Source organism: Tinamus guttatus, unplaced genomic scaffold (genome assembly GCF_059628265.1).
Source record: "Tinamus guttatus ecotype Peru unplaced genomic scaffold, ASM5962826v1 Tinamus_guttatus_pri_ptg000200l, whole genome shotgun sequence".
Lineage (NCBI taxonomy): Eukaryota > Metazoa > Chordata > Aves > Tinamiformes > Tinamidae > Tinamus > Tinamus guttatus.
This window is the reverse complement of record NW_028288734.1, coordinates 3,517-64,980: the sequence shown is the minus strand read 5'-3', so window position 1 is coordinate 64,980 and position 61,464 is coordinate 3,517. Positions and strand designations below refer to the sequence as shown.

The window sequence follows — 61,464 nt, the reverse complement described above, 5'->3', positions numbered from 1 at the left end:
GCGGGGAAGCAAACACGGCCTGTGCCAGCGCTCCTGCCCGGGCAAGCTGCGCCGTGGGGAGCGGCCCCGGCGCTCGTCAGGAAAAGACTTAGTCTGTGGGAATTCGGGTTACCAAACCCAGGATCTTCATTGGCTCTTTGCTTAAAAATAAAATACTCAGCAGCTGTGAGCAGCCAAACAAGGAAGTTAAAAGCAGACATATTAACTGGGACCTGTTTGGGTTATGCCTCAGTCTGCAAATGTCAGAAATGGGCAGCACGTGAATGTGGTCCTAGTCTTCCGCAGTAGCAGCTCATGTGCAATCCCGTCCTCTTTTTTACGACCCCTCAAGCCCAGAGCACTGTTTAATTCAAAACTGCAGAGTTCAGCCTGAGAATACCAGTGCGATGTTCTGACAAAATCGCTGCTTCTGTAGCTTTTTGGAGTAGACGTGGGCAACTCCTGTCTGCATCTCTGGGAAACAAAAACAAGCCAAACAGACTCCACCTCTCCTGGCTTCTCTCTTCCCATCTGCTATGGAGCTGGAGAGTGGCTGAACCTAACCTTACAACTAAACGCAGGACAAGTCTGGTTATTGGCCTTGTTGGTGTCCCACACATAAATACACTGGTATTCTTGGGCACCAGGATAACCCAGAAGGCCAGAGGAAGCAACCTTTGGGCTATATAGTTGGCATCCTCTGTGGAAAGTAGTTCCTTGAACTAGTTAGCGATGGTCTCATCATGCATTGTGCCTGATTACTCCAGTGTGTCTTGCATCTGATTCATGTGTGTGACAACCACAACCCAGTGTATCTACTGTGCAGCAAATCTTTTGACCTTTGCTAAATGTTAAACCTAGTTGTAAGACAAATAGTGAATTTGGGAGACTGGCCAGAGACTCACTGTTCGCTGAGCACAGCTGAAAAATCTAATTTCCAGACATTTTTGTACAAATTTACCCTGAAGTCACCCGTCAGGAGTTCAATGCACAGCCCAGGGTGCCCTGTGGCAACTGGGAGACTCCTGGCCCCCTGACCTGCCCCTCCACTCAGGCTCCTCAAGAGCTTTGGGACCTTCCTGCTCTCTGGTGGCAACCTGGAGAGGGGACAGGGAATTTAGACACAGTTGTGTTGTTGTAACTCCTTACACAGAACAAAACCCAATGCCCCCCTCAAGCCAGATTTGTGGATGTTAAGGAAAACGATTTGCCCTGTAATAATTTCAATTGTTGAATCGCAACATCTTGAAGAATCAGAATTACTGTAGGGTGAATAGATATCCTCAGCATCCACAAGTCCGTCACGACACTTGCCTGGGCAATATCCACTTGGCTGTGTAATACCCACTTGACCGCCTGGATCTGGAGATTCTAGATACTAAGGAACTAAGGATTTTGGACAACACAATAGCAAATTAGTAAAATATCAAAGGAAATGCTGTATTATTAATGGAAATAATCTTTTCTTGGAAGTCCATAAGGAAAAACAGCTTGATTTGTTTTGTCATATTTTTCAGATCCCATTGTCCAGAAATACCTGCTGTCATTTCTGACTTGTTTTCAGAAGCTCAAAACTCTTATAACGATGGCTTAAAAGCATCCCAGCTTCTCAGCTTCTTCTGAGCCGGCTACAGGATATTTTCCTTATGGAGGTGCAGAAATGCGTAGCAAACACCCATCTACAACAGGAGCTTAGCTTGGGTGAGGAGTAACTCTTTGAAGGGGGCGTCCCAAGCCCCTCCGCTTACGGCCCTGGTTTGCTCCATCGAGCGATCTCCCTCCACACAGACTCAATTCCTTTCCAGGAAGGAAGGTTTGGTGCTTCCAGGAGAGCTCCCAGTGCGCTCCAGCTTCTACGCACAGCCCAAGGCAGCTCTCCTGAGGCCGCTGGTTCTTAGCATATCGCTGAGGTGTCTATGTGAATTACTGGGTTATTCACTTTGGACACAGTTTGCACCAAGTATTCTGCATTATATTAGAGATAATTGCTGTTTTGTCATTTCAATAAAAATGGGTAGGCAGAATAACTTACCCCACTTACTAAGCACAGATGTTGGATCTTGATTTAAGTGTCTGCTGCCAAGCCTGTTGGTTAAGTGGAATGTGTCTGAAAAGACAGATTCTTACGGATTATCCTCATTTCTTCTTCGTGGTTATTCCTCCTCCTCACATAGTGACCAGGAAGCAGCCCTATGGCATCAGCTATAGTTGCCCACTTGTGTGTTTCACATCTTCCAAATGTGAACAATTATTCAAAATTATTATTCGTAAGGATGTTTCTTAACTGCAAAGTGTTTTATTGCTCAGCTTTTATCATGATCATAGAAAGTGGAAAGAGGAAGTGTTTGTACAAGTGAGTCACAAGTACTGACCTCTCTGTTAGTCTAAAAGTAATGCTGATAGTGAAAGCTCTTTTATTTACTAAGCTCCACTTTATTTAATCAATTTTTTAAAAATCATTTAGGCTCTATAACAGTACATACTTTCTTTGGCCCCTTGTTCTCCTTTTTAATCTTCTGATACGACTGAGATGTGTTTTTTAAAATTAGGGTTTCATATTTCAATGTGCATAATAATACAAGGTAGGAGGCAGAGAGGAAATGCGCATGCTCTTCCCCAACATTAAAAAACTTTTAGTTGGAGCCACTAGAGGGAGGTGCCCTTTCAGTTACGTTAAAGAGCAGCTGAACTAAAATGCTTCCTATGGAAAATTCAGAGCAGTATCCATTTTAAGACTGTGTTGCTGTGCAAGTTTAATGTCTAAATGGTTAAAAAAAATCCCTGAAAAAAGTTTGCCTACACAATTATGTGTAAATAGTAGATACCGATTTTTCTACATTTACTCGTAATGGTCAGTAATTTTGAAGAATATGCTAATCTGAATAGTTTTAATAGGTATTTTTTCCCTGAAGCATTGGGAATGAACATTTATTTACTAAAAGGCAAAACACTTGGAGATTAACTATAGGATTCTTTGTGTTTATTATATGCTTTGTGGATAGTTCAACAGATGAGATTTTCACACTTCCCCCAATCTGGCTCCATCTTGCTCAAATTCAGTTCATGTGTGAAATACGTTTTAGCTGTAGCTGGCTCCTATAACGGAGTGAACTTCTCAGCTCCACCCCTGAAAGGCAGAGCATGAGGCACTAAATTTCAGATATCTCTAGACTGGAAAGTAAGCCCCCCATGCATTTCTCACCAGAAGAACGATTAGATGCTAAAATGACCACCGCTGCACAAATAAGAGCTTCTCAGCCTTGCTGGCCTGTGCCTCATGCCAGCTCAGCAGGAGTTTTGGAGCTTCCTCACAGCCTGTGCGCCAGGCCTTGAGCAAGAGGAGTGTTACTAGCTCTGGGTCAGCTCCGCGCTTTCACTGGGCAGGAGGTAGCAAGAATGGTCCAAGAGCAGTTAGACTTTGATATGTTCAGAGGGGAATTAAGAGATGTTGGGTTTACAGGGCCTATGGAGAATGTGTGCAGGTGCTGGTAAAGGATGAGGTGAGTAAGGACTGTGGGTCTGAAGCCAGGAGTGCGGAGGAAAGCTTGGAAAATCCAACCCCTGGCTTTCCTGAAGCAGGGTAGGAAGGGTCTGTGCATAGGCACCAGCAGTGCTGCTGGGGAGACCTGGAAGGTATCAAGAGCGACTGTACTGGTGTCAAGAACAGGAATGCAGCTTTTAAGACTGCAAGACCCTCTTTGAGAATCAGAGACTCTAGGAAGAGGCAGGATCCACCTGACCAAGCGGGACAAAAGCATCTTTACCACCTGGCAAAAAGAGTTTTAAACTAGGAATGATGGGGAAGGATCTGACACCCTTTCTGGAGATCAGCATGACCAAGTGTCCCTATACTAATGCACACAGTCAGAGGTCTGCATGCAGCTGCAGGTGTGCAACCCCTTTGGGATCCCAGCTGAAGGGCTGTTCTCCATGGGCACAGGCTCCTTAGGAAGGGCCGGCCAGGTCAGGAACAAGGGGAGTTGTACACATGGGAGCTGTGGGAATGCATGGAGCTCTGCCCACGTGTGGGACATCATAGCAAAGGGAGATTCAAACCTGGCCTTCTCAGGTGAATGCTGTAATCTACCTAGAAGGCAGCAGAAATATGGTGACTGTTTTGTTGTATCATCGAAAAAGCTTAGTGGTAAGTGAGACTTATTTCATGCTCTTGTCTTTTGTTACTTTCCAGTGTTTATGGTCAGAAATGAGCAAATACAGCTTAGAAAGCAAAATGTAATGTTAGATTTTGATGCGATATAAACATGTGAAAGATGTGGTCTTGCTAACTAATAAAAAGGATTAAAAATGCAAAATTGCACTCAAAAATCAATTGTCTTTTGCAATGGAACCAGCCAGGAGCTCATGGGTGAGGATTGGAAGGTAGACCAATGTGGGTAACATTGTTGGGAAAATTCTGCTATAGACCCTCTAATCAGGAAGCCATAGATGAGGCTTTCTTCGTGTGACTGGAAGAAGCTTCACAATCATCTCATGGGCCTTTGTTCAGGAGGAGCTTGAAACACCCCAGTATCTGCTGGGGGAACAACACAGCAGAACAGAAGCAATCCGAGGGGTTTCTGGAGTGCGTTGGTGACACAAGTGATGGAGGAGCTGGGAAGGGCTGACGCTGCTCTGCTGGATCTCATACTAACAAGCAAGGGAAAACTAGTTGAGAATGTGGACATGGAGCAGCCAAAACAGTGACCATAAGATGTGTGGTTTTCATGAACAAGAAATCATGCTTGACCAGCCTGATAGCAACCCCACACAAGCCAAGGGGCTTGGTCTTCCTGGCTGGTTGTGGCTCCAGTGGGCAGACCGCTATTAAGCACTCACCTCCAGTTCTCTTTCCACATTGTGAAATGCTTAAGTAAATGCCTGAAGCCTTTTCCAAACCCTCTTTTGCATTCCTCTTGGTCTTCTCCATGTTTCATCTTCTCCTTTCTTTCAAATTAATATTTGCATTGGATCTCAGGGCACTAAACACTAAGAGCTTTTCCTGTTTTATCACCAGGAATATGCTGGGGTTTGTGTTTGTTGTTAGGTCTGATCATCCCCACAGAAATAAACTCCTTTTTTTCTGGCGTTTGTTTTTACAGTTGTGACTTCTCGGCGTCTAAAGCGGCACAAGCCGCTCCTCGCGAGCGTGCGTGGTGCCCGCTGAGCCCTCGGCCGGGGCCTCTGCAGGCGCTGGGGGAGGACAGCGCTGCGCCCCGAGCACTGCGACACTTCTGCGGCCGCCGCCGCGCGCAGCCCGCGCCGTGAGCAGCGCTTCTGGTGGGCCCTTCGCGTCCCTGCTGACTGGGCTCCTCCTGGACCACCACTTCCAGCTGCCCCTCTGTCACTGCCCTCTGCCCGGGTAAGTCTGTCCCCGGGGGGAAGCACCAGCGCAGAGAGTTTGCTTTGGCACAAGGGAACATCGTGACTAAGGCTTTCCAAACCCGCCTGCCACCTGAGTGCCATGCCGAGCTCTTTCCTCTGGAGGAAGACAGGCCAAGAGGGTCAGCTCTCTGTCTCAGTGTCAGTGATGCTGAGATGAGTCCCTAAGAGTTTGCTAGGGTTGATCAGATCGTCCCTCTGGGCAGGCGAAGGTGGGCGGTGAGGGTTTCAGGTGGCTCGGTGGATGAGGTCACAACCTTTGGCTCTTCCTAACCCTAATTTAAACATTTTTATTTATGGCTGCGAGTTTTGCAGAGTCCCAAAAGGAATTAAGTTAACGGGCCCGACCTAGTAATAACCTAATAAAATCAGATTCATGCCATGAGGAGGAGTCATTTATTACAGCTCATTTACCACCAGCTCTCGGAAGGATTTGTGGGCCTTCGTGGGGAACAAAAGAGCAGTTAGCGATCAGGGCAAGAAAAACAGCCTGGTTATTTTCCAGCCCCCGAAAACAAACACCTTTGCTCCCAGGCCACCTGGCAGCTGCCAAAGTGGCCGTTTCAGCCACTCTGCTGATTGCATTGTGCCGCTGAAAGACAGGCCAGGGAGCAATGGGAGTGCGATGAGGCTAAGGAAGGCAGCTGCTCTTTAGAAGGTTTTTTTTTTTTCCATTTTTTTCCCAAAAGTACCCGTTAATTGCATTATTGGGCCTCAGTCCTGAGAATGGTTAAGCAGATGGATAACGATCCTGTGAAGAGCGATGGAATGGCTCAAGCTGTGGTTGGGATTTCGGAGTGGTCCGCTGGCAGTGATCGCAGCAGATATTAACTGTTTCGTGGGGAAAACTATTTTCTTCTCTCTCTCTCTCTTGAGTTCCACACAGAGTGTTTTGTCTTGTGTTGGAGGAATCAGCTTAAAAGAGCTATAGATGTATTGATTTGGATTGCTAGCCTGGGTATTGCTTTAGCAGACTGCCAAGCACAGGCTGTATGGATCTAATAGACTGCCAAAGGCAAGGAAATTCAGGTGGAAGGATGCCAACCTGCCTTTAACTCACGCTGCTTCATATAGATAGCCCAAGTTTCTCATAACGTGTGCCCTAATACAGAGCTATTAAGTACACCACCAAGAACCAGACTCTGAGACCCACAGTCTTGAGTATCTTTGCTTCCCTTTGTGTTAACTTACTTACTTACATTTTCAAAAGACGGCTTTATAAAAGAGTGAAAGAGGTGCCGATAGGTAAAATAAAGCAAAACGAACAGGCTAAAGGATGGAAAATACAATTTGAACAAAAAGCTTTAATTTTAGGATTCTAGGACAGGAAAAGAGATTATTGTGGTTCAGAGTTTGTGAGGTGGATGTGTGTAAAAAAGCAAAATAGTTTCCATTAGGATCATAGTTAGCCAGCATGTTTAACACACTGTAACTAATCATCAGGATCAAGTATTAGAAGATATTTGATTTTAGTTAAAGTATATGGGGTCATATACCTTATTAAGTTAAATATTTGGATTGTCCTTTTCATAACATAATGTGTCCTTTTCACATTTTAGAGATAATCATCTAATGAACTCACATCATCTTTCTTTTGGCCTAACATCTTCAAACTGAATCCTGTAAATCCCTCTGAAACTATGTTGTTAAAAAAAAGAAAAAAGGCAGTAATGAATTTAACCAGCCAGCTAATGACACAGAGTCTGTATCGAGTGGCAAAATCAAGCCCCATCTGCAAAAACAAGAGGGTGCTGATTTACGCAGACTCGAGCCCCTAGAGGCTGAAGCATCCAAGGTGCGGGTGCGGATCCGGCAGCACCTGCCCTGCCTCCGTTGTTTTCCGTGTGGAGATTTCCTGCCCGCCCAGGCGCTGCCTCGGCCCGCGCAGGCCTGGGCCGCCGAGGCCTGCGCAGCTCAGCCTGCCTGCCCTCGTGCCATGCGCGTCCTCCTCGGGGGTTCGAGCTCATGGGCATTGTCATTCACCATCACGTTCCCAGAGCTCGAGCCTCATGGGCTTATATCCCTTCATATCCCACAGACGGACAGGAGTTCTCCGTGTGTGAAAGTCCCGTTGGCTGCTCTGAGTTGCTAACAGTCAACTGAGCAACTGAGCAAGGTTCTTGTGGGCTGCACATCCACGTGCTTGAGTTATGTGCATTACTGGAAAGCTACGGATGAAGTCTCTAAGCATTTATTTGAATTCGCTTTACATTAATGCAACCTGGAACTTCTGACAGAGATGAGCAGCCCACTGGTCCTGGCCACAGAGGGACCCGGTGGCCTTGCCCAAAGACAAAATGAGAGATTTCCTGTCCTGCAAGCAGAGGAGGAGTGGTACAGAAACAAAGGGCACAGAAGGGACAGGAATTTCTCAAACTGTAGCATATCACTGCAAAAGCAGAGCTAGATCCAGGCCAGCTGCTCCTGCACTATGTAATGCATTTCTGTTGCTTGTAATTTAATTAACTGGTTCATTTACAAACGAACCGCTCGTAGGCTGCCTGTTTTTTTGTTTTTGTTTTAAGAATTTTCCTGCTTACTTTAGAAGACTTGAATGAAAATTCTACTTATGTGCTCTTTTCCCGATGTTGAAAGAATTGAGAAGGTTTTTCACTTCCGCAGTGCGTGCCCTGGCTGACTGTGTTTTGGTTCACTTCCTGGACAGCACGGAGTGAATTCCTTCAGGTGAACCTGAAGTGGGGGAAATGCTCCAGAATACAATAAACTCCAGTGGCTTCTGGAGACCAGAGCAGGGTGAATCCGGAAGCCTCTGAGCTGGGCACAGGGCAGGCGCTGAAGCTGCTCAACCCAAGGCTCCGTGTTCCTGCTCCAGGCCGCGTGGCAGCAACCGCCCTGCACTGTTTTGAGTGGAGGTCCGTTTAGCTAGTGTTTCATAAGTGAAGTCAGACATTTTGCCAGAGAGGCTAAACCCAGAACTGGAATAAAAATAAAATAAAATAAAATAAAATAAAATAAAATAAAATAAAATAAAATAAAATAAAATAAAATAAAATAAAATAAAATAAAATAAAATAAAATAGTACCTACACTTACAAGGACAAGCTGAAACTCTGCCGGCAGCTGGAGAGGAACTCCTATGTTCTACAAGGGGACATGCCTGTCTGCTTGTAGAAAGCTTTCAGAGTCACAGCTGGGAGGGCTGTGACTGAAGGAGGTGATATTTATTGAAGCAGGAGTTTCAAACAGCCAGTGGCTGTGGCTGTGCAGTAAAGGTGGGTGCACCTGAAATTATTGTTTGCCTGAGGCACAGCTGCGTCTAGGTTCCCAAAGGGAATATCTTGATCTTTTTAGAATACATAAAGGCCATGCCATTTGTAGGGAGAGGTGAGACTTCTTAGGACTTTTTTGTAAGTGTGTAAATATATTTATATCTTTCCAAATGGCATCTTTCCAAAAAAGATTTGTAAGCTTGATTCTTGCAAGCCACCATTTAATTATTTGGGGCCTTTTGACATGTTTTATAATAGATAAAGTATTGTACAGTTGCTAAATGCTGAAAAAAAAATATTCTGATATCACCTGTCTCTCACAGCTCATTGGCACCTACATCAAGGCACGGGCCAGCAGGGTGGTGGTGGCAGCAAAGACGCTGCCTGCAAAGGCGGTGAAGTGTTTAAGATGATATTTTTAATGTGTCCTAGTCACCCCCAAACTTTGCTGCTATGGGACTAGCCCTATGGCAAAACAGAAGATGGGAGTGAAAAATCGATGTTGCTGCCCCTGCAGAAAGTGGGAGGAAAGGGTTTTTAGCCCCACTGAGCTCTTGGGAGCACATCCTGGTGTTTTCCAGCTGCTGGATCAGTCCCGAGGGAGGCTATAAAGGGATGCCCAAATTAGAGGGGTTTTATCAGCTATTGGTGTAACCTTGGCACTGTGCAGATGTTATGTGTGTCTGCAATGATTCAGGAGGAGACTGGGCTTCAAAACCCCTGAAACACTGCATGGACTGCAATGTTCGATGCACAGAGTGCAGCACACAGGAACCCAGCGTGCTGCTTTCCGCAGACTTCCCAGCCTGGAGCCGGAGACCCCCCACTCTGCACCGCGGGGCTCCTCTTGCTTTCGCTTGCAGAAGTTTGTGAAAGTTCCAGCTGAGCTCGCCAATAGCAGAGCAGTTATTCCTGTTACCGGAGAAGGCAGGAAACCTTAGTTTAAACATCTCCTTTACATAATTTGGAGTGAGAATTCTTGCAAACGCAGCTCTCTCACTTCCTAGGCAAATACCTGCGCCACATGGCTATGGAGTATTTAAGGGACTGGCTTTGGCAATCCATTAAAACTGTGAACTACTTTGTATAAGTAAGGGGATGCAAAAAGCACAGGAGGAACAGAGGAAACAACAACAGATGACCCAAAAGACAAAACATAGCACCAGAAACATGGCCCTTGTTCCTGTTACGTGTTAGTCACTTGTGCCCCTGATTAGACACTGCAGACAGACCAGGAAAGGGGCTCTCCGAGGCCGGGCTGGGCGGGAGGTGCCTGCGGGGCTGGTGGAAGCTCCAGGGTCAGCGCCTTGTCCCCCTGTCCCCAGTGCAGGTTTTCCCAGGAGGAACCCAGGCTGGAGGTGCCGATCTCCTTGTCGGGCCTGGATTCCCTCCGTGCGACTTCAGGCACCTGAAAGTTGCCACTGGCTCCACAAAACACGGAGCAGGGCGACGCGTTTCATTTACTGACAGTAGCTGAAGCAAAGCTGAAGGTGACGCCTGCCTCCTGCTTCTTTATCGGCACCTAAGACCTGGTTTAGATAACGCTATCACCCTCTAGTAGAGAAGAATGGCATTTATTTGCACAGGCCTCAGCTGCTGGGGATTTGGCACTCTCTGGGGAAGAGAAAGATCAAATCTCTGCCCTGGCAGCGGGGACTTTCCAGCCGCCTCTCAGAGTGCTGGGCTCACTACAAACACGTCTGGCCGTCCCCTGGGCCTGGTGCATGGAAAATCTGCCAGAAACATCCTGCGAGGAGGCTGAAGCGCCGACCTGCGTGGGGCGAGGGTGAAGGCATCGCCCAAGAGCTGACCCCTCTGCCCGGCAGCCCCGTGGGGAGCCCCGGGGGCAGCACTGGATGAGCAGAGCGAGACGCGGACCCTGGGGGCGGGTGACCCTGGAGTCCCATGAACCCCACTTGTGGGTCAGGCACGTCACACACCGGAGGACATGGAATCCTTTGCAGACCCAGCCTTCAGCACATACTAAAATCGACACAAAGCACGTACTTTGCATTTTTAAGGGATTCTTTTCCTATTGTTCTAATATATAAAAAAGGGGAAATTAAGCTTTACTGCAGCATTCATGAAAATATTGCCTTTAAATGAGTATCAATGGCAGTGTACATACTACACATTGGTCCTATACCTTGTTGTTAGTGCTGAGGCTTATCCCTGTATGTATCTGACCCTGTAATCAATCTTACTTTTCACAGTTGATTTACTAATCAACAGCCTTTAATTTCAATGCAATATAATTTACAAACACAGAATAAAAGGATGCTGAATTGATTTCCATCAACATTACAATGATTTTTTACCTGTGTACTTGTATGTGATCTGTGGCTATGTTGCTTCCCAAACAAACTAATTAATTAATAAGAATGATAAGATCTAATGAACAGCATTGACACATAGAGCCCTAATTTGTTTTGAATATAGATGGAGAGAATAAGCACCATGACACAGAGAAGGTTAATCTTGTCAACAGCACTGAATAGCTTTTTTTTTTTTTTTAATAGCCATTACCAGTCAGGCCTAGGTGTTATATAAACAGTATTCTTTAATGCCTCGAATGGGGAAAGAACTGAAGAAACACCAAAATGCTGCTAGCAGCCGGACAAAAGAGAGGAAACCCACCAGCCACAGGGAGCTTTTCCTGGACAGGTCCCCTGAGGAAGCGGTCACTGGGTGTCTGGGAGCTTGCAGCACTGCTTGATGTTGAGCATAACAAGCAAAGAGCCACAGCCTCAAAAGCCATAAACCAAGTGCCCGGCGTCCGTAACGCAAACAAAAGATACTCTGGCTAGAAATGCTACAGAAGCGCCTTAAAATAATCTTTTGAATAAGCCAGTAACATCTAAGGCATTGGCCTTTTCTAAGACTAAGGCCACCAGGTACCTTAGGCAATAACATAGCAGTTGTGTTGAAACACTGACGGTCACGCTACGGTGCCTCCCGCAGCGCTTGCGCTGGCCAACCAGCCCACGCGAGAACGGACTCCTACCGGAAGGAGGGTCTCCCTGGGCGCGAGGGGACGTTTCCCGCATGCTGGCTCCTCCACGGACCGGCACGTTCGCCACTGCGGACCACGAATTTGCTGTGAACTCGGAGGAGGGAAGCGCTCCAACGGCACCGGGCACGTTCCCGCGCCGCGAGCGACGGCCAGGGAACAACCCCGGGGCCGCGGCCCCGCGCGCAGCCCCTCCGCAAGCTCCGTCACGGACACCACGGCACAGACGCTCCGCAGCGGGGTAGGCAACTTTATTCGGCTATCGCAATAATTTAAAGTATTTACACACAGCACAGTCACTCTTTTACACAAACATATACTTACTGGTATATTCACGAACCACATCTAAAAGGTTTTGCAAAGACTGACACATTGTGGGGTTTCCAAGCATGAAAATAAAACCTGCAGCCTTCTAAAAGACGGCCATTCGGCGGCTCTGTGGAAAGCAGTGTTCCCTCCACGCTTAAGTTCTCCCCAGAGACCATTCACTAGCTTCAAAATATCCACATGTTTGGCATTAACTAGAGCTCTCTTGGCTACGGCAGACTTGAAGAACGAACATGTGCAAATAACATTTTCTCAAGAAATCCCACAGCAGGAACAAGAAAATGAAAAACTTTTTAGAGGAAGTGCTACGGTTCTGAAATATTACTTATCTGAGGGGCTCACAAGTCAATACTAGTATACATATATATATGGAGATATATATATATATATCCATGGGGGACGTGCGCCAGCAGCGGGTGCGGATGCGCGGGCGGCCGTGCCAGGCTCCTCCACAGGCTCCCGGCCGGAGCATCGTCACCCAGCGCAGCCCGCGGGGCCCCGCCAGGCTCCGCGGGGAGCAGCCGGGACCAGGGGAGTCCTAACGCACCCGAAGCGGCGCCAGAGACACCCATGCTCTAGCCCAGGATAAAACACCCTCGCCAGCCTTAGGCTCCCTTCCTCTAATGCTTTCTCCTGAGCAACACACCAGGCAAAGGGGTAAGGAAGAGCTTTTCTGAGACAAGGCCATGGGCATCCCAACCGCTCGCCAGCGCCCAAGGCAGCCAGAGGAGCCTCTGTACAAGCACAGTGGGCGAGCAAGTCCTGCCGCCCGCGGCACGGCGAGCCCTGGCTCGGCCTCGCGTGGACGCGCACCCAGCGGTCTCACGAGAGCGCGGTCCAGGGAGCAGTAAGGCCGGCGTGGGTGAAGGGGGTATTTTAGCAGCTGTTAAGGCTCCCCTTTCCTGCTGCGGATTAAGGCAGTAGGCAGACTTAGATCTTTAGGCCACTGAAGCACTTTTCTCCTAGTCTCTCAGGAGGAAAATTCCAGAGCCTCAGGGTTCATCTCCCCCTTTTAATGCACAGAGGGCACCCCAATCTAGAAACGGGCACATGATTTCTCTAGTCCAGCTCACAGAATAACTTAACTAACTTCCCAGGTAGCAATAATTATTTTGAAGAGGATACAAACAAGTTACCTAACCCTTTCTAAAGTTACAAGAACTAGACAATTTAAGCATCTCTAGAAATCAACGCTCCAGTGCTCTATAAAACTACAGAAGTCTTGCTCCAGTGCAGTCACCGGGGGAAGGCTGTAGGACTTGTCTTCTTTTAAAAAATCACTCTATAGAGATGTCAGGATTACAAAGGAGGTTTTGTATTTCAGGTCTCTGCAGCCTAGTGCTGTGCAGCGCAGAGGCAGAGCGCTACAAGAGGGTCTGGTCTTTTGAACCCCCTCCAAATGGGGAAGGAGCATTTGTTTAAGGGACAGAATAAGGCTCCCTTCTTAATTGCTTTTCACTAGAGAATGCAACAAATCACCAGCATGATTGTAGGAGAAGAGAGGTGCTAACCTCTACAGTCAGAGGGAGGCCAGAAAAGAATATAATTAAAAAAGTTAAAACAAAGTAGTACATTGAGGGAATGCTGGGTATTGTATGTACACACGTATATGTATAATACATAATTACTCAGATACACACATAAATATTTAATATATAAAAAATAAAGTGCTTTCTATCGGGTCCCAATGGAGGGACATTATAAAACATTTCACCAGCTGCAAAACAAATAGATACAAAGAATACTACATCCAGCAGACATGGAAACAGGAACACAATATGTACAATCTGGTGGGCGTCCCAAGACAAAACATCCCCTTCATATACATGGTATATACATATATACTCATCTTTACTCAATATATTATGACAATATATATTTCAAAACTTTGTTATGGACCAAAAAAAAAAAAAAAAAAAAAAGACCCTACAAAAACGCACCAAGGATCAGGGCAGCAAGTCCGAGCGCGACGCCGGGGCTGCCGCGCGCGCCGGCGGCTCCCGCGCCGCGGGGGAAGATGTGCCAGCGCTCGCGGCGCGGGTGCAGCGCCTCCACGTCCCGCAGCGCGCTCTGCGCCGCCGCCGTGAAGTTGGCGTCGCCCGTGGTGAGCAGGTCGAAGACGCACGAGTAGAAGTAGATGTCCTTCACCAGCATCTTCTCGTGGCACGCCGAGGTGGCGCTCTCCAGCGTGTAGGCCGAGCGGGCGCGCGCGGCGGCCGGCGGCCCCGCCACGGGCAGCGGCAGGTGGCCGCTCGCGTCGATGCGCTCGCCCGACGGGCAGCCATTCACGCACAGCTGCAGGTCCTGGCTCTCCTCGTAGGCCATGGCCAGCTCCTGGGGCATGCGGATGGCCAGCGTGAGGTAGCGCCCGAGCTGCCGCACGTACACCGTGGTGCCCATGTACCGCGCGTGCATTTCCACGTACTTGCCGCTCACTCTCTCCACGATCCGCAGGCTCCTGGTGCTCCCGTCGCCTCCGCTCGTCGTGCCATCCACAAAGGCTGCGGGTAAGTCGTCAGTCACTGCCTGGTAGACCTTCTGATCTGTGCAGTCTTGGTACGACTTGAAGATAATTGTTATCTGGGAGAGGGGAGGAGGGGAAAAAACAGCAGTTAACAGCATGGAAAGAAATACACATTTCCATCCCTTTTCCATTCTGCAGCTGTGACTATCTGGGCCTGCCCACTAAGCTCAGAGCTCGACGCTCGTCCCCGCTCAGAGAACGGTCCGCACACCCACTCAGAAAGCGGCGTTTTACCAGATGGCAATTGTTAGATTTGTTCTCAGCTTGGCCTGAGAAACAAGACTATTAGTGTGTGGCAACTGCAACAAGGTCAGGAAAGGAAAAGGTTGTATATTTAATTAAGCATCACAACTCCCTCCTGCCCGATGGTTTCTTAACGCGCCGGAATGCATCCTGCAGTTGCAGCGCCGCGTATGTGCCAAGTAATTCCCACTCTGCTGGCTGCTCGGGCTGAAGCGTGGGACGAGGCTGCACGAAAGCGCAGGCAGGAACTGCAGGATTCGGTTTCCTTCACTTTCAATATCCTCATCGGACAGTGGCTGCGTGACTGGCTCTTGTCGGAGGGCCTCGTGCTACAGGAATGAGGCCAGGGGCAGATGCATTAGAGTGCGCCGCTAAAGCACCGACACGCTCACGGCCGCAGCCCGACCGCGGCGAGACAAGATGCAGCACCAGGAAAGGCAACTAGTCAAGTGACTGGTTACAGTTCCTGAATTAGCCCTAGGAAATGGGAGCTTTGAGGCTTCCGGGCCACAGACGTCAGGGAAGGAGCCAGCAGAGCAGCCCAGCACGGCCGAAAGGCGCCCAAGGACGATGCCTTTGAAGGGCGATGGGCAGCGCACACCAATTGCAACCACTTTTAACGTTGTGACTCGCTTTTTAAAGCTTTATCCTTATTTGAATAAACCACAACAGAAACAGCAGGTCCTCCGGTCTCACTCGGAGGAGATAATTAGGCTATTTGGCAGAGCTGGCACACGTCTGGTGGCCTGCTGAAAAAATAAAGTGCATACTGAAGGGACAATATGAATATTAGAAACAGAGATGCTGCTTCTTTTCCTCAGAGAGGAGGAAATAGTCCTCCTCCTTCTTGAAAAGGTCAAAGGGTATTTGGCACTAGAAAAGGGGACTTTAATCATTATTTTTACCCTTGACTGACTTGACTACATCAAATCTACTTAAAGACCATCATTTAAGTGCATTGCTATAAGATTCTGAGTATTCCAAAACACAGTTCAAAACTGTTTTCTGAGCAGTGTTAGTGCTTTCCTTAAAATTTATGGCAACCTCGCGTGCTTTAATTCCAAATAACCAGCACACTTCTGCATAACAGCTTTGGTTTCTTACCCCCTCGCTTTGAAATAAGAGCCAGAGGTTAAACAAACAGCTGGGTTACAGACAACTCGAATAAAGCCTCTCCCCTCGCTCGCAAGCCTCACCTCTCCGTAGCAGCTGTGGAGGACGGGAGCCTTCCTCCTAGCACGTCTTCCTCCCGCTCCCACCTCTCCGAACACGCAGGCATGCGCTAAATATCACGGCGCTCGTTGTTAATGTTTGCTTTGTCCCGCTCGGTTGACGCTCTGTCAGTCTCTCTCTCTCAGGCGCACACACACCGAGTACTTGCTATTTTAATTCCATATGTTCCCACTGGTGCTGTCTGACTGGAATTTTCCAACGGCTTTTCTTTGCTTTAATCAGTTATACGGCTAGCTTGAGACCAGCTGTACTCAAGCAATCTGCTCAACTCATATCTGTGGGCCGCAGCTGAGCCTGCAGGTCTTTGTCCAAGATCTGGACAGCGCACGCGGATTCTTCCCTCAAGTTTCCGGGCGTTTCCTGCTGCAGGGACCCCGTGGCCTCACCACGCTCCGCAAAGCGAGGCCAGCAGGGCGGAGAGGAGGCTCCGCATCCGCCTGCTGCACGGTCCGTGGGACACCCCGGGCCTCTCTCCCGGCGCTGGTTCTTGCGCTCTCTGCGGAGACCCTGAGGGTCGCAGAGCTCCGTGTGTGACACCGAGGTACCCGTGCCTCCTGCGGAGCCTCCGCGCTGCTCCATGCGGAGCCCCCCGCACTGTCGCACGAGGCCGCGTCCCGGGCAGGACCCAGGGCCGAGGCCTCCCACCACACGAGCGCCCCGGCGCTGCCCAGACGTGCTGCGGACACGGGGCCGCACGCCGACGCCGCGGCTCGGGCCAGCCCGCCGGGCGCTGCGCCTGCTCTCCCACCAACCCCACGGGGCACAGACCCGCAAGGTCCTTCTCCTGCCGCCTGCCCCTGCCAGTGCAAAGGCAGATAAAGCAAGTTTCCCCACAGACCCTTCTCTTCTCTGAGGTTTTCAGGGCAACCTTTTCCACTATGCAATGCTTTATGCAGCTCCAAATAACCACGTGCCATACGTGCGCACATATTTTTAACACTTTCTATACATTGGCTGGGCTGCAAAAACGCCCCCACACAGCTGTTCATGTGACACTGTTTACAGACCAGAAATTATAGCCACCTTTTCTGCACCTAGGAAAAAAGAAATCCAAATGCTTGGGCCTCCAGATGAAGGAAGGGTTTTTTTTTTGATGTTACCAGGCCCGAGGGTCGGGGCACACACGGCTCTGAAGCTGCTGCGGTGAGGACCAGAGCAAGTCTTTGCTGAAGGATGGCCGAGTCCACACTATACATGCCTCACTTACATGAAAATTACTAAAAACAAAAGCAGTCTACGTACAGAAACCTACGGAGAGGTTCTATATGGCTTCAATCATATAGAATACACACAGACGATTACTCCCAATACACTCCAAAAGCCTTTCTCTGCTTTGTATCAATATAAGGCTTGTGAATATGGTTTCCTTCTTACAGGACCTTGGGATCTTGATCCCATCCTAGTATTTCATCCATCCCTGCTTCTGCTTCCATTTCCCCCTTCGTGGAACTGTGGGAAGGAGGGAGCAAACAGGGGAAGAGAGAAGGAGAGAGGAACAGAGGAAATGGAAACCCTAAGTTTCATAAGCAAACTCAAATTAGAATATGCAGACCCAAATGCAATCCGTCTCCTCAGTGACTTGCTAGAAGTCTCTGCAGAGGTGCCTTTCCACAGGCCAGCCTTGTTGCAATGCATGAATTAGTCTGACCAGGCGAGCGTAGCGCTGTTTGGCACCTCTGCGCCCTACCGCCCTCCATCACTGATGGACAGCGCACCGCTGTGCAGCCGGAGCATCGATGCCTTTCTTGAGCCCTCCCTTCTCCTCTGTGCCCAAGCCACTTGGCTCTGATCATTCACTTTTAATACTTCTTTACTCAAAGTCTAGCCCACCCATAGCCATAAGACACAAGCTCCGATATCTAGAAACACCATCTCAGGAGTCCAGGTCTTCTGCACTTACTGCAATCAACACCGCGATGCCTGAGGAGAGAGTTCAGACCTAGCTGGCCTAGCCTTAGGCCACGCTTCAGACTTAGCTTTGGGCAGTTTTTGATCTTTCCCAGTTTCACCCACTATTTTAGCAGGACAGTGCCCAGACCCACGCTCATGCAGACCCTACCACAGCCCCGCTGAAGGCTCACAGCGCTACCAAAACTCACAGAGCCACCCCCTCCTTCCCAATTGCTATTCCCAACTTGTCAGAGCGCAACACCCGTCGTGTAGAGGTTACAGCCACCATCCAGGCACGTAACAAGAAAAGCTAGTCCAAGGGCCGGGGAACATTGATCCTAACAAGGACTTTATGTGAGTACTTAGCAACTCAAAGAACAGATACACGCACTGAAACACAGCCCCTGCCTGCTTCTTACAACATGAGGCTCTGCCACTGAGCAATGAAAACTTTCAGATGCTCTCATTATGCACCATTTTGAGCTAAGGGAAAACTGGGCAAGGATAATGTTTCAAGAGAAACACAGCCCTGATGGTTTGGTAAAGATTTCATAAAAGCACTGGAGAATAAGCAGTAAAGATGTTTCAGCAAGAGGTCTTGCAGTACTAGACCGGAGGTCTGCAAAGATGCCTGGGAAGCCTGTGAATGACTTTGCAAGTGATCCGCAAGCAGCAGCGACGAAGAGCCCATGGGCAGACAACTCCTCAGTATGCATGAAATCTCTGAAGGCATCTGCAAGCTTCTGCAGTTCATGCCTGCAGGACAGTTAGAAGTACAGTGCATTAAATGACCTCCCAGTCTCTAACTGAAATTTTCCCAGCTTCCCTTTCCAGAAACCTGCAGCAGGTAGGAAGCATCCAGAAAGTTTTATCTTAGAAACCAAGCACCACCCAGAGGACACCCCTTGAATAATAAAGCAATGCTGAAGGGTGCAAGGAGAGATTTAGTAAAGGAAAACCATAAGGACTCATTTGAAAACGGGGATTCATTCAGCCTCATTTAAAGCCACATGACATGGCAGCTCCTTTTTATACACACAGCAGGTTTTTGGGATGAGACAAAACCAGAAGATGTGCCCCAAATGCTAACGGCAGCAGCACAGCTCACGGGAGGCAGGAGCCCTTCCCCTGAGGTACCTGCACGCAGACCCGCCAGTCCCAGCCCACACTGACTCACTGCGCGAAGCCACTTTCTCAGCGCGCTCCTTGCTGAGGGAGACACAGCTCCAGAACAGAAGCTCTCCAGCTTATGCATAGGCTTGAGACACGTTTTGATCCTCTCGGGTATGCTGGAAGGGGTTCAGGGAATTAACTGTGTGGAGTCAAAGAGAGATTTAGAGGAGACTATCTCAGTGATGTTGCTGAGACCAGTTTTATAAAGCTAAACTGGTCACTTGCAGAAACGTCCTGCCTTTCCCTGACCTGCTACCGCCCTGCGTCAGGGGTGCAAAGGGGAAGGGAAGGCACGGGGATCCCATGCAGGACAGGGAAGGCAAGAGGAAGTCGGGCTGAAAGAAAGATCAGTCAGGAAAGCATCACTCTGAGATGGTCGAGGAAGTCACCATTTATTAAAAAACAACAACAACAAAAACCAAAAAACCCTCCAGGAACATCTGGCATCTAAAATTAACTTCAGTACTACCCAGAACTTGATCAGTCACATGTCCTTTAATCAATGGGACAGCAGCTGAAGTATTCCTTGTTCACTTTCCTGGTGGACAACCCGAGGTGGTGAAGGACTCTTCCACCCTGCAGCGAGTTTACAACGTGTATATAACAGCAGGCAGGTAGAGCCTGTTTAAGTGCCCAACATTAGCATTTAACTCACATTTCCACGTCTGAGAAAAACCCGCCATTCTATCTGCTACTGGATTCTCCTTCCTTCTGCCCCAAGACACCCCCAGAGCTACGGAGACAGTCACACGACACTGCCAAGACCACGCACTTCTCCTCCTCCTCCTCCTCCTCCTCCTCCCCTGCTCTTTGAACGACGGGGTTCAAGGCACCGAGGCTCCAACAACATTTTTCCAGCAATGGTCCCAGAAACTGAGCAAGACAGACAGACAGTTTAGCACTGGACAAACTGCCACAGCTTGTCCTGGAAAACAGTCCCTAGTCAGGCCACAATGTCCCAAGCAGCGGGAAACAGCAATGTTTATCTTCACATTGATAAAGCTGGCAAACCCCAAAGGCCAGTATGTGCCCAGGAAAACTGTAGTATTTTTGCTGTGGGTCCTGTTGTTCCTTTGAGTCCGCCCAAAGCAACACAGCACATTGGAGTGACTGAGGGCGGCTCTGTAACAGAGCTAAATGAGCTTTCCTTACGGAGCAGGAGATTGCCCTGACAGTGCCAAAGGCAGGAGCAGGGAGTGGAAGCCACATCCGAGAAAGGTCTGAGATGCAGCCTCGAGGTTGCATTCACCTGCTGCCTTCCAGCTCACACAGTGCCAAGGTCCTTTTCTCCAGGGTTCTCTATCTGTTCTGTTCCTAAGAGTAAAGCCTAACTGTTTTCAGCATGTTATGAAGCAGGCACCAGTTGGCTGTGGACAAAAGGTTTTGTTTTTGGTCCTGGTTAGTCCTTGACCACTCTTGGTACTTTTATAACCATGTTGTTTCTCCAACTTTAATTTCTTTCATGGAGACAAGTGATCAAAAAACAAAAGATACAGATAATAGATAGAACGCATCAACAGAGGTAGATTTTAGTGTTGAAATAAGCTAAAGAGATGCTAAGATAATCACGAGGGGAGGTTGGAGCCTGCCCTATCTCCAGGTCAAACACTGCTCACAGGGGAGGTTCAAGGACAATCTGTCTAGAGACACAACCATGGCCACCTCATTTGGGCACAGCCGGGTGGCTCCTGATAGGAAGAAGAAAGCCCTTCTTTTAAGCACCTTGGTAAACCTCATCCTTTCAAAAACATCCCAAACGCATGGAAAGTGCTTCAGCACCTACATTTTCACGCTGTTCGTGGCTACCTGTCAAGCCAGTTCATGCCCTGCCCTATGCCCAAGCATAAACTAGCGCACACAGGCTGAAGGACCCTGGGCTCTTCACTCTCCCTTTCTGCTCACCATCCTCCTGGCTCTCCAGAAACAAAACCACAACGCCGCTCTGTAAGTCCCTGAGACTATCTGCTCCACCTCGTGAATGAGGTGGCTTTTGACTGCAGCTCCCCAGCAAAAAGGTAGTATGGGCCTCCTCTGAGGAATAAAGCTCCAGTTCGTTACCTTGGGCAGGAAGTCTCTAAGAATGAGAAAATTAATCATACGTGGTCAGTGATCTGATGCTCCCACTCAGAAGCCCGACCGAACAGTAACTGGAAGATGACTGTTTTAATATTAATTATTTAAAGGAGAGTAAGTACAGGGTGTTCAGTCCAATGATTTCCTCTTGCAAAAATAGAAATGAGACTGCAGAAGAGATACCTAAGTGTTTTGACTCTGGGAAAAAGAGCACTTACGCACTGTTTCATTACACTGCTAATGCAGTCTATTCCCAGATTCAAGGCTTTATGCCCAGCAAACCCACCACAGTAAAAGCTCTGGGTTTATTACTGCCTCTTTGTTTTCCTTTCCCTGCCCTCCCCATGCCCATTCTCCACATCTCACCCCTAAGCTATCTGCTACAAAACACCTGCATGGAAAGGGCCCCTTTCCCACTTCTGAGCACTGCGAACGAGGAAGAAAGTTTTCCATAGGGAAATGCAGGCACTTCTGCCTCATTTGCTACTCTGGGATAACTGGGACAGAGATAGCCCACACTGGTCAAAGACAACAAGAATTTTGTTCCCCTCCAAATAAAGCCCAAGACAAAACAAGAAAAACCCTATTCAAGGCACCATATGACATCCTTCCTGCCCACTCCTCGAATCCCTTTGAAAATAGCCATTTATCCTCAGGAGCTCCCCCAAGCCTGGGGAGCTCTCCCTGCTCTCCAGAAATCAGATAAGGAAACGCCAGTGACCTGCACCAGGGTCACTCGGAAAATGTGCTTCCCAGCTCCTCGGTGATCCTTCACTCCCCACCTGAAAGGCCCTGGGATCCTATGCCAAGGGGCACAAACAGATCAAACAAGCTCAGAAGAAAGTGGAGCTGCAAGTTTCAACTAGACCACAGAATATACAATAGCTTTGTTCCCTCTGAAGAAACAGATGTCCTGACTATCGGCATCGCAAACATGCAAAACACCTACAAACAAACTGCCAGGAGCGTTCTGTGAACGCACACGCATCTCCCACAGGAGGACATACCTTTCCAATTAAGGAATTGGAGGAAGAGTTTTCCTGCTTTCCATTCTTTCCTGCCAGCTGTGTAGTTAAAGCAGAAAAGCATTCTTTTATTCCTTATTTTCTTGTTGAAAGCCACCTGATGGCCTCCTGTTCTCTACAAGCTTAGTGGATAGCCCTCAAATTGCTGGAACTCCTCAAGTCACATAGGGTTTGGAGCAAGAAGACAACTTTAGAGAAAGCTCCCTTCCTTGTTGATTCCCTTAAAGGTCATCCCAAACACCAGTGAAGTGTGGTAAATTTGAAGGAAAGAACTACCTACAAGGCTCCCAAAACAGCCAATTCAGATGTCAGGGGAAGTTGGATCACTGCAGGTGGGGCAAAGATTCAATATTCTGTTCCTACACCTCCTTTAATTCTTTCCCCTGAAATGGGCACTTAAAAAATAATTCAAAGCTTCCATACTTTTTGTTATTACTTTTACTAGGTCTGCTTTAGAGAGGAGGAAGAAGGATAGCTTGCAATTTGATATTTGCTTCTCCACAACTCAAACTCATCTCCCACTGAAATTAAACAGCTATTTAAAACAACTGCAATGAAAAAAAAAAACGAAACAGCAAGACTGGTGATAAAGTTCTGAGAAGTTTTCTTACTGAGAAGGCAAGTAGCTTACTTGCACGCTCCAAGTTAGAAAAACACTGTCTAGATAAACACTGAAACTGTTTTCTTGCTCTTTGAGCCATATCTTAAGCTTACCATATTTTGGGCCTACACCCAAAATAACGTAAGCAAATGCAGCAGCACCATCACAACCAAGATGGAACACTTGTGGAAAGGACAAAAAAAACGTTACACGAATCAATCCAGCAGTGGAGTTTAATAGGCCTCTCCTGTACCTTTTATAGCAGCCTGCCCCATAAAGAAATCAAAAGGATGCATTAGAGATATTAAAATTTATCTTGAAAAGTTACTTGTACATGCAAAACACAACCTTCATTTCCCAAAGAGGTGTGCTGATAAAAGTTTGATTACCTGCCAAGAAAGAAAACAGTCAAGTACTGTGTGCATTTAACAGATAGTGCTGCTGGGGATTTCTAATATCCCAAAGCTTACGTCTTATTTCATTTAATTGCTCCTGCACACTTAACTATACTTGTGCAACTGCAGGGATGTCAAATCCAGTACCACTATTGCAGAAGCGAAAATATATTACTGCTTTTTGCAGAAGGCCAGAGACGAAAATACACCAAAAATCTCCAAAACCAGATGCATTAGGATTAGAAATAAGACTAAAGCAACTCTTTTAAAAACACATTTTTCCCCTCCAGTATGTATAGACATTTACATCCTCAAATCCCCATGGTTGCCTGTTCCGGAATACTTTCTCACCCATAACATGCAACAGCAGTCAATCATTTTTAAAACACAGTCAAAAAAGAGACCTACCTAAGATATCTACTACTACCAGAAATACTCTCTGCACTTTTCCTCTGGTACTCTCAGGAGCAGAGCACTAAAGACATTAGCAAAACAGAGGATAAAACCTTTCTGACATTATGCACTGTAGCTTTCTCTTGTACTCCATCCTTAATCATCTTGGAAGGAAAAAAAAAAAGAAGCCAATGGAGCAGATTTCTCAAGAGACTGGAGTCTCTTTCGCAAAACTTGAACAAGAAGTGGACAGTTTCATTCCTTCATTTTATACTCCCTCACACTACCATGGCAATTGTGCAGGCTCTAGCCTACTCCATGTGTAAGAGTGAGAATTTCCCAGTGCTGATGGTCTGGAAAGACTGCAGCATTTCCCAACAAGGTTGATTCTGCTCATTTTCCTCCTTTAAGGACACCTGCTACCTGCTTTTGGCATAAAGACCTAAGTACTCTCCTGAAAGAAAGGGCATATGCATAGAGGGCATATGTAATAGAGCATTTATTTCCCATGCAGCCACTTAGAAGCGGTTGGGAAGAGAGCAATCTTAAATTCTGCCCACCTGCAGATGGACCCACACTGTCAGTAGGATTTTCAGGTTGTTGCTTCCTTCATAGAGCCGGGGTGCTAAGACCCTTCCAACAGCCATGTGGCACCAATGTCTCCCCCCGCCCCCTCCCTTTTTTTTTCCTTCTCTCCTTTTCCTCTTTTTGGGCCTACCTACTCTCCGTTCTCTGCACTTCTCCTTCTGGCCTCCCCTCTGAACCTTCAGTGCCTGGCAAACTTGTAGCACTACTCTGTCAGCGTTTTAGTTTTTGCTTTCAGCTGTTGGGGATGTACAATTTACGGAAAGCAGTGACGTTCACTCTTTCCTTCCTCTGACCCTAGGATTTCTGCCTAGTAAAGGAGCAGTCACAAATGCTGCAAGCTGGTACCTGTCTTAAAGGCATCAGTTTAGTGTTTTTAAGTGTTTTCCTGGTGATATTTCAGGGTAGGAGGAAGGGGTGTTTTGAGGGTGAACTTCTTTACTGGGTAACAGAGGGTGTGAGGGTGACAGAGCTCTGGAACAGGCTGCCCAGAGAGGTTGTGGAGTCTCCTCTGGAGATCATCCAATCCTGCCTGGATGCCACTCTGTGCCACATGTACCAGGTGTCCCTGCTTGAGCAGAGGGGTTGGACTAGATGATCTCTAGAGGTCCCCTCCAACCTCAACCGGTCTGCGAAATCAGCAAATGAGCAAATTCACAGAATATAAGCCCAGCAACTGTATTTTCTAAACACTATAGCCTCAAACATTCTCAGCCTCTTCTAACCTGTCTACCCCCTGTCAGGGGTAATGGCTCACTGCTGCTACGCCTCTGACTTAACAGCGACCCATACCTTGTTTGTAGCAGTAGCACTGGATCCTGGGACCACAGGCACGTTCGTCACTTGCACCGATAGGTAGTTATTGTCTATGAGGGGCCAAGCCCCTTCCACTTTGCATGTCTGGAAGTGATCCTTGAAAGTCCTCAGGTGAGGGTCACCAAATAAGCCACAGAATACATAGGTGGGAGGAGAGAGCTGCTCCCCACCGCGCTGCTCCCTGGTGCCCACGCGGGCGCTGTAGTGGCAGGGGTCGTGTGTCACCTCGGGGTTGGTGGAAGACGTGGGCCCGTCCTTGGAGCAGTTCCTCTGGCTCATGAGGTCGCTGATGCCGAGCACCGCGGAGTGGTAGACGAGGTTTCCGCGGCACACCTTGGAGTTGCGGTAGGTGCAGGCCGAGTACGCCCGCAGGGCCTTGCAGAACTCCAAGTCAAAGCCATCCAGAGCGGAGTTGAGATGCGACGTCAAGGCCACAAAGTCCGTGGTGCACTTCTGGATGCGACAGTGGGTCTGCAGCTGGCAGTCACCTGCGTGCAAAGCAGAAGGCAGAGGGAAATCAAGCAAAGCTCTGGGACTGCAGTCCCTACGCTCCCCTCCCCACCCACAGGCACTGCAAAGAAACAACAGAAAGACACCCTAGAGGGCTCACCCCCTGGGGAAAGGCTCTACTGAGGAGAGAAATCCCTCTTTCTCCTCCATAGGGCGTTGTTTGGCAGGAGAACAGAGGGAGGGCAACACAGGCCATTTCTCTCAAAGGCCGAGGTGACCCAAGCGCGACTTCATTTTCATCTAGACAATGGCAAGCACTGGATTAAGAGCATTTAACTCCTGCCAAGTGTGAGCCCAGAGTTTCTTTTCCAGGTGATATCAAGCCGATGATGCAATTCTACCCTTAAGTTAATCACTTAGTCAATAAGTGAGGCTCTATTTAGCCTTTCAGTGCTTTCAGCGACAAGCTGCTGAACTTTAAAAGAAAACCCTGCTCCTGCTAAGGACATGAAAAAGGAAGCAAGCGATGCAGGTTTAGACAGAAACAAACTGAAGGAAGCAGGGATCAAAGCTCCTCTTCAAGAAAGCAGCAGAAAGGGGGGAGGGAAGGGGAGAAGATGGAAGCAGGCCATGAGCGCGCTCTGCTCCGCTTCCCTGCCTGCTGTCTGCCAGGGAAGGGCAGCAAACCCGGCCTGCAGCAAACCCAGGCTGCCAGCCAGGGCCCCCACGCACCGCGACGGCCCCGCTCCCAGCCCGCGAGGACAAGGGCACAGGGGCCGCAAGGAAACTCCTCGCAAGCACAACCCGGGGCACTCGTGAGGCTCCAGCAGCAGGTACACAGCCCCCTCGACACGAGCAAACCAGTTGCGCCTTATCTGATCACCGGATTTCCGCAAAGAAAATGCAATTACCATCCCGGGAGGTGAAGCGGCACTTTTACAGCCCTCCCTTTAGCTGCCGCGACCCGGAGCCCCTGAAGCCTCTTGGGGCAACTGCGGCGCAGAGCAGCTCGCGGGGGCGGTCGGTCAAGGCGACGAGGGCCCCGCTGCGGGGGGAACAGGGTCTGCTCCAGGCGCGGGGGCGGCAGAGTGGGCGGGAGCCCACGCGGGGCCGCGGCTCCCGCGCCACCCGGCTGCGCGCGCCCGCCCGCACCCCCAGCGGCCGCAGGGCCGGGAACGGCAAGGAAGGGCTTCGGAAAGCACCGGCGAGGCGGGACAAAGGGGAAAGGGAATAACGCGGGCTTCATCCACGCTCCGTTCGCTCCGCTGCTGCGCGGCCTGGCCCGTCGGCTCCCGACCGCCGCGGGAAACGCGGGTGCCCGCGGACCGCCCTGAGCCGAGCGCGGCCCCCGCGGCGGGAGAGGCCGCCGCGACCCCAGCGCTCCGGGCACCGCGAGCGGCGGCCCGCGGGCGCAGCGCGAAAGGCGCGACCGAAACGAGCGGGCGCGGCGGCCGGCGCCGCCCGTACCTGCGCGCAGCAGCAGCCCCAGCGCGGCGAGCAGGCCGAGCGCGGCGGGCGGCCCGCGGCGGCGGGCGGGGGGCGCCTCAGCCCCGGCGGCGGCGGCGGCGCGGGGGGGCGCTGCGCTCCCCATGCCCGTCCATGCAGGGCGCGGGCGGGCGGGCGGCGGGACGGCGCCGCGGCATGGGGCGCCGGCCGGGCCGCCCCTCCGGCTCCTCGCGGCGGCTTCTTCTTCTTCTTCTTTTTCCTGCTGCTGCTGCCGCGGCGGCTGCCTCAGCGGCGCGGGCGGCGGCCTCGAGGCGCCATGGCAGGGCCGGCCGGCACAAAGGCGGGATGAGCGAGCGAGCGAGCGAGCGAGCGCCCCGCGCAGCCGCCGCGCCCCGCTGCGCTCCGGCCGCTGCGCCGCGCGCTCTGCCTTGCCCTGCTCTGCTCTGCGCCGCGCCGCGCTGCGCCCGCCGCCCTCCCGCCCGGCCCCGCCCCTAGCGCCCGCCGCGCCGCCCCATTGGCCCGCGGCCACGTCCTGCAAGGCTGAGCGCCGCGCCCATAGGCGCGTCCCGCGCCGGACCCGCCCCCGCGCCGCGCGCCGCGGGAAGCCCCAGCCCCCGCCCCCGCGCCTACCCTCGGGCCGCCCCACGTGACCCGTCCGTGCGCGGCGGCGCCGCCAATCAGCGCCGCGCGGCCCTCCCCGCCCCTCCCCGCGGCGCCGTCGCGCGGCCGCCCACGATTGGCTGCGCCGGGAGGCGCCAGGGGGCGCGCGCGGCCCGCGCGGCCCCGCCACGGGCGCGACCCGCGCGGCCCCGCGCAGCGCCGAGACCCGCGCGGCCCCGCGCAGCACCGTGACCGGCCCAGCACCGTGACCGGCCCAGCACCGCCGATCAGACTGGGCCTCCCCGTTTGGCCTTGGCGCAGCGAAGGGAATTACAAGTGATGTGAATCCCATGCAGAGGCCTAAGGAGCAGCAACACTGGTGAACCACTGGTTAAATGATAACCCACTCTCGCCTCCGTACACCAGACAGCATGAGAATGGTTTTGTAGCCACCCATTGCCACAATTCCCTATTGGCAGAGGAAGGCAGTGCTCTGGGGATGGCGTGAGGACCAAATGCACTGGTGTCTCCATTAGAGGCACGTGTTAGTGAAACTGCGTTAGCCTAATGACACCACTTCCTACTGGAAAGAGACCCACGGTTTCCACATGGAAAAGGACGTGGAGAAACGGAGCTGCGTGTTCATTGCATTGCAGAAGGAAAGGCACTGAAATCTGATTTTGGCTCTTTTGTCTCCTTCAGATCACGATAGAGTTTATATTCCAGGGAGGATACTTTTTTCTCTCCCCCGCTTCCTTTTTTTTGTAGCATATTCCGAAAGATTCTATACAGGGAAAAAGACAAAGCAAGAAAGCTTGATGGTTTCTATCTCTTTTTCTGACACTTAGGATCCTAAGTCTTCATTGCAATCCAGATCTGCTGTCAGTGCAGCCACAGCTCCTGCTGAGGACCGCTAGTTATCGTCACTAACGTAGCAGCGTCGAGCGGAGCTGGCACGGCTGTCCGGCTGCGGCCGCGCTCAGGCACAGCCCTGCGCGGGTGCCGGTGCCACCGCACGCCTGGCACCGCCGCGGGCTCAGGCGTCACGGTTGGGCCTGCACCGTCCCGCTCGCCGTGTTCCTCGGTAAGAATCCGGGCACGATAGAGACATTTGTCAGGTGCCTTAATTTAGATGTAAGCTGGGGGCTGCTGTAGGCAGGAACGCGGGCTGTGTCCCGACAGCTGCTCTGGCTGTCGGGAGTGCGGCTTGTCAAGGTGCTGCCACTGGCATTTGTATCCGGCCGGTTCTTCCAGCGGCTGCAGTTTCTGTTATGAACGCAGAAAAGATTTTGATGGTTGCATGGGGTTTGAATGGGGACCCTGTGGCATATCCTGTCACATTTAGATCCTGAACTGTACGGTGGGTTTCTTCATGCCGAGGGGAGAAACTGGGAAGAGGTTTTTGGGATTCGATGGCAGAGGATGGGAAAAGACGGAGCCACTTTTAGGATGAGTCTTAGATGCGAAGAAGGATACCAGATGGACACTGGCAGAAAAAAATCAAAGCCAAGACATTTTTTAAAGAGAGCCAGAAGGCCAAGATAATAGATATCTCTGAGACATCAAGATAGAAATAATGTTATTTAACTTTAAAAAAATCTCTCAGCAGTATGTTAATACTGTAGGATTATCTAGTAGATACACTCCTAAAGGGAGTAAAATGATCTGAGTGGCAGAGAAATATGATTTCTCTATGATTGGCGTAACAAGACGAAGGAAATGGGGTTATTATTAGAAAATAATCTCTGGGCTAATGTTTCTTGGGCAACTGGAGTCTGGTATCAAGGTAGCAGATCCCGGAGCTGCAGTGCCCAAGAGCTCCAGCACCAGGAGCAGTGGCTCGCAGGGGCCTCTCACAGCATTTTGTGGCTCGCAGTCCTCCCCAATCTTCCTCAGGACTTCACCAGAGAGGATGCCTCAGGTATGGCCCCCTGGAGCATTCTTAGAGCGTGACATGGAATTTAGTGCAAGAGATACACCAAAGGCACAACTTTGGGGGCCAAAAGCCCTTTAGTGTAGCAAGGCTGATCACACTGTGGTGTTCAGTGCCATCATGCTGCTTTCATAACAGAGAGAGCCAGTCCTGGAACCAGCAGCAGGACCGTGACGGCCACTTTCCACCCAACCTAGGGCTCCAGCAGACCAGTCTTCCTGTTACTCCGCAGCCTGGGGGCCTGCAGGGAGAGCTGGAAGGAGAGGTGCTGTTTTGCAGAGCCAACTAACATTTTTCCACCAGGCAAGCGCTGAATGAGCATCCTGGGGAGCCTGCAGAAACCCATGTGCTGTGTCTGCTCTGCACATGGACTTTGGCCAGTCCTGCATGCAGTGTAAATGCAATCTAGCGTGTGATGGAAGTGCCAGAGGCCATATGTCTGAGTACGCTTAAACAAATCCTATAGTACATGATTGTAGCATTCAAACAATGTGCGTTTGAAGTAGCGTGATGAGGCTGGACATGATTTTGAGCCAGTCCTGTGGAAATGCAGGGCACATAGATCTATTTGAGCCAAGCCTGATCTGTAAAGTTCCAACTTTCCAGTGTTGTTAGTTCTTGCTATATAAGCAACATAGGTATATAAGCATTGTCAAGTTGATAGAAGGTGCCAAGACTACATTAAGAAAGTCTTCCAAGAGAAGTATGACTGAAAATAGGAGATGTGCTGAGATGATGGTGGAGATACAGTCTTTGTTTGTGGCAAAAATGTGTAGGAAGCTATTTGTTTGCATTGCTATTGCAACTTGAGCATGCATTGTGTTGCGCTCTGAGCATGTGTGCATATACATGCATTTTTGGCAAGTATAAACACCTTTATGCACTTTTGTAGTACATGTTTTCCAAAGAACTGCCAGCAAATTGGGATATAATAACGTGCCTTGAAGCATGACAGTGGGATGCAAGATTTTCAGTCCCTTGATTCGCTGAAAATATCCCTAAAGAGGTGCTATGTGGGGAAGCAAACAAGCTGCCTAATATTAAGGTAGGTAAACACGGAGGAACATGCGCTCCTCCTCAGCAATTGCATCATGGATCCTCCTGTCCTGAGGCTAACGCAGAAGAACACACAGTCTTTCAAACTGAATACCGAGAGGGAGCCTGTTTATCTGATATAAGAACCAGAGATCATGCTGGCAGGCTATTTCTGCACCTTACTGTAGGCAGGTGAACACACTTCTGTGCCCCACAAGTTACATTTCCAGATTTGGCAGAGGTCAAGGTTTGAACCACGCTTTTATCACCCAGTACTACTTCATTCTCCTTTTCCCGAGGAGAGCTTGTGTTTCATGCAGCGCTGAAAAAGCAAGACAGCACCTGAAGCCTTAGCTGTTCCTACTTGCCCAAATTTTACACTTGCAAAAACTTGCTGGGAAGCAAACACTTGATCCCTGTGTGACCACTGGGCCTGAGAGGCACTGCCGGACAACCAACACCAGGATTAAATGGGGGAACAGTTGAATGACCCTGAGATGAAGCAAGGGAACAACGGGATGACCCTTGGTTTAGCGATAACTGAATAGGTGGAAAAGTGCTGTCCAAAGGCAGGGTGAAAGCTGAACCAGAATGACGACAGTGTTGGGATTTTGAGGAGGAAAACGCCTCCTCTTACTTGAGACCCCCATGGTCAGGAAGCCAGGAACTGCTATTTTCCTTGTAAATAAACAAGGCCGTGTCAAAGAAGGAACTGACCCCATCTCCTCTTAAGAGAAACAGCCTGTGAGGCCCCAGATATTGGCTAACCTTTCAGGCAAAAATGAGCGATAACATTTTGGAGCATTGCCTCAGGGGCAGAAAAGTCTAAGATGGGCCAGAAGGGGCCAGAAATCGCATAGCTGCATATAAAACAGCTCTCTGTGCTGCTGCTGCTGCTTGTTTTTCTGCCCCTGTTTGGCCAAATGAGGTATTTTCAATAAAGGTGGAAATAATTTTCCACTGCAGGTGACAAGATCAGTCTTGCGCTGCAAGCTACTTGATGACAGATGACCTCTCAAGATGAATGACATGTCATGCAATCCCCCCCGTTCTCCCCTTTAGTATTTTCTCTGTTTACTTGCTCTCTTTCTCAAATTATATTGCAGCCACACTTTCTACACACTTTACTCCAGACACCTGGGCAGATTAATAGTATACTTGAGAAGACAGTCTTCCTCTCCAGCTTGCAAATGTCAGAGAAGCAATGAATTTTAATATTTCCTATGCAACAAAGTAAGCAGGTCATTAATTCTGTTGAAATAGCACATAGGATCCTTTTTGCAGGCAGCAGACCTGGAGTGGGTCACCCAGTCCTCCCCTCTACAGAAGGATTAATTTAGTTGTTCTTAAACCTGTCTTAATTGATGGGTGCCATGCATAACCTTGAATATATGCACAGAAAGGAATTCTGCAGCCTCCCTTGGCAACTTGCTCCATTGCATAACTCTTGTTTTCATATTTTTCTGCATATCTAAACTAAATCCCATTACTTTTCTTCTTACTGACAGCTAGTGTCCCTGGCCCATTTTTCCTTGCTAACATCCTTACAGGAGTATGGAGGCAATTAGTGTGTTTCCTTGGGTTTGGATTCTCTCTAGAGAGCCCTGGTGCCTTTGGTGCTCTCTAGAATGTCTCCAGTTCGCTGTTGTCTTTGAAAGAGAGGTATTCAAAACAAAATTTCGCACACCAGCTGAACTGAAGGCACTACCAAAGAAGCACACAATCCAATTATTAAATATAATGTTGCATTCTGTAGCTTTCTTTCATTATCGTTTATGATGTTCACTCAAATTCATTTGATTCCAATATATATGTATTTTTTCCTTCTGTACCTCGCAGCAAGCTCTCCAATAAGTTTTGCTAGCAGTCCTCCTAGACACCTTGGGTGACAGGATGGACTTCCAAAATGATTTTTTTTTTCTAGCTTGAAGACCTCAGCATTTGCTGAGCGCTTTTACTCCCGCACCAGGACCGCTTTGGTTCCTCTGGCTTCTACAGTGACTATTTCTGTTGTCATTTCAGCAGAGCTTCCTTCCTCCCTGTCTTCATCTCTCCCCTCTTATTGTACACGCACTGCTAAAATTGAGAACTTGTTGCAGGATAATTCCAAGAACTTGTTTTAGTAGCTTGTTTCACCAGAAACAATAATTTAAGCATGCTGCAATCCCTAGTCTGCACTCAGAGTCGGCCGGATAGTTAAACGTTAGTCTTCCTGCTGCTCCCGACAAACCCTTGACCAGTAAATAGTGGCTTGCTTTGAGGTTTCCCCCTGCGTTACACTGCAACGCCAGTGAGGCTACACTTCCCACGCAAGCACCAAGCAGGAAGATGCGAGTACACCATTGGTAACAAGTGTGAATTTTGGCAGCGTTGCTTTTTTTAACATAGAGCCTATAAAAAGGGGGTGCCCAAGGGCTATTTTTGTATCCACTGTTTTGACAGCAGTGAACAGCAGTAATTGCTGCAACATTAAATAATTAACACATAAAAGATGTTAAATGGAGTAACTATTGTATTTCTTTGTGGGCAATTTATTCTATAAACAGATTTAATTTGAGCAAATGGAAGGTAAATTTGCACCCTTGTACTACTGCGTTAATGGGTATGTGTTGGGTCACCGTAATTACACAGCTCCGCTGCCCGCCCTCGCTTTCCGGGCAGCTTGCGGAACAGGTTTCCACCTGCCGTCACATCTGGAAGTAACTGCTGTCCCTAATGAGCACCTCACTGAGCGCAGGACTGAGCTGCTGCACAGGAGGAGGAGGAGGAGGTGTGAGATAATGCTACATACCAAACAAGTGACGGGTTTGCCCTTCACATTTTGTCCCTCTTACCCTTCACCTGCGGCTGCCGAAGCAGCTTCCCACGTGGGCTGTGTGCGGTCACCGTCCCGGGGCTTCCCAGGCGGGAAGGACACGGGCGCTGCTGCCTCCCTTTGAACTGCAGCTGGAAAAGGGAGGAGGGAAAGGTTTGCATCAAAATGAGAAAGCTGGTATCAAAGGACAAAAAGTGAGAGCTGCAAGGGATGTGGCTATTGCTCTTTACTAAGGAAGCCAAACACTCTACACATTAAAGTTTGAAAAACTTTACACAAATAAATATATAGCATTTGGGCTGATTTTATTTATATTCTTTTCCTTTGAAATGCAGAGGTATAATAAATTCAGTTTGCATTTTGGTAGCATTTTTATGGAAGACCCACTTTGCCCCACCAGAAAACCAATCCCAAGGCAAGGTATACTCCTGAACTGCCAGCAAAAATTACTCTGTCCCTGCTGAAAAGACCCAGTTGAGCAGGATAGCAATCATTGCCTTTTAGCTCTAAATTACACTGCTGAGATTTCCATATGTACTGCTGAGCTTAGGTTTGTGAATGCTGATGACATTTTTTTGCCTTACAACCATGATGAGTTCAGAGATTTCTTCAAAAGGGAGTGACACAGAAGGAGCAGGCGAGGCAGTGCACTGTGCTGACCCGCCACTGCTCAGCTGGGTAGGGGGTTTGCAATTTGGCTGCTTCAGGATCCCGCTCCTTTGTAGTACTCAGATGCATCTGAAAGGCTGGAGTTTATTATTAATTTTTAAAAATACTGCCTATATGCTTTCATTTGTATACCCATTATCTGAGCGCATTGTGTGCTATATGCTGAGTTAAACACAGATGCCAAGGAATAGGAAAACTGTGGTTATTCTTGTTTTCTCCTTTTTTTTCTTTAAAAAGTTATTCCAAAAAAAAAGTGACAGCGAGGAGAGAGATTTTTGTTTATAAAGCAGGAGAATGGGAACTCTAAAGCAATTTGACATATAGCATGAAAGAGAAGAGTCTGCTCTTATATTACAGCTCTGCTCCTCTACAACTGGCCTCTGCCCCAGGGGCAGCTTGAAACATGCTCAGCATTTTGCAGGCATCTGTGTGCGCTCAGCGTGATGGGCGCTTGGTTTTGGGTCCCCTCTGTAATTTAGGGGGACTGAATTTCTCATCTTTTTGAGGTGATTTATACCGCTACGGTTTTGAGATGCATGAAAACCTAGGCGACTTTTCATTATAGCATAATGTTCTGAATTATTCATTGACTCACACGGCAACACACTGTGCTTGGTGCTCATGTGAGTACCTGAGCGGCTGCAGGCACTTTGATTCCTTTGCTGTACTGCGCTGCCAAAAAAATGCTCATTTAAAAGTAAAATGCAAAAGGAAAATAAAGAAGTTCCCAACCTATTATTTTGAAATAAACAAGGGATGCCCGTTACTGCTCTCACCACCTGTACCTTTAACAGAAATCTCCCAAGGAAAGATGCTGTGGATAGTGTCTTACTTTCCACCTGCTGCACAGGTCACCCGGGCGGGGGGTGTCCCATATATTTGGGGCTCAGACCCAATGGGCTGAGCTATCAGCTGCTGTTGGACACACTGATATGGTTTGCGGACTGGAGGCTGCGCTGCAATTTCAGTGTATCCCCTGCCTTGCATTAATTGCTGGTGTTGCCAAGGCTCGTTGTCAGCTTAGGGAGCTGGAAAGCATGTTCTTCACCCTTGCAAGTTAGCTTATTCCCCGACCATCTGGAAAAGGATGGGTCATTTTGAGGATGAAGTTACGCTTGTCACAATTTTGGCATGTGCCGCAGTGTTTGGAAAACCTAAAAAGGCGTCTGATTAAGGTGCCTGCGTCCTCGTGGCCTCCAAGGGCATTAGCACGAGGTTGATGGATGAGCAAGGGGCAGGAGTGGGGCCCTGCCTTCTGCCTCCTGTTCGCAGCCCGGTGTGACCGTGGGGCTGCTCAGGGCACTTACGGGGCCGTCATGGGTTGCTCACTGCAGCACTGAGATCTGCTTTCGGAGGAATCCCAGATCATGAGTATTCATTCATATGCTTTCAGACTCGGTCTTCAGCTTCTTAATTCTCTATTGTTCCTTTTTTTCCCCATCTTTCTTTTAGTATAACATAATGTAGCACAACTTTCTCATGCATACGATGTAAAGAACAAAACTATTTTTTTGAGAAAACACTAAACCTTTTTGTTTTTATTCCCTGACTCAACATGGGGCAGTGGGTCTCAAAATCCTGCACTGTTAATAGACAAGGCAGATGTGCAACTAGGAAGAAAGGAAGCAAGAAACACCCTCCGAGGGGAAAAAGCAATGCTGCGAGCTCTGCTGTTATTAGACACCCGAGAACTTCCACCAAGGGAAAAAGGGAAGAGGAGAGAAAAGCTGTGGGAAAAGCCGCCTTTAGCATGGCTGGGTTATTTGCCAAGAGCCGCCGAGACGCTTTGAGAGGGAGCCTCGTGTCCCTCTGGAAAAGGCCTGTGCTCACTGTCCTGCCTGTGAAGCTGCTCATCCCAAGCAAGGACTATCCTCTCCGTTTCTTCCCGTTACTCACAGTTTCTCCCAACTATTTAGACAGGCTGAGTAATCAGAAAGCAAGTCCTCTGATTTCCAGTGGAAAACAAACTAACTCCGAAGAGAGGATTTGTAGATTATTCACTGCCTGTGATCTCAATATAAAAGACTAAAAGATTACTCTTTGATCCTGTACAGAGTAACTGGGATTGCTATAACACCACTAAAGTTAATGGAATCTGTGAAATCAGTCTATCATATAGCCATCCCACTATTTTCTTTTGTACCATATAGCCATTTGGTGCAAATTACCATTGCACTAATATTATAGCATGCAGTCATGCTGAGGATGAATATCAACCTAAGAAGAACTTTTGGGGGCAACAACATAAGTAAAGGCAAGACTTTCTTTAGCCCAGACCCTCTGCTTGCATAAATACAGATAACAGGTGACATTTCCTTAAGTAAATCACGGAGGTTATAGTTAACTCACTGTAAACAAAGCATGTTGCAAGCTCTTTTCCTGAGGGTATAACTATATGCCCTAACGGGTTATGATACACCTTGTCTGCTTTGTTTATACTGGCGAATAACACTGATAGTCATACCATTTCTTTTGTGATAATATGCAGCCACCGTTAGATCAGGCCTTTACATTTCCATTTTCCTGTGGCTTCAACTACTAATCTCACATTGGTTTAATAATTTACTAAATTGCATTTGCGGATGTTATCCTCTTCCAGTATCTACCGAGCAAACAGTGTCCAGCAAATGCTATTTAATTACTGCTATTGCAGACACGGGGATAGAAACAATTTTAAGTAAAGAAAATGAATTCCACTCCTGCCTTCCAATCACTCACAACCACTTCAATTACTGTGGTGCTGTAATTGTAACAATATCTGTGAGAAGGGGAGGCTCTTCACATTTAAAATCACCCAATCTATCTACATAAGTTTAGATCTTGCTGCCATGGGCAAGCCCAGAGGAGTCTCATCGCTTTCTAACTAAAGAAGTAATAAAAAGTTGAAGCAGTATCTCAATACACTTAAATAAATCTGTGGCACATTCCCAGACCTCTAGGCCTTTTATATTCAAGCACTTATAAGCATCTGGCCAATTGCAGTGATTGCTAAGCACAGCAGGGAGAGACGTGAAATTGCTAGTGTCCCCTGCTTTCAAATCTAAGCCTCAGACTGGAAATATATTAAACAGCAATCCAAATCAGCAGTTTGGAGGCACTAAAATGCTTCTTCAGATGTGGCATGCAATGTTTAGAAAATGAGCACACAGATGAGCTTCTCCTCCTACTGCTGCCCCCCAATTTTAAAAGTAATGGTCTTGATGACCAGTATTAAAAAGAAAGAAAAAAATGCTGCCAATCCCAAGGAAAAGAAACTGAGCAGAAGACTTCAAGTAAAAGCTTGGAGTAATATGTGCCTATTAGGAGCCACAACTCTCATATCAAACTCAGATGACCTTAACCCAATCCACTGTAATTTTCATTGCTCTTTTGCAATTATCACTATTTATCCCTGGTTCTTACCCAGTCTTGTCACTGTCAGACTATCCCTCAAAATTTGGTTTGTATATTAAGTTTTATGATACTTTCAAGAAATGGGAAAGATTAGTGTTTTACTAACAGTAGTGTTAATGATAAGAGAAGGTAGGATTCCCCCAGCTAACTTTTGCCACCCTGAAATAAGGTGCCTAATTTATATTAGTTGCTTAAACTCCTTCCTAAGCCAAAGTCACACAGCAGATACTGGAGGGGAAGATGACTCAACTCTTTCTGCATTAGAAAGCTATTTCAGAAAGGCTACGCCATCTTTTGGCAAGCCCATTTGTTATCCTTCAGAGGATCCTTGAGATGAGTACCCAGGATTAAACAGCTTTCTCATACATAAAATTGAGATGAATCCACCCAAATGGACAGGCTTAGGACAGAGATCAGCAAGTTGCTATAACATACATGAATTAGCCAAGTCTGCTATAACATACATTTATTGAATGGAAAGGTAGTAGGGGTTCTCTCTACAGAAGACAAAGCAGTGCATGTGAGAATGGGTTTCACAAAACAACATGCTGAGCTGGGAGCCACTGGTCTTTGAAAATTTGAGAATAGCTGGAAGAGGACACAGCATAAGCAGCCATTCTCTCTCTGTCTCTCAAAAAAAAGTTAAACTCTGTGTTTTAGTAGGGAGACTTTTACGTATTCACCTCTACTTAGATTTTCTGGCCATGGAATCTTCTGCCAAAGAAGACCACCTGGCTGTCCAACAGTTTGAAATGCAGAAGTTTTTCCATGCATTTCCTACAGACAATTCATCTTGCAGCCTTCATTTTTTTTTAAGGAAGGCATTTTGCAAGGGTATTGGTCAACTGTCAGAAAGCAATGCCTACGCTGTGCATGAACATTGCTGGGATGGGATGAAGTAGGCCAGACACATGGTGTTCACCAGATCACCGCAGAGCTTCCACTGCATCTTACCTTTCTTCAGATTCTAGATTTCTTGCTTCATGGGGATAACATCTGGGCCAAATATTCAACTTCTGGTAGCTTTCTGCACTGGCACCGTGTAGTGAATTTTTCTTCAGCTATGTCCTATGCTGCATCTGTGAGGTGAGGCCCTAGCTTAGCTTTTTCAAACAGTTTTTCAGTCTACATTTTAGAAAAGTGATTTATTGTATATTACTTTTTTCCTTAGCGGGATTTATCTGTGGCTGAGAATGATTGTGGGTGCTAGTCACCAACACCTGCGAAGGGGGAAACATCCTGGGATGAGGCCTGCTGATAATGCCGAGATGGTGCCTACCCATGCCTAACCATACTGTCATCCTTTGGGTACCCATTTATCAAAATTCCTATCATGTAATGGACTAAGTTAAAATAACCTTAATGACTTTATTCTTTTGTTGCCATTTTCAGGGTTCAAAAATGTATCAGTGATTCTAAGGTTAATCTGCATGGATGTACGCAGAGCACAGGATAGGGTATGTTTTCATTAATGAAAGCGATCCAAAATGTCTTCCAGGGTATTTTGACAAGGGTTATTCCTGGATTTTGAAACTTCCTTGATGTGCACAACATGAAAACACCATATGCAAATGAGCAAAAACAGTGTTCATTTTAAAACCAGGCTATTAGAATTGCAAAGTACATTTATATGCAAAATCTCCTTTCCAGCCACTTGGAATGAACACATTGAGATCCAATCTCTTTGTTTATAAAATGAAACCAGTAATTAACGCTTCTAAACTTTGAAATAGTCTAATCTGATCAATTAATATTGCCACACGGTGTAATAGTATGGTGAAGGTTATCCAGAAATTTGAAATGCTTCCCACTAAGTTGTTTATACATTTGAAGGTCTGTTGTGCCTTTGTGGAATGTGCTTGCTGAAAAATATCTTTTTTATTCCCTCTCCCTTCATATCTCCCAAAACTCCCTTTGGCAAAACCTTGCAACCAGTTCTTTGAGGATTTTCCATTTTGAATAATTTGGTTTAATGGGATTTTAAAGCTCATGGATGTTGTGTGATTCTGAAGAAAAAAAAATGGAATATTTTGGAACAAAGATTATGTTTAGCTTGTCCCTGGAGGAGGAGAATTAGGAAGCGTATTTGCAAGAGAAGATCAGTTCTGTCATGTCAGGGAATTTCTTGAGCTTCCAAAGGTAAACTTGCCCACAAATCTGTCTGTCATTAAGAATTTATCAGGAGGAAGAGACAGCCCACTTCAGCCGTAGGTTAAATATTCTGGTTTTGGGCTATTTCTTTTTCCAATTTCTTTATCCATTCTCACAAACATATTTCATATTGCTAAGATGAAACAAGATTCTGCCAGATACCACATACACGTGTGGTAGCCCTTGCTTTTCTGAAAAAGAGAACGTTTTTCAAACCAGAACAGCGAATCAAATGCAACAAGCATAAGGCTTTCTCTATTTAACGGATTTGTTAATGTGTCACATGTTCCACTACAAATGACACTTATTTGCAGAAAAACTGACATCTTGGGACATGCTGTTTACTCTCTGCTGATGTTCTCAAAGAGTTTTCTTCTTCACTGCTGATCATCTCCATGACCATGATAATATCACGTCTCTTTGCAAATGCTTGGGAAAAGGGTGTTTGTGTACGAGATGTGTGATTCCCCCTTGGGAATGGGGAATGCAAGGAACAACACGGCAAGACTAGCTCATGTCAGGGGAGGGTATTAACGTGCCTACCTTGTATTCTGGATCAGGGTGCTAAAATAGCACTCAAGTTGATTTCAGGACCAACTATCAGACCCACGCACAGATTTCTGTCTGCATGAGTGCGTGTGTGTGTGAAAGAGATTTTGGCAGGAAAGATTTTGACAACTGCTGCAGCAGCCCTTAGTGAAGGGTAAAAAAGCTTTGTTTGAGTTAGGCATGGTATACTTTGATGAATCCTCTCAGGAGAAAAAGCTACAGCAAACCATGGTTCATGTTACTGGGATCAAACAGGATTCTGTCAGACAGTTCAGATACCCAGTTGTTATCTTTGCTGCCTCCTATTATATCAACGTAGCAATTTTTTTGACCCTGTCTCTATACGCTTGGGAGCTTGCCTGGCCTTTATTTGCTTGGCACATTAAACTTCCAGGTATTACATTCATTACTGTTTTGCTGTAGGGAGTTGACCCAAACTTTTGAAAATAAACTCCTAGTTAAAGTTTAAGGCTCTACAGACAAAATAGTAGAAGAAAATAAAGATCCCAGATAACAGGAAAGATGCAAATACCCACAGCTTTTTTAACAGTTATTTTTACATATTTAATTGAAGTCACAAAAGCTCTAAATTTACCAGCTGTATTTTACTTTTAGGGTGAATGATATGCATTACAAGACATCACTTTGGGTATCTTATGATACCGGTTAAAATTCACTTACTGCAGGGAGTCCCATGCGACATTCACAGCACATACCAGGTTTAAGTGCTTGAGGCATCACTGAAGCAGGGCAGGCTCCATGAGGGCTACTGCTAATCTTCCTTATATAACTTCTACAGATACTTGAGAGTCCACAGGATAAACATGGGAAATTAAAAAAAAAAAAAAAAACTGTCAAATGAACTGATTTCCCTGGATTCCCCTTTCAATATGAAAACCACTCAAAACCAACCACCCTCCCCCAAACTTTATTAAATTACAACAGTGTAAGAAAACAGAAACAAAAACATGATCTTCAGTAAGAGTTAAGAATGAATGTAATTTGCCACAACCTAGCAAGGAAACCTTTGACTCTTTCTGGAAGACAGTGACTATTCGTCAAGGGACGAACAACAGTGGAAACAGGTCCCTATTCGAGGTGGCAGGAGAACCCTTCCACAGACTGCCTCACCTCCACCAGTGACCACGTCCATCAGGTACGAGGCCCTGGAACTTGGGGATCAGATAGAGGAGGTCATGAACCAAGGCCCATGTAGGGGGCTGTCTACAGAGAGGCAGTCAAGTCCAGGCCGCGAGGCTGCTGCCCTTAAAGAGAAAACGAGAACCCGGAAGAAGCGGCGAGTGATCGTCGTGGATGACTCCATGCTACAGGGCACAGAGGCACCGATATGTAGACTGGACCCCTCATCCAGAGAGGTCTGCTGCTTGCCAGGGGCCCAAATAAAGGCTGCTTGCCAGGGGCCCAAATAAGCTCTATAAAGAGCTTACTTGAGAAGGTACTTCACTAGAGGTGGTGTGGCATCTTTCCCTTTTCTGTTATACTGCTATGGACTTTTCCCACTGAAGTTGAAAATATGAAGAAAACAAGGTGTTAAGGAAATCGTATTTTGTTGACTAATGCTAAGCAGTTTCATGTTCACTTACTTCAATGTAAGTTTCATTCTACACACTACACATGGCCATTGATTTCTAGGACCAGTTATGTCATCCATATTCAATCTGGCTGATGTAAATCAGGGCTCAAACAAAGTAGTTACAGGTATAGCAGTTTGTTTTCCTTGTGTCCCATGCCCTAGTAGCAGTTTTTCATGCATTCAAACACTCAAGCTGTTACAGGAAAAGCTCCCTAAAGGTATGAGGATGGAGAGCTTGTGAGAGCTGTTGATAGATGAGGAAATTCTCTATTTTACAAGTCTGAAAGAGTCTGCAAAGTGCCTAAGGCCATATTTTGAAACGTATTTCTCAGACACTACATATGCATATGAATAGCCTGCTGTGGTCAATAATTGATAAAACTTCTAAAATAATTGCTGTGTAAGGAATGAAGCCTTCTAGCTAGCTTGGGAAGGAATATATATGAGAGGCAGCAGATCGGCCCTCTCCAGGAGGCTGCTTGGCCGACATGCTGCAGAAACTTGTTCTAAGCAGACTCAACTGAAGGAAGGTTAATAAAGACTTCCCTTCTGTATTTCCTCCTTTGTATCATAGATCACACTTCTGTCACATCCTATTTCTAATGCCCTTCTTTTAGCAGACATGTAGAGCTGTCACAAATGATGTACGGTTACATTAGTGAGCACTTTTTATGCCCAAGAGACTGAATTGCTCCTTGCTGAGATCTGATCTCTCATAGAGATTTTTGTCATTTGCCTTGTATTAGAAAACTTGATGTTTAATACAACTGGCATAGGATGGCTTCTAACATGAGATGTAAATATCTCCAGTGATACTCTGCATTGATGTTTTGATATTACTTTTCAGTGCTAAGTGTGAAAAGCCATATGACCTACATATTAAGCCATACTATGAAAGAAAGCATTGCCAGGGCTAAGGATGGACTTCAGCTCTTGGCACTATGTGGCAATATCTGCTGCAGGATTCCCCAGCATATAATCGAGTTTTTTGAAACATCAGAGCATTGGGGAGAGAGAGGGTCCAAGAATCTCCTAGATTTATGCCTCATTCCCACTGACAACACAGTTTTAAGGTTGTCCAAGTAAGAAAATCTGTAACATCTAATAGATTATATTAAGCTAAAATGGTGGGTTTGGTTTATGTCTGAGTAGGACAAAACATGAGGTGAAACTTCAGCTTTGATATGTAACGGGCCAATTGTTATAGAAGGAACCTGACAGCCACATACCTAGTTATTAACCCTGTTCTTCTGTGGATGTAGTTAAAAGGATGTGTTTCAACTGACTAGCTGAAGCTATAATGAAATTGTCCTCTTAATGGAATGGGGCTTTTAGTATGTCTTTCTTACTGAAGCCTTGCTTAACAACACACACTTTCAACAGCAAATCATTCTTGAAGGTAATAAAGAATACAAACAGAAAAAAACAGTGCATTCATTTGCATTATCCAGAATATGACACAACATAAACTGTTAGACTAATTCCTGAATTAAGTCATAGTAATGTATTAATTAGCAGTGATATTATAACATTACCTTACTCTGTCAACGCAATTACTGTTCTGTTCTACTCACAGTAGCCTGCAATGATGTTAGTGTTGATGTAGTATCTGTAAGCAGGAGTCTGACCACTTTTTTCTGGCCAGGGCATGCTGTATGTTGTTTGCTGCACAGCATTTCACATTCCTGCAGAACTAGAACCAAATATGAATAATGTTATGCATAGACAGAGAAAAGTAGAATAAGTATGTGCATATGTATGATACACATATATAAAAATACATATTACAGATTAAGTTTCTGATATGAAGAACATCTTTTCCTGAAGACATGGGTGTGTAGGTTTTAGCTCTGTTTTGGAAAAGAAGTTTAGCTGCCATAATGCTACTGAGCTTAAGACTTGAAAAAAATGATTTGAAACAGGGTTACCAACATAGCAATATGTGATTGAGCCATCAGATCTGCTGCTGGTAAGAGCTAACACCTGACAAATCAGGGGAAGGTGAGCACACCCTTCCCCAAAAAGCGCTTCTCAAGTTATGTAATGCTCTGGGGCATAAGAAAGTACTTCATTTTGTGTAAATTAGAGCTTGATCCTAAACCCATTGAAGTCAGTGGAAAGAGTCCAATTGACTTCACTGTGTTTTGAATTAGACTTTTAGTGTCTAGAAAACTTAAAAGTGCAGTTGCTGTATGACCTTTTACAAATATGCTTTGAATCAAAATTGTAGAGAAACCAGCAGATACTGCATATTATATTGCATTTTAATCTCTCTAAGAAGCCAACTCTCCCAAGGTAAGGAAAGTGAGAAGTAACACAACCCTGCTCAAGATCACTTTTCTTAAAGTACCTGGAGATGGCTTATATCACCACAGTGACTACAAACTGGTCTCAACTACTTGAAAGGACACCTTTTTTTGCCACCCCATGGAACTATTATTGATGGTAACCTGCTCTCTATAGATATATACTCTCTCTATAGATATATAGTGTAAGATCATTAACATATATGTCTTATTTCTTTGTACCAGATCCTTTGGAATGTCTCCCTGTAGCATACACAATGCTTTGAAAAATACAACATACTGGAATAGTGTTAGAAAAAAATAATCATAGGATCATAGAATCATAGAATGCTTAAGATTGGAAGGGACCTCTAGAGATCATCTAGTCCAACCCCCCTGCACACGCAGGGTCACCTAGAGCACGTGGCACAGGACTGCGTCCAAGCGGGTTTTGAAGATCTCCAGAGAAGGAGACTCCACAACCTCTCTGGGCAGCCTGTTCCAGGGCTCTGTCACCCTCACTGTTAAGAAATTTTTCCTTAAATTCCTGTGGAACTTTTGGTGCTTCAGTTTGTGGCCATTACCTCTAGTTCTGTCAGTGGCCACCACTGAAAAGAGGCCAGCACCATCCTCCTCACTGCCTCCCTTGAGGTACTTATAGACACTGATCAGATCCCCTCTCAGCCTTCTCTTCTCCAGGCTGAACAGGCCCAGCTCCCTCAGCCTCTCCTCGTAGGGCAGATGTTCCAGGCCCCTGATCATCCTTGTGGCCCTGCGCTGGACTCTCTCCAGCAGCTCCACATCCCTCTTGTACTGTGGAGCCCAGAACTGGACACAATACTCCAGATGTGGCCTCACCAGGGCTGAGTAGAGGGGCAGGATCACCTCCCTCGACCTGCTGGAGACGCTCTTCTTAATGCACCCCAGGATCCCATTGGCCTTCTTGGCCACGAGGGCACACTGCTGCCTCATGGTCAACTTGTCATCCACCATGACACCCAGGTCCCTCTCTGCAGAGCTGCTCTCCACAAGGTCAGTCCCCAGCCTGTACTGGTGTCTGGGGTTATTCCTCCCCAAGTGCAGGACCTTGCACTTGGCCTTGTTGAATTGCATGAGGTTTTTCACCGCCCAGTTGTCCAGTCTGTCCAGGTCCCTCTGGATGGCAGTGCAGCCCTCTGGGGTATCGGCTACTCCTCCCAGTTTCGTGTCATCAGCAAACTTGCTGAGGGAGCACTCTGTGCCTTCATCCAGGTCATTGATGAATAAATTGAACAGGCCAGGACCAAGGACTGACCCCTGGGCGACACCGCTAGCTACAGGCCTCCAACTAGACTCTGCACCGCTGATCACCACCCTCTGAGCTTTGCCATCCAGCCAGTTCCTAATCCACCTCACTGTCCACTCATCTATCCCACACTTCCAGAGCTTGCCCAGGAGGATGTTGTGAGGGACGGCGTCAAAAGCCTTGGTGAAGTCAAGATAGACGACATCCACTGCTCTCCCCTCATCTATCCAGCTGGTCATTCCATCATAGAAGGCTATCAGGTTATTCAAGCAAGATTGCCCCTTGGTGAATCCATGCTGACTACTCTTGAGCACCTTCTTGTCCTCCATGTGCCTGGAGACAACAGCCAGTATGAGCCATCCCATCACTTTTCTGGGGATGGAGGTGAGGCTGACTGGCCTGTAGTTGCCTGGGTCCTCCTTCTTGCCTTTTTTGAAGACTGGCATGATATTGGCCTCCTTCTAGTCCTCTGGCACCTCCCCCGTTCTCCAGGATCTTTCAAAGATGATGGAGATGAGGCTTAGCTATGACATCCACCAGCTCACGCAGAATCAGAGCAACTGAATTTGGTGTGTGCCGATTATGGTCTTTCACACAGCTCAGCCTCTAATTTCTACAGCTGTTTTCCTTTCTGCAAATAGGATGTAACATTTCCAGTGAGAGATTTTAGCGTATTCTGTCCTCTTCATGCCTTTTAATTTTGCCAGCATTTTGGAGCATCTTGCACTGAAAACAGTCCTTTTAAAACGCTCTGAAAAATCTAAGCAATGTTCAGACTCAGATGTAACTGGAAGAAATGCTTTTAAACTGGCAGAGACTCCCTGCCCCTGTGACAGAAGCAGCTGTGCAGACTGCTTGGAAGGGCTCCTCAAACCACAGCTTGGGAACCATCGAATTGTACCAAGCCTCATTTGCCAGCAGAAGAGCCAGAAGCCTTGGCGTGAGATTCTCCTTGCAGTTGCTGGTTGAGGCTGGGACACATTCGCCCTCGCGTGCACACACATGACGAACCTGCCGGTGCCTTTCCCACGTTCCCACCTCCCCAGGGGCTGGCACAACTACAGCAAACTCTGGGCGTTCCCTAGGGCTGCTGCACCAACCTGCTGCATCCAAACCGTTAGGTGAAACAGATGGTTGGGTGGCATTCGGGGAGAGAAGGGGTGAATTTGGCAAAGTTATCCTAAAGAGCGCAGACGTATCACCCTGCTAATCAAAGGAAACCAAATGTTTCCAGTGTCACTAGTAACTGGCTGTGAGGTAGTCAGGTTTGGGATCCTAGTAATGGAGCTGGTCTTGTAATCAAACATATTGGCTTAGAGAAAATATGACGCAATAGAGAGAAAAGACGAACAAAACAAAATAATATTGCGCAGATCTACAAAATAAGTCAATATTTCTCCTGACCTTTTCATTCAGTTATCTTCAAAAGTGTTAGAGAATCTCCCTGACAATAGTTAACTGGTTCCTACAATGATTTTTTAAATAATATTTTGAACACATACAAAGTAACCTGGTCCAGGAGGAAAAAAGAGATCTGCACTAGCTGGAGAGACAAAACCCTAGTAACGAGCATGAGACCAGTGCTTTTCCTCGGAGGGCACCTTTCCTCTGCCAAACAAGAGCAGGAATCTGAAGACAGGCTGGTAGGAAAAGACAAGGCACTTGGAGAGATAATGGAAAGAACTAGAGCAAGGTGGGGGGACACAGCCGGGGAGAGAGGGCTGAATCAGACAGAGATGCAGATGGTCAGGGTGCCAAGGTGAAGGAAGGGCTCCATCTAAAAAAATCAAAAGGACACTTGGATGTGAATCTCAAGTAACTGGATACATCTACATGTTATGTTCTAGGCAGATGTGAACTTGCTCTGCTTGTTCTCCAAGCTGAAAAACAGCCACGTGACAGTGCTAGCATCAGAGGCAGCTGTGAGACTGAGTATATTAACTTGAGCTCAGAACTGTGTTAAATGTGGTCATATGGCTTTTTTCCAGCTCCAAGCAACGACAGAGTGAGCTCTTGCTTGCCTGGAGCACCTGGTGTGAACATATCTTAACTTGCAGTTAGGAATTAAAGTATTGTAACTATCTGTCTGGGAAAAATTAGCCCAAAGGTTAGTTTTAGTATAGGAATGGCTTGGCAATGTCAGTTATTTTAGTACTGAAAAAGAAAGCTGGAAGAATAAACTGTTCCTTAAGCTGTGAATCTGCTTTTTGTAAGCTGCAATACCAAACCTGAAGGCCACGCAGGTCAGCCAGCTCCATCATTCAAAAGAAACCATCAGGTTTTGATGGGAAAACATTTGTCCAAAGATAAAAGAAATCTGCAAGCCATTTATACCACAATCTAATAGGAATGTTTGTCCAAATGCACACAAATTGTTAGAGTGTCTAATACCAGTGATATTTCTAGGTGGGTATTTCCTTTGCCCTCTAATGCTTTTCGTAACACCAGAAATGATGTGTGAGGTTCACTTTGAGGTTTGTTTTCCAAGGGCTGTGCTTGACCTCGGAGTTCCAGTGAGGCAAGAGCAGGAGGGAGCAGCAGCTTGTTGCATTAGCTGCTCTTCCACCCTTAAAGTGTCGGAAAGAGAAGCGCGTCAAGCAGGGACCCCATAGCATACCCTTGCAGTAAGCAAGACTGGAAAACACTTCATTTTTTCCAGGCGGAATTTGTCATGCAGGCAAAGACTGCCCTTAGTTTACATCCAGTCTTCACTCTTCATCAGTGATAAATGCACATGACAGCACTATGTGCTTGTACATATAACTTCCCCCGTATCACACAGAAGTTACTCCCTTTTTGAATTAAAAGAGAAGGACTGACATTATTAGCTGGGTTTGTCCTCCCTGCAATTACAGGAAGAGGTAGCTACTCTCTGCACTTGATGTCTTTGCAGGCCCCGCACTGCTCACCCCTAGCATGGACGCTGCAGACATAGCAGCTTGTGGTTTTTATCCACTGAAGGATTTGTGGTAGCAAAACAAATTATGTCACAGATGAGTGCAGGAGCTGAATTCCTGTTTGCTCTGTTGGGTCCCTGTGCTGCCAGTGACAGTGCTGACAAATGTGCTGCCCAAATGATGGGCATTAAAATTAAGCGTTTGGCTATGATAAAGACAAGCAGGTATTAAAACAGCAACAATCAAATCGCTCCCTTGTGGACCAGGTGCTTTTGGACACAGAACCAACAGTCGATCCCTTCCCCACAGTACTGACACTGCAAGACAGGAGGCAAATAACATTGGCAAAGGAACCACAACACAACCGTCATCCTAAGCCCTGCAGCTGCCAGGTGGGTGCCACCCTCTGTAGGCACCACAGGCAAGGGAGATGCAGAGAGGATCTAGAGAAAGGTGCCAACGCGTCTTTGTAGAAGGGAAGTTCAGATTAGTGGTGACACGGGCATTGTCCTCCTCAGAGAAGAAGGGTGACGATTTAACCACCCCAGCTTCATCAGAGGAGCTGAGAAGGGTGAGAGGAGGCTGTAATGAAGCCTCTGATCTCTACAGGTGGTCACTCCAGGTTGCGATTAAAGAATAAGAGGGAAGCTCAGACCTCATTCTTCATGTTGTGCCTCTGTTGTGGAAAAGAGGAGAAAAAACAAATAAACCCCAAACTTTCTAGGGAAATTAAAATAGTTACTTTCATAAACAGTGGAATTGTTTAAAACGAAGAACCCACTTATATGGCTCACTTTTATTCTGCTATCTGAATACACAGAATTTGTATTGATGATGTTTGGAAGATATAACTAGGCACGCAAGCTGCCCTCTGTAGTATTTAGCAACAAGTACATAATAATAATAATAAGTACATAATAATGGAGCAACACATATGGATTTCTACAGCACAGAATTAGTTTCTGTCTTTGCTAGATCGGTGACCTGATCAGCACTACTATTTACTGTCATGTTAACTACAAAAACATGGCACTTGATATGCAAACGATTAATATATAAATTAATCATTATGTAATCATTTTGATAAAACAATATCACCAAAGCCATTTATATCACTCAGTTTTTCTGTAAGCATTGCAAAAAAACAGAAACAAAAACAAAAAGATCCTGAAGCATCCAGAGAAGCAGCTGGAAATGAGAAAGATGCAGTGACCTCAACCTCTGACTTTCCCTGAGGATGCGCCCAAACCAACATCTTAGGAACATCTTTCTTTCTCTTTCAAAACAGCAACAGAGCCCTCATCTTTTTTCTTCTTTTCCCAAGAGACTGATGTTGTCTGATGTTAAGAAGATATATTTTCAAAAGCTTAACTGAATGTGAGGAAAAAAAAAAAAAAACTTCAACCCTGCTCAAAAAAACACTGTTAGCTAAACATATTCACTTTCTCACATACTCGTGTGCAAATACAGAGTTCTTTGCTCACTGTAAAAACTCCAAATAACAAGAGCAAAATTCTGTGATATCTGACTAGTCCCACTTGGAACATATTGGTCAAGAAAAATAATGTAAAGAGATAAAACATACATGGCATATTTTCTCTTCACATTGGCTCACGACCTCATAAATTCTGAAAAAAACACGTCACAAATGTAAGTAGCCAATTCTGCTGTGATGCTTAGAAATAATAAGGTACTTTTTGAAACTTGGAATATTGCTAAGAATATGCTGTCCTCCATATTTCATATTTTATTGCTTATTCTTTTTGAATAAAAAGAGATTACGTAAAAAATTACTTTTTTTTCTTTTTTAATACTTGAAAATTTTTCTCAGGTCATATGCAACAACTGGCTGTGAGGAAAAGTCTCAAATGTTTAATCTATCATTCTGTTTTTGAAAAATAAAGACCATATTTCTGTGAGATAGCAAACTGCAGGATATTTTGGCATAGTGTTCTACCAGTTATTGGCAATAAAGCAAATTCATGACTGACTCCCTTTGTTCCCATCTTGTGCTGGGGCTGCATTAAGAAGAGCGTCTCCAGCAGGTCGAGGGAGGTGATCCTGCCCCTCTACTCAGCCCTGGTGAGGCCACATCTGGAGTATTGTGTCCAGTTCTGGGCCCCACAGTACAAGAGGGATGTGGAGCTGCTGGAGAGAGTCCAGCGCAGGGCCACAAGGATGATCAGGGGCCTGGAACATCTGCCCTATGAGGAGAGACTGAGAGAGCTGGGCCTGTTCAGCCTGGAGAAGAGAAGGCTGAGAGGGGATCTAATCAGTGTCTAGAAGTACCTCAAGAGAGGCAGTGAGGAGGATGGTGCTGGCCTCTTTTCAGTGGTGGCCACTGGCAGAACTAGAGGTAATGGCCACAAACTGAAGCACCAAAAGTTCCACAGGAATTTAAGGAAAAATTTCTTAACAGTGAGGGTGACAGAGCCCTGGAACAGGCTGCCCAGAGAGGTTGTGGAATCTCCTTCTCTGGAGATCTTCAAAACCCGCTTGGACGCAGTCCTGTGCCACGTGCTCTAGGTGACCCTGCGTGTGCAGGGGGGTTGGACTAGATGACCTCTAGGGCATTCTATGATTCTGTGATTCTATCTTGCTTTCCATGTTCTTCCCAACACATTCTTACCTTAGGATTAAGGTAACTGAATGACAAATCATTATCATGAATTATACTGTAAAGGACTGACAGCAAGGACAGAGACATTTTGCACCATGGAGACGATTAGATGGCTTTGAGGTTATTCAATAATCTCAAAGGAGATTATTCAATAGTATGCAAGCTACTTCAAAGTCGCTGTTTCAGTTGTAGTGAAAGCATGGCTGCCCTCACCCACCTCCCCCAGATAAAATACTGGTAGATACACATTTGTAGAAGCAAGGGCAGTTGTGTTTTCACACCATACAGCTGTTAACTTGCTTGCTAACGTGCACTAATCGTGTCTCATGGGGCAGAGTAGGCTTTAGGCTGCCGGCCCCGAGCACCAGGGCCCATCTGTGCTAGAGAGAGCTGGAGAGCTTCGTTTCGAATAATTTAAAGATGCGTTATTTTACTGCCAGTAGAAACGTAATAAAATTTGAGCTAAAGAGAAATGTCTCAATACCCATAAAATCAGCTGACACACAGTGTTCTGTCTTTCAGACAGAGCTCAAGTGCTGGTCCTGACAAAATAGTCAATAAAACTCTCTCAGTTAAACAGGTCAAGATTTCACAAAGTTTCTTTGCTGCTGTCCTTCGGGTGCTTATACTGCAGTTGACACAGCTTATAATCCCCATCGCTGCTCCTTTCTACTCTTCCAGAGCCGCTGCCAACAGTCCCTGAACGTGGAAATGCTCCTGCTGCACAAGCATGGGTGAAGGGAGCCACAGCAAAGGCTTTTCCCTGTGACATGAGCAAACAAGCTGGGGTAAAGACATTTCATAGCTTGTCACCCGGCTCTTGCCATAAATCCAAGTACTGTGCAATTTGCCAAAGCTTTTCACACAGACTGGTTGAAGTTGGAAGGGACCTCTCGGGATCATCTTGTCCAATCCCCCTGCTCCAGCAGGGACACCTAGAGCACGTGGCACAGGGCGGCATCCAGGTGGGTTTGGAAGATCTCCAGAGAAGGAGGCTCCACAACCTCTCTGGGCAGCCTGTTCCAGTGCTCTGTCACCTTCACAGTAAAGAAGTTCTTCATGAGCAGAGCCTGTGAAATGGCAACTCCCTCACAGCCTTCATTCAGACCTGTCTAGGGCACCAGCACTCTGCAGGGTAGGAGCAAAAATGTTTGTGTTGCTAGATATAAAAAGGATGCAACTGTTTCACAAACTCCAGAGAAAAAATTTCTTATGAAGACAGCGGAAAGAAATACTTTGTCCCTGTATATTAATACTAGAGCCACAACCTTGCATTTTTTTAAGCTTTTAAGTGAATCTTCTGACAATACCTTAGCCAAGTACCTCTAGGGGTCAAGAGTTCATAGGAAAGTGCTAGTGGTACCAAGGAGTGCTCACTGATGGCACCAATAAGGAGGCTCTCTCTTGCCTTGAATAGCCCAGCCTGAATTAAAAACAGACATATGCAAGTATCACAAGAGTGTTCATTCAAGCTAAAGAACAGTTTAGGTGAAAAAATGACACTTACTGCAAGGCAACACTGTGAAGCACATTACTGGGAACCACAGGTGGCTGATACTGCATTAGCAACCACCCTTTCTGTAGCCCAAGAACAGACACTACAAATACTTAAATTAAAATAGGGGAAAACAGAGATCTTGCTGTCAGCAGTTCTCCCTTGGTACTTAAACAATTCTCTTAAACCTTGAATTTACGACGTGCTTGGTTAGGAAAACAGGCACAGAGCCATGCACAATCAAAATCTAAGTTTCAGACACAGACAAATTCACCTAAGAAGGGCTGAAAATGATTCCTCCAAACTTGCCAATATTCAAAGAAATACAGCAAGTATAAAGTGAGCAACGCCCAGCCATGCGCCCCGCTCCGAGCTGCTGAACTGGATATGTGAGTGGAGTGGGAAATGATGCTCGTGCTGGACACCCGCAGAGGCAGGCAGGCATGTTTGTGTTCCCACAGCCTGGGCAGCATGGCATGGTTTAACATGGTTTCTCCCTTTTTTTTTTTTTTTTTTTTCCCCCCTCTATTTTCCTCTTTACCTACTTTACTCACACTTCAAGTTCAAGGGAACAGTAACTAAGTATTAAAAGTGGTTTTTCCTGTCAGCAAGATTCTGCCTACGCCGATCACCAGCACATCATGCTGTTCATTTTGCTACAGTCAACACTAGTTCAAGTAACCCAGCAAAAGGAATCAAAATGCAAACTGAATCCCGTCCTCCTGCTTTTTCATTTAGCCTCTTACCCACCAGACCACACTTAGCTAAGCCAATAATTAACCTCCGTAACACACACACAAAGATGTCCAATATCACCTCGAGCTGAGGGAAGACATATGGTTTCACTAAAGCAGCGCGCGGAAACAAAGCGCATCACGAGCTGCAGCTGCTCGGGGCGGCGCCAAGGGCCCGGACGGGCCGGACGGGCCGTCCCCGCGAGGCCGCGGAGCCCTGGGCCTGCCCATACGACGACAGAGCCCCCAGCTGCAGCGCGGCGGCCCGCGGGCCTCGTGGTGGCCGCAGCGGGGCAGCCCGCGGGCCTCGTGGTGGCCGCAGTGCCGCGTGGCCCGCGGCAGGGCCCAGCCTGGGCCCACGCGCAGCGAGGCAGGCGGGCGAGCTCTCCTCATCACCGGACAACCAGGGATGCTGTGCGGTTCTTAGGGCCATATTTTTCCTTAAGAGCTGTTTTTCTTGGGAGGTAAAACCTCAGTGTAGAAAGGTTTGTTTTAATGAGCTTTCGAGTAGTAATAACATCTGTTAGAAATAAAAAGTGACTTTCGTTAGTGCTTAATATAAATGAAGCCGACGGTATTGAACTCTGCTGATAAAACTTGCACACAGTTATGCTTATTGAAGAAGTCTTTTTTATAGAAATCTTCACCACTTGAAGGATTGATTTAAAAAACAATCTCTGTGTCTAGCAGAGATGTAAAGGTTACGTCTCCTAAAATATATATATATAGACATGCAAACTAAAATTCTTGATAAACAACTTCGTGCTCTATTTCAGAAGCACTAAAAGATGTAACTTCATTTTCTAACACAGTCAACTATGGAGTAGCAGTGACTATAGCTCTCGCTGTTTTACTAAAATTCAATTTTTTCACTTATATATTTTTAAACAATTATCAGTATGATATGTGTTGCATGCACAGTTTTTTATGCAAAGAGGTATCACAGCTCCTTGACCCAAACAGCTTATAGAAAAATTCTCAACAATTTGGGAATATGGCACCTCCTAGAATTAGTTTTGTTGCTATCCTGGCAGCTCAGTTCACAAGGAAGCACAGTGGATTATTTCAGCCTCTTAGAAAAATATTTTCCATGGAAGTATTTATAGATCTGGAATAAACTTCGGCATTGCAGCCCTGAAAGGCCTTCAAGCCATTCACCGTTTTGAGCCCTGGGAGGATTCAGGTTTGTAGCTATTGCTTCTCTGAGCTTACAGAGAGGGTTAACAGAGTCCAAACACTGCTGGAGTTCTACCCTTGTGTAGTTTTTCTTCTTGCATCTTATACCACCAGCTTCCCACACAGCAGGAATTCCCTGTATTTCATCAATTCTAATCACCTATTTAATTAGAACAACCTTCTAAACAGATTTTCCTTCCCCATAACTTCCCTTTTCTGTAATTCCGAGCGAAGGATCAGAGGAAGGCTGTGTTCTTAATTCCTCCAGCTGTTCAAGCGGCCATCACCAAACAGTCCTTAGGGACTACTCAGAGGAATGGACAAGGCATAAGAACACAGGTCAATCCCAGAGCACGATGATGGGACTAAAATCCTCTGTTGCAAATGGACTTTTGTTTTTACTGCATCTTAGCAGATATTAAGCAGGATACCAAAAACATGGGGTACACTGTGACAGATCAGGAGTGTGGGGAGAGGGCTTTGATGACCCCAAATTAAAGCAAAGCTGCCCTCTTCTTGTAGGAGAGTTACTGTGATGGTGGTGAGATTTTTTTTTTCCCTAAGCCAAAAGATAAGCATAGGAAATGTTTTCAGGGAAAATGTGCTCACATTACTCTCACAGAGCCTTTCTTCTTTCAGGTCCTTTTCTCTTTTCAGTTTTTTTTTTTTTTTTTTTTTTTGTAGTTCAAATTTTTGTCTTTTTGCAAATACATGGTATCATGGAGCTGCAAGTTATCCTTACTAATAATCAAAATAATGTACAAAAAAGGAAAGAATGATGAATTCCACAGATTCTATGTTCAATTTTACAGAGCTAACTTTTCAAATATCACATGTAACTCAGATGATTGAGAGAGAGACAGCATAGTTTCCCTGCCTTGTATTGATACTGTTTCTTCCAACCTGGTATAGGTTCACCTCAAAAATAGGGAAATGACCTTTACCACAACTCTTTATTTTAAATAGCTGCAATAAATAACTATATAATTATATAACTATAATATAATAATAAAATATAATAATAAAAATAACTGCAGTTAAGCTACATTATACCATATTATAGTATAGTTAAAAATAATTATAGTTTACAATAACTATAATAATAATACTGTTATTGAAATACGAACACTACTGACAATACTATGCTGCTCACATTAAAATAATAATATGATAGCTATCACTCTTCACAACTCCACTGTACACACAGGGCAGCTGAGGCCCAGACCAGTCATGTAGTTCTGGCAATTGATCATTGCTATGACCTCAAAAGCTCTCAGCTGAACACACTTTTTAGTGATCCATCAACAGACTGAGCATTAAGCAATGTCTACAAAGAGCTCCATCTTTTGCCCCAGCTATGCCATGTACAGAATCCTTACGTCACCAACTCCAGCTATTCACAGGCCTATGCAAAATCAGATTTTGTCCTTGTAAATCAAAACAGCTCTGAGCTGGGAGGCACAAATGAAGACTTAAATGATGGGCAATCTGTAGCTGATGCATGTCAGGCACCTAAAATGATTTCAAGAGGGTTCCAGGCAGATACTGCACTACACATCCTAATTCAGCTAAATAAAGATGCTTAGGAGTTGAACAAAAAAAGTAATTTAATTATGGCTGCAATTAAAGGTATAATTAAAACTTTTAAAAGCTTTTTCTAAAGATTATCAGTTCACAGCCTCTACAATCATAAATTTTACTATCAGGTAACATTAATTGGAATGGTGTTGAATTTAAAACCCAACAAAGTTAATTAAAAATCACACATTATATGTGGCACATTACCCATTTTGTCCTTTACTAAAATAAATACATGACTTTTTCCTGTTTGCATTAATGACAATGTTGACATCACAGTTCTCTGGCAGGGAAGCGCTGCCACGTTGTGAGCTGATACTGTGATCTGGAAAATATAGCATGTGCCTCTGCCTGTTGAAACTATACCATCCTGAAGGTGGGCATAAAAATAAAAAGGCCTAAGGGTCGCACGTGTCCATATTGGCCCAGGTGCTGCCTTGTAAGGTAATGAATGCATACACAAGTGTGTAGTGAATGCTACAGGTCTCAGACTGCAGGTGCCAGCGCGGCTCCCTTCACAGGGCAGGGAAGAAAAAGAAGAGCTAAGTACCTTCCTAGGGCAGGGCGCTGCACTTAAGAGCCAGGTACTTTACCTGAGCCAAGATTTAATGCGAATGTCCTCACTGTGTGGGTGGTTGAAAACTGTTTAAAGAATCAGTTCCTTGATTAGACCCTTATGTCCTCATTAGGGCTGCAGTGCATTTGCTGTGGGACTGAAGCAAAGAATGTGGTTGGTTTCCTCTGAAAGAAATGCAGCTTGCAACATGCCAAAACCACCATGTGAAGTGCAGCAAGAGAGAAACCACCATGTGAAGTGCAGCTCAGGAGATTTTCTTCAAAACCACACTACTGCCCTAACCAAGATACCCATGTCTCGGTAGGCTCAGTCTAGGTTAGGCATTAGTTTCTTTCTATGCAAGGGAGAAGTCACAGCTGGCCCATTTGCCAGAAAGCTAAGGCAAGAAAGTTAAACGTCATTTTCATTTTGAGATCATTTCTTCTCTTGCCTATGTGACTAGAGGCTCTGCCCTTTTCAGGCAAAGAAATGAATCAAACAGAAACGCACACATACTCCTGGCAGAGGTTCTTGTAGTATTACCTAAGTGTACCAAGCCTGAAAGTTAGCACTGCTTCAAGGAAGAAAAATCACAGAATCAAAGAATATTTTAGGTTGAAATGGACCTGTGGAGGCAATCAGGCTCAAGCAGGGCTAATGACCTCAAGCAATTTGGGAATATCTCTGGGTGACAGTGATGCCAAAGACCTGGTGGAAGAAGGATATAAACAGCAGGAGCTCTTTATGAACCCTCCTGGTTCACAAACTCCCTAGGAATCCACAATTTCTTGAAACACATGGATTTTCCAGGAGCTGTAGCTATTTCACTAAGATGGGAGGATATGATGCAGCTGTGGTCAGGAAACTCCTACAACTACATTCACCTTTCTGCTAAAACAGGCCTGGATCCATCCCTGTTGTGAATCTTTTTTAACAAGCACAAGCAGTCTCATCAGTCTTGAAAATAAATACAGTTGTCTTAATTCCTACCTTAAAAGTAGAGTCCATGCTTCTAGGATCCACGCTTTAATGGTATGTTGTTTTCATGTTACTGCAACACAAGCTAAAAACTGGGAAGGAAGGGAGAATGCCAAAAAACCTTCTTTAGCCTGAAATCTTCCAAATCTTATCAAAATATCTTCCTCCTTTTATCTCCTGCCAAAGTTCTCATGTTTCACATTCTTACAGTATGGTTATATTTTGTGTAACCTTGGACTGCAGAACTCCTTTTAAGCTAAGACTCTTGCTAGTAGAATGGAGGGAATTTATTGCAATGTTACACTGAATAAGCTCTAAACTGGATGTGCAGAATGCAGTCATTAATTTACAGCTTAATCAAAGCTAGACAGACTCCAAATCAGCCTGAACAAAACATGATTTTGGCCTGATTCTATCAGAAATGGACCATTCAGTATTATCCAGTTACTCTGCTGACATTGCTGTGACCTCCAGCTCGGTTGGGGAACAAAGCTTTGTGTATAGAAAACTTAAAGGAGATGCAGGGGCTGGGTGGGATGCGGAGAACAACATATGCTGACATATCCTTTCCATTGAACTGCCCGTAGACCTGTGAATCTTTCCAACAACATTTTCTTCTGTAAATTTAAATTGCTCCTTTGGCCTGTTGCTGGCTTCATTTCTTCTTCTGTGTTCACCTCCTTTATCAAGATTTGTTCAGTCTATTAATAAACAAGAAGTTATTGAGGAGTAAGGAGAAAGCAGGATTCGTAAGAGTAATGATGTCAAGGGATCTCTAAGGCCCAAATTAAATAAATTATCTGTTCCTTAACTATACTTTTTTAATACTGTAAATGGATGATCCAACATCCAGATAATAAATCTTCTGTTCTCCACCCTCAAATTCCTTGAATGACCTGGTATAATCTTGACTCTTTGCATTCATTCTTTTAAAACCAAAATGGCACAGCTTCGATGGACCGACAACCTTTCTGGCTGGGGATGACACAGTGCAAAATTAGGAGCTATATACATGATACTGTAATTTAAAAACATGTACCTCTTGCTGGAAGCAAGCTTTAACCAGTTCCTTTCCCAGGACAGAAGTCGCATTGGCTGCCTTGGTGTTAGCACGACTGGTGGCAAAGTCTGTGCTGACTGCGTTGCTATAATGCTGGTAACGTCTTCAGGCCAGGGGTAGGGGAACGTGTGTGCATACATGCAGGTGTATACACACAGAACAAGTCATGAGATCAGATTTGATTTCTAGGAAACGGCATTCACAGAAAACCTCAATGCAGACAGCAGGTGAGCTTAGTCTCCCACATCAAAAAATAACTATGCTCAGTACCCCTAAGGCAAATCCTTTCTCTGCAATTTTTTGGTGATCGCCTTGACAAACTGTCACACCTTTCATCAAACTCTGCACAAAATGAAAGGAAAAACATACAGGAAAATTAAGAGCAATAGCAGCAGCCGCCTGACAAGATCCAGGTACTGTCCTCCTCCTCTCTACACAAAAACCAGCAGGTTCTTTTCAACTTTAAAAGCAGTTTGAACATATAAAGTAACTGAAGCTATGGGGAGCTCTTTTTTCACCTCAAGCAACTTAGAAAATTGCTTTGTGTGCTGTGACCACTGTAGCTTACTGCTTGGGAGTTTGCCACAGATTTTATAGGAGAGGAGCTGGGTTTTATTTGCCTCCACATCACCATGATGAAGTAAGGGCAAACTAAAGGGACCTCTCCTATCCTCAAGCTTCAGGGCTTTCTGTTGCTGTCTGGTTTTACATTTGTGGATTGTTATCATATTGCTATGACAGTAATTGAACTGAATATAATTGCAGTAAATGTTAATACAAGCAAATAGCAGAGCAAGGGAACAGCAGCATTCTGCAGAGGTATCTGAGCATCTTTTCATTCCATTCATCTCTTTGGCCGCTATTAAGCCTTGCACAAAACAGTGACAGAAGAAAGCATTTCACAGAGATCACTACTAATAGCAAGCCACGCTTCCACCAGCATGGGGCAAATGGGCACAGTGGAAATCTCTGTGCTCCTTTTCATTGCTCTGCCCTGGGATTAGTGGCTCCCCAGCACAGCACAGCCTGCTTCCTGGCCCATTACTGCAAGGGATTCCTCCCTCCTTTTGGAACCTGCTTTCCTGCTTCCTCATTCGCTTTTGGCACAAGACGAAACGTGGTATCCCAAGTAGCAAGGCAGTCCCGTTTCTAGGCGTTTTGGCATGTTTTGGCAAGCTATGGAAGTCTTCGTGCAAAACCCACAAAATGTGCTTTTACCAGCAGCTGCCAAGGCTCTGGTAATGGAGCTAACCCCGCTGGTGAGGTCCGCGCCGTGACACGGCGGCGGTGATGGCACTAACAGCTTATTGACCGCCTCCGGCCAAGCAGCCTGCGAGGCAGCATTGAATCACCAAAGAACAGCAACAAGGGCACCCCAGAACAAAGGTCAGCAGCTGATTCAGGGCCAGAAGGATTTCCCCCTCACAAAGGATGGCAAACTGCATCAAAGCATGGGGATTACTGCACCGTGATGCTTCACAAGCCAGAACGCCACTCGACAAGGCTTCTCAAAGATACTGCTTTACAATAAACTCTTCCTAAGGATTTACACACAGCCGCATCACACTGCAGTGGGCACAATAGTCTTCAGAGAAATGCTTTTCAACCCTGTTTTTTACTGCTTCTCTGAAAGCCCTAGTAATAAAGAAAGTTGCCACTGAGAAGCAGCCTACATAGAGAGCTGGCAAAACTCTCATTTCACTGTTTTTGTCAGGCACTGCTGACACAGGGACTAGTTCAATGTCAGCAAAATGCCTTAGCAGCATGTCAGGCACTTAGTGCGACTCGAGTCTTCAGGCAAAACCACAGTGCTCACTCCCCAAACACTGTTCTTCTTAAAAAAAAAAAACAAAAAACACCACAAAACCACTGCTTTTCAGATCACCAAAGAGGCTAAAGATCACTCCTTTGGAGCACAGATAGTTTTGTGTGGTGGTTTGTTCACAGGAATGTGTTTTTTGTAGTGGTTGCACAGACACTAACCCAGTATGGCTCTGATTTCATCTCTGAGAAAGTACCACAATGCAAACAGCGATGACTCAGATAACTAAATAACTCAGCATCAGTGATGGAATGACTCACCTTCCACACCTGAAGACAGAGTTAGTGTGAGATACTTTTTTGATAGACACCAGTATAGCTCCAATGTCAGTCAAGCTTTGCTGATTTGCCATTCTACATATCTTAAAATCTGAATAGATGTAACTATCAGAGCAAAGTACTAATCTGCATTAAATTATTTTTTTCCAAATATCTTTGAATAGACGACTTTAGAAAAATAAGTGCTCTGGAACAAAAAAAAACTTGACTAATTCTTCTCATCCGGCAACTGTTTTTTTAATATATATTTTTTTGTAATAGAGGAGATGACACAATGGCAACTAATGATGGTGAGTGGTGGCATTGCAATAATTGGCAGCTTGCAGCGACCAAAGCCATTTACCTGAATTATTTATGGGTAAAAACTGACAGGAATTTCATACCAGCAAATAAGGCAAGTCTATGGGGTGTCGTTCACATGAAGCAAACGCATCTGATTGACGGGGAGGCTCAGCTGCAGCTGGTGCTTTAAAAGCCCCTGGGAAGGGTTCATTTCATGACAGTCGCACATGCTTTGTTGTACTTCATCACAGCTTAATTACTTGGTCATCATCTGGGTATCGCTTATCGCCAAGAGCATCCTGACATAAATAGGAACTATTCAGGGCATGTTATTTGTTTTAAAATAATTCAGCCATGTGTATGTGAACATGTGGTGCCACATTAGAGTAGGAAATTATCCCCCCTTTCTCTTGCACAAAAGGCTTTTCGTGTCTTGTGCCATCATTTCTCACCCAAGGGAAGCTCCAGGAGACTGGGCTTCCTTTTAATTTGTCCCTAAGCACACCTCATAGCACAAAAAGCAGGCAGCCTAGCAAACCAGTTACTTCATGTCATGGGCTTCAGGTCCACTGGGACAGTCAGCCGAGAGATTAAGGAGATAAAATGTAACCTGTACCTTAGAGAGCCTGTGTTTGCAACTCTTTCCTGTCCATTGACCATGTGAGTTCCTGGAAAAAGAGGAAGGTGGTTTTGTGTCAGACCTCTCTGGACAGTTGTCCGAATCACTAAGCTACCCTTAGCACTGGTGGCTTCGTGGCTCTCAGCAAGGAGCCCATGAGGGATGCAGCCCAAGCTGTTTTCTCATCTCAAGCGACACTCTCCAAGGCTCAAGATGTCCTGGCAAAACAGCATGGGAAAGTTTGCACTGCTGCTGCCCATGCGCTGCCCATGTGCTGGTAACACAGGG

General features: G+C 46.3%; 1 protein-coding gene across 1 annotated transcript; it reads right to left on the bottom strand.

Annotated features, from left to right (window-relative positions):
- Positions 1-13,558: 13,558 nt before the first annotated feature.
- Positions 13,559-26,989, bottom strand: RGMB (repulsive guidance molecule BMP co-receptor b). The gene is made up of 3 exons (XM_088523965.1): positions 26,794-26,989; positions 24,853-25,364; positions 13,559-14,505 (listed from the first exon to the last, which is right to left on the bottom strand). Exons 1-3 carry the CDS (start codon positions 26,915-26,917, stop codon positions 13,852-13,854), a joined length of 1,290 nt encoding a protein of 429 aa, XP_088380091.1. The 5' UTR covers positions 26,918-26,989; the 3' UTR covers positions 13,559-13,851.
- Positions 26,990-61,464: the final 34,475 nt, after the last annotated feature.

Excerpts from the sequence above, each read along its gene's own strand:
- RGMB (XM_088523965.1), bottom strand. The coding sequence starts at position 26,917 with ATGGGGAGCGCAGCGCCCCCCCGCGCCGCCGCCGCCGCCGGGGCTGAG. Across the intron at positions 25,365-26,793 it reads GGGGCTGCTGCTGCGCGCAG|GTGACTGCCAGCTGCAGACC; the intron begins GTACGGGCGGCG and ends CTTTGCACGCAG. Across the intron at positions 14,506-24,852 it reads GTGCTACTGCTACAAACAAG|ATAACAATTATCTTCAAGTC; the intron begins GTATGGGTCGCT and ends CCCCTCTCCCAG.